At 41.0% G+C, this 60,193-nt stretch overlaps 1 protein-coding gene across 1 annotated transcript; it reads left to right on the forward strand.

The window, feature by feature from the left end:
• Positions 1 to 6,750: 6,750 nt before the first annotated feature.
• TNFAIP2 (TNF alpha induced protein 2) lies at positions 6,751 to 51,499 on the forward strand. Its single transcript, XM_060755097.2, has 12 exons — positions 6,751 to 6,887; positions 23,598 to 23,955; positions 27,545 to 28,187; positions 30,234 to 30,348; positions 32,780 to 32,902; positions 33,359 to 33,459; positions 33,555 to 33,653; positions 35,415 to 35,541; positions 36,965 to 37,087; positions 42,098 to 42,253; positions 47,701 to 47,822; positions 50,139 to 51,499. The coding sequence occupies exons 2-12, from the start codon at positions 23,613 to 23,615 to the stop codon at positions 50,278 to 50,280; spliced, it is 2,094 nt and encodes a 697-aa protein (XP_060611080.2). The 5' UTR covers positions 6,751 to 6,887; positions 23,598 to 23,612; the 3' UTR covers positions 50,281 to 51,499.
• The last annotated feature ends 8,694 nt before the right edge of the window (positions 51,500 to 60,193 follow it).

The raw sequence follows: 60,193 nt of genomic DNA on the forward strand, positions 1-60,193 counted from the left end.
CCCCAAGAAGGGATTAAGTGGGGAAAGGGTAGGGAGAGTGACAAGCTTGGGATTGCTGATCCAGGCTGGAAAAAGAATCCACCACACCCAAGAATCGTTTTGGAACAAGTAATGTGCAACAGAAAAAACATACTGCAGTCCCATTGTATCAGCCCATGACACTCCCACCTTTGGAAAGTTCTATTTCTGACTACGGTCCACTGCCAAAAAGGAAAAGGTACTAAAGATAGTTTGAAATGATCCATAGGATGGAGGGGAGACCCTGAAGCTCAAGAAAAGCCATCCCATCCAAGCACTTTTGAAAGGGTTGCACTACAAGTCCCACCTAATATTTCTTAACAGGCGTGCTTTTGCATGCAAAATATGAGTTCCACAATTGTGCCCTTGCCACTTGAAGTTGAACTATGTGATTATATTCTCATATTTCTTTGTCATGAGTCTTTCTGAATTGCTGGTCAGTATATTTCAGTTTAAACTAACCATATACAACAGTGACTCCTAAACAGAGCTAGAAAAGGCTAGGTTTTTGAGGATTATAACTGCCATGATCATAGTGCCTAGCAATTTTAGGAGTTCAGAGTAATTTCCCTAGAATTATACATTAGAAGCCAACAAGATACATCAATGAGTGATTTTTTTTTTTGAAAAGCTAGAATTCAAGAGGAACAGTCTTCCTGGGAAGGTTTTTTTTTTATTTTTCTCCAAGCAAAAAGCAGATTGGTCATTTTATTGCTGGAGACATTATTTCAAGGTGTGTTCTCCTTGAAAGACCCACTGGTTATAAACATACATTTTTCTGGTGACAAATGGGGAAGAAAAACTGGACACTTAAGACGTACCTTAAAGTATTTATAGTACAGCAGATGGGAAAGAACTACACTCCACTGGACAGTTCAAACAGCTCCACTTGCCTTTGAAACAGAACCCACTAAAGCCATTATATGAAAAACATTTTGCAGTAATGACCATTTTTACAGAGGCTGTTAAAATGTCATAATTAGTCTGATGTGATGCCTTTTGTTTGAAAAGGAGAAGAACTGACACCATTACATTGCACATCTTGTAATAACCTCAATCAAAGAACTATCATAAAACCATAAAATGAACCAGTGCAGTATAGTGGCTTAAGCATTGTACAAATCCCTGCTTGTCCATAAAATCCACTGTGTCAAAATCCACTGTGTCAAAGGTTGGCTTTGAGCCCATCTTTAAATCTCTTTTCCTGTCCACCAACATTCCGTTTTCCATTCTTGAGTTCGGAGTAGAACAACTGCTTTGGGAGACGATGGTCGGACATCCAGAAAACGTGGCCAGTCTAGGGAGATGATGGTGGAGGACCATCGCTTCAATGCTGGTGGTCTTTGCTTCTTCCAGAATGCTGACATTTGTCCATCTGCCTTCTCATGAGATTTGCAGGATTTTTCAGAGGCAACACTGATGGAATCATTCCAGGTGTTGCATGTGACATCTGTAGATAGTCCATGTCTCACAGGCGTACAGCAGGGTTGGGAGGACAATAGCTTTATAAACAAGCACCTTGGTATCTACAGATGTCCTGGTCCTCAAACACTCTGTGCTTCATTCAAAAAAATGCTGCACTCACAAAGCTCAGGTGGTGTTGTATTTCAGTGTCAATGTTGACTTTTGTGGAGAGGTGGCTGCCAAGGTAGTGGAAATGGACATTTTCTAATATTACACTATTAAGCTGTATTTCTAGCATTGGAGAGGGATTGGCTGATGACTGCTGAAAGAGCACTTTGGTTTTCTCGATGTTCAATGACAGGCCGAGCTTCTCGTATGCTTCTGTGAAGGTGTTTAGAGTGGCTTGTAGGTCTTCTTCTGAATGCGCACAGATGACATTGTCATCAGCATATTGGAGTTCTATAACATGTTATTGTAACCTTGGTTTTGGCTTTCAGTCTGCTGAGGTTAAATAGCTTGCCATAGTAATGCCATAGTAATAATAATAGTAACCCCTGCTTTAGAGGAAGGAACAGGAAAAACCACTTCTTGCCTCAAACCCCTATGAAATTTTTGGGATTGCTGTTGTCTGTAGGGTATTTATTTATTGAGTATTTTAAACACCCAAGGCAATATGTTCAGGTGACCAAAATTTAACTATTGAGAACAGGGTCTCATAATTCAGAATTGCAACTGCAGCTTGTGTTTTGTGAGATTTTATAAAACCAGAAGGAACTTCGTTGTGAGCTAGCAAGTCCATTTCTGGCCTGTTCCCAGAAAGTGCCAAGGAAAGAGAAATCTAATCAAAGCAAGAGCAGGCAAGAATTCCAAAGAGAGGAAAGAGGGAGGCCAGTCATGAAAATCACATGCCTCTCAAGAATTATGTGATGTTTATAGAAGACCCAGTGTGGGTGTTTCCGGCCAGAAGGAAGGAAGCTCAGGATAATGCCATGTTCCAACTATATGCATGCAACCATACGAAGAACCGTCACTGCAAAACCACCAGAGTCCAAGCCGCTTAAGAGCTATTCTGCTCTCTCTGGGTTTTCTGCTTGGTGTGGCATCCTGCTGTATGTGTTCCAAGTGGTGTTGCCAGCCAGGGAATGAATGCCAGGGATATTGCAGATGCCACTGTGGTTTCCTCTCCTTCAGTGTTTCTTTTCTTATCTTCACCAGGGGCTGAGGTTGCAGAGCGCAATGTCTGATATGTGTGTGGCCACCCAGAACCATTAGAAGTATTTATGAGTCAGGTCATGGTTTTTTACTCCTTTAAACTCCGTGATAGGGAATATTCAAACTGTCGGATCAAACATCCTCTGTACTCAAACATCCCCGCCTGGCGGGAACGAGAGATAGGGCCTTCTCAGTAGTGGCCCCCGGCTGTGGAACGCCCTTCCCACGGACATTAGATCGGCTCCCTCCTTATTGGCATTCAGGAAGAGAGTGAAGACTTGGCTCTTCGAACAGGCTTTCAACTAAGCAGTACAATTGATTGATTACTGGAATATGGACTAATGGACAACGAGATCGGATGCTGATTCTATTGATGAGACGTGATGGATTGTTGTTTTTTGTACTGTTGTATTGATGTTGATGTTAATTGATTGATATTACTGTTTTAAATGATCATGAGTTTGTACGGTATTGCTGATACTGGTTGTTAACCGCTCTGAGTCGCCTTATGGCTGAGAAGAATAAATAAATAAATAAATAAATAAATAAATAAATAGTTCAATCAGTTGCACACCCAACAGAGCAGCAAAATGCATGTTGGTGTGTGCCTTCAAGTCATATCCAATTCATCACAATCCTAAGGGGACTGTAACATGGGATTTTCTGAGGCTGGGAGTGTGTGATTCGCTGAAGGACACCCAGTGGATTTCTATGGCTGAGTGAGGAGTTGAATCCTGGTCTCAAGAATTATAGGTCAGTGTTCTCCTGGTCTTTACAACTTTGCATATTCTTTGTGAGAGTATTTATTTATTATTTATTTTATTTATTTACAGCTTTTATATTCCGCCCTTCTTACCCCGCAGGGGACTCAGGGCAGATTACAGTGTACACATATATGGCAAACATTCAATGCCATTTTTTGACATACAAACATATACAGACATACACAGAGGCTATTTAAATTTTTCTGGCCGCCAGGGGAGCTGTCGCTTTCATCGTCCATCTGCAACGCTGATGAAGCACTTCCACATTCCCCGCATACTTCCCCGCTGGAATGCTTTGCTGGAGTCTTCTTTATGGCCTCATAAATCAGTTAATTTAGCTTCCCCACACTTTTAAGGTGGTACCTAATTTTCCTACTTGACAGATGCAACTGTCTTTTGGATTGCAATGGTCGACAACAGGCTACACACAATTGGTTGGAAACCCACTCCAACCCGGGCTGGCTTCGAACTCATGACCTTTTGGTCAGAGTGATCTTAATGCAGCTGACACTCAGCCAGCTGCGTCACAATCCCGAGTATATATTTTTTGTTATTTAGTTTGATGCATCTCTTGCATTTCCTCTGATGCGGTGGTGTCAAAGCTGTGGCCGTCCTGGTGTTCTTATTGTTATTTTATTTCTTTCCAATATTTCTACCCTGCCCTTCTCAACTCCTGAGGGGGGAACTCAGCAACAATTCGATGCCACAATGTACAAAACAATTATAACAACTATAACAACAATTTAAAACAGTAAATAAAACAATTTAAAACATTATTATCAGCCATATAACCATTTCCAGTCGAGTTCAACCTCCAAAGTGTTTTAGACTTAGTTCCCAGAATTCCTGACCATTTGACCAGCTGGATAGGGCTTCTGGGAGTTGGAGGCCCAAACATCTAGAGTGCCAAAACTTTGACACTTTTGCAGTGTATTCAAGGCAGTGCAATTGGTCCTCTTTTGTTCCCCCACTTCATTATCACAACAGCCTGGTGAGGTAGGCCAGGCTGAGAATGCGTCCTGTGTGTCTATGAAAAACTCTGCTGCCTCCTGCAGAATTCTGGGGTTTGTAGTTTAGGGAGGAGCCATGGCTTTGACACCACTGCATCAAAGGAAATGCAAGACATGCATCAGACTAAATAACAAAACAAAATACTCTCACAAAGAGCCACACTAAACTGCAAACGCCAGAATTCTGAAGAGGGCAAAAATCAGACTTAACATGAATGCATTATTTAGTGTGATGAAGTAGTATTATCTGAGCAGCATGGCAGTTTGACAACTGCTGGTAGTTATTTTTCATGGCCCTTGAAGACAATACCTAAAAGATTATACACTACAGCAATGATAATGGTTTGATCTCATGTAAATGTCATGGTTGTGTATCTTGCAGGATCCTGTATTTATTGTATTTTAATTGTAATTTAACTTTACATCTGCCTACAAATATTTCATTGGGTTGTTTTATTTTTGTATTTGTTTCATTTTAAAATTGCTATTAGATTGTGTGGTGGTTACCCATATGAAGTCCCTATGGGAAGAAAAGTGGGGTATAACTAATGATAATGATGATAGTAGTAGCAGGGGCGGCTCAACCCATTACACAAAGTAAGCATTTGCAGTATAGTTGATTTTGCCCAGGGGCGCTCTTGAGGCGCTCTTGGGGGAAAATAGACCTTGACATATGCGAGTTGTAGTTACTGGGATGTATACTTCACCTACAATCAAAGAGCATTCTGAACTCCACCAATGATGGAATTGAACCAAATATGGCACACAGAACTCCCACGACGAACAGAAAATATATATCAGTGATTGGTTGGGGGGGGGGGGGATACTGTTTGCTTACCATTGAAAATTACCTTGGGCCACCTCTGAGTAGTAGTAGTAGTAGTAGTAGTACTTTGTTTTTTAAATCATCATCTTCTTGAGAAGAGCTTCAATTGGGTTGCTGTGAGTTTTTGGGCTGTATGGCCATATTCCAGAAGCATTCTCTCCTGACGTTTCGGTTGCATCTATGGCAGGTATCCTCAGAGGTTGTTAGAAGCTCTTTAACCTTCTCTGCCAAAGTATGCTGATCTCCAGAGACTTTGGATGCATCTCTATGACAGAACTGATGCCATTTGACACCACTTGAATGCTCAATGCTATGGGATCCAGGCAGGCCTGTAGCCAGGATTTTATTTGGGGGGGGGGGCTGAGTTTGATTCGGGGGGGGGGGGGCTGAGTCTGAGTGAAAGAGGGTCTACCCTAGCAAACCTTTTGTATCGTTACCCAAATACCCCCATGCATATGGGATATATTGAGCATGGGGATCAGATCATGATATGAATAACATAACAATGTATTGTCGAAGGCTTTCATGGCTGGAATCAGGCCCGTAGCCAAGATTTCGTTTCGGGGGGGGGGGGGGGCTGAATTTTTTTCAGGAGGGGTTTCGGGGGGGGGGGGCTGAGTCTGAGTGACAGAGGGTCTACCCTAGCAAACCTTTTGTATCGTTACCCAAATACCCCCATGCATATGGGATATATTGAGTATGGTGATCAGATCATGATATGAATAAGCATAACAGTGTAAATAATGCACCAGTAAGGCTTTTTCGCGAACCACTATGAGAATTTCGGGGGGGGGGGGGGATGAAGCCCCTCAAGCCCCCCCCCCGCCCCCCCCCCCCCCCCCCCGGCTACATGCCTGGCTGGAATCACTAGGTTCTTGTGGGTTTTTTCGGGCTATATGGCCATGTTCTAGAGGCATTTTCTCCTGACGTTTCGCCTGCATCTATGGCAAGCATCCTCACTACCTCAATATATCCCATATGCATGGGAGTATTGGGGTAAAAAACCCTCAAGAACCTAATAACATAACAGTTTAAATAATGTACCAGTAAGGCCTTTTCGCGGACCACCATGAGAATTCCGGGGGGGGGGGGGGGTGTCTGAAGCCCATCAAGCCCCCCCCCCCCCCCCCATGCCTGGATCCAGGGAGTTATCGTTTTGCGAGGCACTCTTGGGCAGAGAAGGTGGAGGAGGCCCTTGTCCAGCTCCAGCTCCTGGGATTCCATACATAGCCTGGCTGTGAAAGTCTTTGTGTCCAACTGCATGGACTCTGCAGTTGAGATGCATCATTTGCCTGGCACTCAAACTCTCAACAGGACTAGCTTTCAGAAAATCCCGGAGGAGGAGAGCTTTCAGAGTTTGGGGCTGGGAAAGGGGCAAGCGGGCGACCCTCCTCACTCCCTTTTTGCACTGCAGCCGGGAAATTCCGTGGCGCAACACTTTCCAGGAGCGAGTTGTCCTCCCGGCCGTGTCCTCTGAGGCGGAGTTTCCAAAAGAGGCAACGCGAAAGGAGGCGGGCAGGCGGGGCTCCTCTCCTCCTTCCTGCTATATATCCTCCAGGTCATCGTCCTCCTCGGGAGAAATAAGAAGCCGGGACCCAGCCGAACTGCCTGCCTGTCTGCCTGCCTGCCCCGAACCACGCTCCGCCGGACCCTGTAAGTCCTTCCTTGCCTTCACCTCCTCCCTCTCTCCTCCTTTCCCAGTCCATCCTTTCCTGCCTCCCCAAAAGATCCCTGGCTCTCCTTTCTCTCTCCACGCTTTCCCCCAGAGATGCTCTCTTTCTGGATCTACAACAGGCATGGGCAAACTTGGGCCCTCCAGGTGTTTTGGACTTCAACTCCCACCATTCCTAACAACCCAAGTTTGCCCAAGGAATCTCATACCCTTCCAACATAATGTTACAACAGTAGTATGTCTAAGGCAGTGTCTATCAACCTTCCTAATGCCATGACTCCTTAATACAGTTCCTCATATTGTGGTGACCCCAACCATAAAATTATTTTCGTTGCTACTTCATAACTGTAATTTTGCTACTGTTACGAATCGCAATGTAAATATCTGATATGCAGGATGTATTTTCCTTCACTGGACCAAAATTGGCATATATACCCACTGGACCAAAATTGGCATATAGGGTTGGAGAGGGGATTGATTTTCATAGAATCATAGAATCAAAGAGTTGGAAGAGACCTCATGGGCCATCCAGTCCAACTCCCTGCCAAGAAGCAGGAACATTGCATTCAAATCACCCCTGACAGATGCCCATCAAGCCTCTGTTTAAAAGCTTTCAAAGAAGGACCTCCACCACACCTCCACCATTTTTGTCATTTGGGAGTTGTAGTTGCTGGGATTTATAGTTCACCTACAATCAAAGAGCATTCTGAACTCCACCAACAGTGGAATTGAACCAAACTTGGCACACAGAACTCCCATGACCAACAGGGAAAAAAAAAAAACTGGAAGGGATCGGTAAGCATTGAGCTTGAGTTTGAGATTTGTAGTTCACCTACATCCAGACAGCACTGTGGACTCAAACAAACCGGACCAAACTTGGCACGAATACTCAATGTGCCCAGATGTGAACACTGGTGGAGTTTGGGGAAAATAGACCTGAACATTTGGGAATTGTAGTTGCTGGGATTTATAGTTCAACTACAATCAAAGAGCACTCTGAACACAATTGATCTGCACCAAACTTAGCACACTACCTACATGGCCAACACTGAATACTGGTGGGGTTGGGGGGGGGGCTGTTTTAGAATTCTGGGAGTTGTAGTTCACCAACACCAAAAAGGAAGAGAAAGACAGGCAGAGAGATCTTCAGCCTTCTCTGCCAAAGGGGTTCCTAAGACCATCAGAAACATGTGTCTTCTGATGGTCTTTGGCGACCCCTCTGAAACCCAACTCATGACCCCCCCAGGGGTCCCAACCCCCAGGAGCACTTTGGTGGAGAGCGACTAATTAAGAAATAAAGTGATGATGATGATGATGATGTTGAGAAATACTTGCTAAAGGGTTGAATGAATGCAGTTTGACAGTACTTGGAACTGGTGGCTCAGTACTATGGAATTCTTGGGGTTATAGTATCATAAGGTCTTTAGCCATCTCTGCCAAAGAGTCTTGGTGTCTCCCCAAACTATAAACCCCAAGTTGCCATAGCACTGAGCCGTCGCAGTTAACGTGGTGTCAAATAGCATTCGTTCTATGGTGTAAAGAGGCACCTTTATACTCAGAGACATCTCTTTGGCATTTCCTGGAGTATTTCAGAGAAAGCTATTGCAGCTTTTCATTTGCTGTTTGCCTTCCCCTTTGACCGATTCCTCCTGTTTTGAGATGCTCAGACTTTTCCCAACTTTTTAAACAAAATGAACAACAAATTTCAACCCCCAGGGAAGGAAAGGAAATGCAGAGGGAGATTCAAAAGTCATAGCTGCGTTGGTAAGCAAAGGAATCAATATCCAAGGGGATCTGGTGGCCACCCTTCCCATCACTTCACTGCTGCAGCATCTTCTAGCTTGTGGTTTCTTCCTCACTGAAAACATTTGCTATCTTGACCACACCACAGTGTTGCTTAGATATTTCTCAATGTTGCTTCGATATTTCTGTCATGGTATTCATCAATGAAATATCAGAGGGTATATCCATTGTGGTGGAGTGATATGAGCGTTGGACTAGAATACTGGGAGACCAAGGTTCGAATCCCCTTTCAGGTATGGAAACCCATTGAGTATCCTTGGCCAAGTCACGTTTTCTCAGCCACAGAGGATGGCAAATCCTCCTTTGAACAAATTCTACCATGATAGGTTCACCTTAAGAGTTGTCATAAGTCGGGAATGACTGTAAGGGATACAACAGCATCCATGCACCAGAACTACAGACTCTATTGTCCCCAGCTGGCATTGCTTTCTTTGGCTGACTGGCATGATGAGAGCTATTCTTCCCTTATTTACACTTTCCTTTCGAGTACCAGTTTTGTCACTACAAATTCAATGAGGCAGGAGGAATGGCTCTTACACTGGTATAAATGTTACACAAGGAGCATCTACACAGTAGAATTAATGCATCTTGACACCACTTTAACTACAATGTCTTAATGCTGTAGGACTATGGTTCTCAACCCTGCTAATGCCGTGACCCCTTAATGCAGTTCCATATGTTCTGGTGACCCCCAACCATAATAATGTTTTCGTTGCTACTCGATACCTGTCATTTTACTACTGTTATAAATCGTAATGTAAATATCCGATATGCAGGATGGATTTTCATTCACTGGACTAAACTGAGCACAAATACCCAATATGCCCAAATGTGAATGCTTGTGGGGTTGGGGGGAGGATTGATTTTGTAATTTGGGAGTTGTAGTTGCTGGGATTTATAGTTCACTTATAATCAAAGAGCATTCTGAACTCCACCAGCGATGGATTTAAACCAAACTTGGCACATAGAACTCCCATGACCAACAGAAAACACTGGAAGGGTTTGGTGGGCATTGACCTTGAGTTTGGGAGTTATAGTTCACCTATATCCAGAGGAGTGCTATGGATTCATGCAATGATGGATCTGGACCAAACTTGGCACAAATACTCAATATGCCCAAATGTGAACACTGGTGGAGTCTGGGGAAAATAGACCTTGACATTTGGGAGTTGTAGTTGTTGGGATTTATAGTTCACCTACAATTAAAGAGCATTCTGAACTCCACCAATGATGGAATTGGGTCAAACTTCTCACACAAAATCCCAATGACCAACAGAAAATACTATGTTTTCTGATGGTCTTTGGCGACCCCTTTGACACCCCTCACAACCCCCTCAGGGGTCCCGACCCCCAGGTTGAGAAACACTGCTGTAGGAGGAGCCCCTGGTGGTGCAATGGGTTAAACCCTTGTGCTGCTAAGACTAAAGACCAACAGGTTGCAGGTTCGAATCCTGGGGAGAGTGCAGATGAGCTCCCTCTATCAGCTCCAGCTCCCCTTTGCAGGGACATGAGGGAAACCTCCCACAAGGATGATAAAACATCAAAAACATCTAGGCATCCCCAGGGCAACGTCCTTGCAGACAGCCAATTCTCTCACACCAGAAGCAACTTGCAGTTTCTCATGTCGCTCCTGAAATGGAAAAAAAGGTGCTGTAGAATTATGGGAGTTGTAGTTCCACATGATCTTTAGTCTTCTCTGCCAGGTTGTCTTATTAAACTATAAATCCCAGGATTCTATAACATTGAGCCGAGGCAGTGGTGTCAGACTATTACTTCTGTAGTGTAGATACAGTTTGAGTTGGAAATTGCTTTGGTGTATAAGCTTTTGAATTGTTCTGTTAGTTTTGGCAGAGTCGTTAGTGAATTGCTGCTGTAAAGTAGATAAGAGCTACTAATTCCTGTTGAGAGTCTGGTAATAGTAGAGGATGAAAGCAAGGCGCAAAGCACACATTGTGTTCATTTGGCATTGTATTTACATGTACCAAGATTTACACAGTCGAAATATCTGGTTTTTAGAAAAAACTGAACTGGCAGTGTTTTCCACTTATGGGGTCACCATAGGTGGATAACTATAGGTGCCTCTCCTTCCAAAACAGAAGTATGGGTGTATATTTAAAAAATGGTGGATCTCAGACTCTAGATTTCCAGATATTTTGGACTTTAGCTCCCAGAAATCCCAAACAATATGGCTGGTGCTTGCAAATTCTGGGAATGGAAATTCCAAATGTCTGGAGGACCAGAGTAAGAAAAACCACTGTTTTAAGAGTTACATTAAGGTATTGTCGAAGGCTTTCATGGCTGGAATCACTAGTTTCTTGTGGGTTTTTTCGGGCTATAGAGCCATGTTCTAGAGGCATTTCTCCTGACGTTTCACCTGCATCTATGGCAAGCATCCTCAGAGGTTGTGACCTCTGAGTCACAACCTCTGAGGATGCTTGCCATAGATGCAGGCGAAACGTCAGGAGAAATGCCTCTAGAACATGGCTCTATAGCCCGAAAAAACCCACAAGAAACTACCTACATTAAGACCTGAGAGGAGAGATAGGAAGTACATCGTTATGTTTATACAGGCAGTCCCCAATTCACAAACATCTGAATTAGTGTACAATTCACAAAAATCCAAATTACCGTACAAAGACTCCTAGTTAAGAATGGGGTGAGACAACAGGAAGTGACAGAAATCTACCCCTAGGAAGAAAAATTCACTCCTGTAAGAGCCCCTGGTGGCACAGTGGGTTAAACCGCTGAGCTGCTGAACTTGCTGACCGAAAGGTCACCAGTTCAAATTCGGGGAGTGGGGTGAGCTACCGCTGTTAGCCCCAGCTTCTGCCAACCCAGCAGTTTGAAAACATGCAAAATGTGACTGGTTTCAATATGTACTGCTCTGGTGGGAAGGTAATGGTGCTCCATGCAGTCATGCCAGCCACATAACCTTGGAGGTATCTACGGACAATGCCAGCTCTTTGGTTTAGAAATGGAGATGAGCATCAGCCCCCAGAGTTGGACATGACTGGACTTGAGATCAAGGGAAAACCTTTACCTTTACCTTTATTGTAGAGGAAAAAGGTGTCTCCAATGAACCTTTCTCACCAATCCTTGTTTCCACAACAAGCCTTTTTTTTTTTCAAAATCCAATTGTCAGTTACAGAAAGTGAGGTGGAATCTTCTAAACAGGTACAGACAGCAAAACAAATGTCTCAGAAGCATTAACCCTTCCCTATGCTATCCAAAATCGAAAAATATATGGCTGGAGTTATAATTTTAAAATGTGCCTGCTCCAACTTACATACAAATTCAACTTAAGAACAAACCTACACAACCTATCTTGTCTGTAACTTGGGGATTACCTATAGTTTTCCCTTTTATATTGCACAGTCATAGAACTTTGATAATACTTTATCTACTGTGGCTGCCTCTGATGGAATCCTAGGATTCATAGACTTCAGCAGTGAAGTCTAAATATCCTTCGCCAAACTACAAATCCTGAGACTCCACAAAATAGAGCCATGGCAATTTAAAGAGGTTTGAAAGTGTATTATCGAAAGCTTTCATGGCCGGAATTACTGGGTTGTTGTAGGTTTTTTGGACTGTATGGCCATGTTCTAGAAGTATTCTCTCCTGACGTTTCACCTGCATCTAAGGAAGGCATCCTCAGAGCTTGTGAAGACCTCGCAACCTCTGAGGATGCCTGTCATAGATTCAGGTAAAGCGTCAGGAGAGAATACTTCTAGAACATGACCATACCACCCAAAAAGCCTACAACAATCCGGTTTGAGAGTGCTGTAATTGTACACTGTGAAAGAAACTACCCTTCACATCTTCACAGCGGTATCTTGGATGAATCTCCATACATACATACATACATACATACATATTTACACACACACACACACCTTCAATGTATTTCTGAGATTATTCCATCCCAGTGAAAAAGTTGATACCATTCAGAAGAATGGAAGACAGAAGGAAAAGATGGAGATTGCTTATGGATTGAGTCAATCAGTGTTTGTAAAATCTGAGCAGGACAGTTGATGAGAGGGTCTTTCATTCATAGGGTCACCAGAAGTTGAGAAATACTCAACTCAGGTTGGATCTACACCATAGAATGAATGTAGTTTGATATCACTACAAGTGCCATGATCGTCGGTGGAGGCCCTCCTCTTGATCTTGCCACCCTCACAAGCGCGATTGGTGTGGACAAGAGACAGGGCCTTCTCGGTGGTGGCCACCTGTCTGTGGAATGCACTCCCCAGTGAAATCAGGGAAACTCCTTCTTTCTTCTCCTTCAGAAAGAAACTCAAGTCTTGGCTTTGGGACCAAGCATTCGGACAGCTGGCTGAGCAACAACTGTAACGACTTGTGAGAATTGTTAATTCAGAGACCTTGGACTGAAGCTCTGGACTATGATTTGGATTTGCGAACTCACAATTGGTTGTGTTAATATTTTAAGGGCCAATATTTTTAATGTATTTTATTGCTTTTTAATGTATTTTTATTGTTGTTGACTTGTTTGCATGAAATGTTGTGTTCTAACTGTATCTTGTCAGCATCTAAGTTGTCCTGAGTCCCCCTTTGGGGGTTGAGAAGGACGGGATCGAAATGCTCTAAATAAATACATAAATAAATGATATCATGCTATGGAATCATGACAGTTCCTTTTCACCAAGGTTTGTAGTCTTCTCTTCCCAGGTTGTTTGCTTCCCCAATCTACAGCTCACAGGATTCCATGGTATCGAGCCATGGTAGTTAAAAGAGTGGCAAACTGCATTTGCTGCATTAATTCTATAATATAGATCTGTAGTGTCCAACCTTTGATTCTCTAGTGACTCTAAATCCCAGAAGCCCTGGCTAGCTTATCCAGTGGTCAGGAATTTGGTGAGAAATAACATCAACTTCCAGCCCAGTAGAGCAAGGGGGAAACTGTGTGGTCCTCCAAAAAATCCTGAATTGCAGCTCTCAACGTTCTTCACCACTGCCTATGCTGGCTAAGTTTGCTGGGATTTGCAGTTGAATGAGAGCTAGAGCAAGCATGAATCCCACATCTGGAGTATCGCATGAAGCAGCTGGTGTTTTTACATATGGAGAAGAGCGCATTATTTACTTGTATTGGAACAGGAAAATTTACAGAGCAGAATTCATTATGTCAGTGACACTGGATAATAGGACATTCCTACCTGCGACGGTTGTGGTGATGGCTCATTCAGGAAAAAAAAAACAGACCCTGTCTCAAATGAGCCAATAGTTTAGCTGTTCTACTCCTAAATCTAAAAGAGAGCCCCAAACTAAACAAAACCAAGATAAAATAAACACTGCCTCCAGTAGATACCGCAGGGGTCCTGATTACTGTAATCTTGTTGGACATAAATTATGATAATATGTGGATAATGTCACAGGGTTAGATCAACAAAGTTCCAGTTTGGAATTTCTGCTCAGAGTATAATTGCTTAGTATTGTCAAGGGCATGTTTCTGTTTTAATGTGTAGAGCTCAGTCCCTTGCAGCCTCTCATATACTTTTAATGTGATTATACATTAAAGCAGGAGAGCTTTTCTTGCAAACAATAACAAGTGCTTTGTCAAAGCCTTTCATGACCAGAATCCCTGGGTTGCTGTGAGTTTTGCGGGCTGCATGGCCATGTTCCAGAAGCATTCTCTCCTGATATTTCACCTCTATGGCAGAGGTTGTGAGGTTTGTTGGAAACAACACAAGTGGGGTTTATATATCTGTGGAATAATGTTCAGGATAGGAGAAAAACTCTTGTGTGTTTGAGGCAAGTGTGAATGTTGCAATTGATCACCTCGATTAGCGTTGAACAGCCTTGAAGCTTCAAGGCTTGGTTGCTTGCTATCTGGAGGATTCCTTTGTTGGGAGGTGATTATCTGGCCCTGATGGTTTCTTGTCTGGAATTCCCCTGTTTTTGAGTGTTGTTCTTTATTTACTCTCCTGATTTTAGGACAGGTGGAATGTCTCCCACCCTGCACATTCCATAGAAATATAAACCCCACTTATCTTGTTCCCAAGAAACCTCAAAACTTCTGAGGATGCTTGCCATAGATGTGGGTGATACGTCAGGAGAGAATGCTTCTGGAACATGGCCATACAGCCCAGAAAACCCACAACAACCCAGTAACAAGTGCTTTTGACACATCCAATTTGCCTGACCATCAAATAAACTGTAACACATTCAAGTCTTATACTGTTTGGGGTTCTAAGAGCTATAATTCAAAGAAGTAATTTTTCCAAATTTCTGGCAATAGGTTAGGAAAGATTGGTACACAGGAAGACCCTTAGTATTACTGCGAATTGATTTCAGAACTCCTGTGGATTCCAAACTGTATCAAGACATCCAGCTATATACAGTAATGTATATACAGTATATAAAAATGTCCAAGGTTTACTTTTTGGATTAATTTTTTTTTCAGGCAGTGGACAGCTGAATCCATGGATTCAGAATACATTGATATAGAGGACTGACTGTATACAAGATATTTCAAGTGATAGAATCATAGAATTGGAAGTGAGCTGAAGGGTCCTTTAGTCTAATCCCAAACCATGCAGGAATACACAATTAAAGCACTCCTGACACATGGCCATCCAGTTTATGTTCAAATTCTTCCAAGGCAGTGAGTTCGACTTTCAAACAGTTCTTATTAAGTTCTTCCTGGTGTTTGGGTGGAATCTCTTTTTCTGTAATTTGAATCTGTGACTTAAGTCTTTGAACCAGCAGAAAACAAGCTTTCTCCACTTCCAATATGACATCCTTTCAAATATTTAAACATGGCTTTCATATCACCTCTTAACTTTCTCTTTTCCAGTCTAAACATACCAACCCCCTGAGCTACTCCACATAAAACTTGCCTTCCAGACCTTTGACCAGTTTGGCTGCCCTTTTCTGAACGTGTTCCAGCTTGTCAATATCCTAAAAGGTGTTGTAACTGATCTGCACAGTACATGTTATCCAGTACAGTGCAGTAGATTTGGATTTGGATTACAACTCTGGAAGACCAGGGTTTGAATCCCTACCATAGAAATCCAACCTTGGGAAGTCACACCCTCATCTAAAGGGAAACTCTTCTGAATACCTCTTACCACAAGACCTCTGTGAAAGCATCATAGTTCAGAGTCAGTTTTGAAGGGACATAGAAACTCAAATGCAAAGTAGGAATCTATATAAATATGTAATGTTCGTTAGTGGGATTAACAGAACTCAAAAACCACCGGACGAATTGACACCAAATTTGGACACAAGACACCTAACAACCCAATGTATGTCCTTCACTCAAAAAATTGATTTTGTCATTTGGGAGTTGTAGTTGCTGGGATTTATAGTTCACCTACAATCAAAGAGCATTCTGAACCCCACCAACGATTTGAACCAAACTTGGCACACAGTTCTCCCATGACCAATGAAAAATACTGGAAGGGTTTGGTGGGCAGTGTCCTTTGGTTTTGGAATTGTAGTTCACCTACATCCAGAGATCACTGTGGACTCAAACAATGATGGATCTGGACGAAACTTGGCATGAATACTCCATATGCCCAAATGTGAACACTGGTGGGCCACAGCAACGTGTGGCAGAGGACAGCTAGTTACTACTAATGATGCAGAATACCTCTGTCAGGGCCATCTGTCAGGGGTGCTTTGAATGTGGTTTTCCTGCTTCTTGGCAGGGGGTTGGACTGAATGACCCATGAAGTCTCTTCCAACTCTACGATTCAATGATTCTATGAACTCTGAAGAAATAGTATGGAGAATAAAATACACAGCATGTTGTGTCTTGTATTGCAGTCAAGCCTCTCCCCTCCTGACATCCCCATTGCCTCGGCACTCTAAGAGGGTTTTGCGAGACCGCTCGCTCTAGTTGCAATGGTGTAGTAATGGTGAGGCCGTGGACCATATTTTAGTTCTTGAGGACCCCTGGTGGTCTGTGGACCACAGCTTGGGAACCAGTGCTTTGAACGAAGTTGAAAGAGTGGGGTGACAGAAGATGAATTGTGATTGTCTTAGCTAATTCAGCCCACTTGAAAATCCAATTGAATCATTCTCCGAAGTTATAAGTGGAAGCTTACATACTTCAGATTAGGTTAATTGGAAAAAAGAAAATTATGACACTATGCAGTTCAAATAGATTATGCATTTAGAGCACCTGATTTAATTTTAAATAATTCAGCATAATCCTTTAAGATATAAGATCTCCCATCTTTGCCTACAGTGTTTTAAAGTTTGAAAAAAAAATACTGTTTTCTTCATCGTGAAGAGCACAAACAGAAAGGGGAGGGAAGCTCTTAAGTGTGAAAAATATCCAAAAGTAAAGCAAAGCACATTCCAAAGGCACAATCCAGTTAAAACTAACAATTGTGGTGTGCCATTGGTTGTAATGAAACTAGATTGGGCTGTTTCAATATTTCTGGTCAAACCAGATCAATGGAATTGTTTGAAATGTCTGTGACAAAAGACAGAGTATGATGCAGAAACATTGTGAAATCTTTCACATAGCTCAGCATATTTGGTTATACTGTAACTGGATGCAGATACAAAGGTCAAATATTAGGCCTGGGTAACAACGGAAAAATTTGTTTCTAAAATCGATTTGTATTTGGGGTTTTAAACTTTTTTCCTTTTAAAAAGTTCGATATTTACGAAATTTCGTAAATGGTAAAAAATTAACGAATCGATTTCCGAAACAATAACGAATCGATTCGTTAATGGCGGACGCGACCGCGAAATACACTAAAAAACCTCCAAAACCTTCTGAAGCTTCCCTCTCCCTCTGTTCTTGACTGTTGGTGTGATATTATAATTTTTTTTCACTAATTAAACCATAAAACTGGCCCAGACATGCGGAAATAATAACGAAACGACCTCAAAACAATAACGAAACGAATACAATATCGAAATACAAAGCATTTACAAAACGTTTTTGAAAATTCGTTTTTTTTAATAATTGCTCCAGAATGGTTCGTTATTGTTTTGTAATTGAAAAAATTAACGAATTATTAACGAATTACGAATTAACGAAACGAAACCGCCCAGCCCTATCAAATATATATCCCTGAGGAAAATCCTCTCTTATGGCAAGAAATACATTTTAAAATATACTGATTAAAAAGTCCCCCAAACTTTGTTTCTGAAACAAGCAGCTGATTTAAAGATTTTGTAAATGTTCAATTCCTACTCCCAAGCTTTTATATGTAAACAACTAGAAATATGTGTTGTCTTTCCTAAACTTTGAATTTTAATTTATTGTTTGTTGCATTCAGGCCCGTACCCAGGATTTCGTTTGGGGGGGGGGGCTGAATTTTTTTCAGGGGGGGTTTCGTGGGGGGCTGAGTTTTGGGGGGGGGCTGAGTTTTGGGGGGGGGGGGCTGAGTCTGAGTGAAAGAGGGTCTAGCCTAGCAAACCTTTTGTATCATTACCCCAATACCCCCATGCATATGGGATATATTGAGTATGGTGATCAGATCATGATATGAATAAACACAACAGTTTAAATAATGCACCAATAAGGCCTTTTCGCGAACCACCATGAAAATTTCGGGGGGGGGGGGCTAAAGCCCCCCTCCCCCCCTCCCCCCCCCGGCTACATGCCTGGTTGCATTGATCTATATTCTAGTATAGCCCCTGAAGAATGTCGATCAATATTATAAGGGCCAAAACTCGCTGATCTTTTAATAAAACAGGATAACAAAAATGTTTAAATAATAAAATTCAATAATTAATAAGCACATGAAGACCTTTTTCTTCTTTTGCCAGTAGATTCTATACATTCTTTCCAGTACCAATCTGTGATTTATCATTTGCTCAAACCTGAATTTCAGCAATGTGTTGTATTTGGAATACTTGCAAAGTAACTAGGTTCCCACAGGAACTTAATACATTTTCCATGCACATCACCCTGTATTTGGTCAGCCTTGTGTTGCTCTGCCACTCCTTGCTGGCCATGGCACTCCTACAAGACCTTGGCTGTTAGGATCTCATCTGCTGAGCCCATTGTTTGATGTCTGTGTGATCAGCAGGAAAAGGGGGCTCATTCCGTCCTATATGCTGATCACATGGGTGCCCCATTATGCCAGCAGGCATGTCTGCAATGGTCAGGCTCTTGCCTGAAACTCTGTGGCTTGCGATGACCCAGAGTACAAGGGCATGGGCCAGTGGGTCTAATGCACTCTTGACCTGGTGGGGTGGGCTGGACATCAACACAGCATCATGGAGGGTCTGGCCCAATCATGGTTAATTTGGGGCCAATCAGGAGCATAATGCTCCAAACTAGCTTCAAATTAAGTGACTGATGTAATAGAGGCGGCTTGTGACTTGCCAAAGCTGAGCCAGTATTTGAGCCCTGGCTTCCCAGAGTCCTAGGGTGATCTACACTATACAATTTATTTATTTTTCAAACTTGAGATGACCGTAGCCTGGATCACAGTAGCTAGGTCATCCCTGGACAGGTAGGGGGCCAGCCGTCTAACCTGTCACAGGTGAAAAAAGGCGGTTCTGCTCACGGCGGAGACCTGGGCCTCCATCGTCAGCAGAGGGTCCAAAAGGACTCCCAGACTCTTTACCAATGATGACGGGCATAGCGCCTCGCCATCCAGGGTAGGCAGCTGGATATCCCCACTGCCTGGTCGACCCAGCCATAGGATCTCTGTCTTTGCTAGATTCACCCTCAACCTGCTGGCACGCAGCCATCCAGTAACGGCCTCGAGGCACTGATGGAAATAATTGGGTACAGAGTCTGGTCTGCCCTCCATCCTCAGCACCAGCAGTTTAATGCAGTTTGACACCACTTTAATTACCGTGGCTTACTGCTGTGGAAACTTGAGAGTTGCAATTGGGTGAGATACCAGTACTCTTTAGCAGAAAAGGCTGAAGACATTGAAAAACTCAAAATTCCATGATTACATAGAACGGAGTCATGATAATTAAAGTGGTGTCAAACTGCTTTAATTCTACAATATAGATGAAACCCTAGTCGAACACTGTTGCCTCTCAGTGCCTTGTTTACTCTCTATAAGTCAATATATAGTTAACACCACATGTGTGAATATCTTTTTAATTGCAAAAATGTCTGTTACCTAACTTTGTTTTGCAAATGTGCAAGGTGATCATTATCTCAGGTCCTTTTTGTATTTTTATTATCCCTGTGTTGGCTAATTTCCATCCCACAGTGCTCTCACTAACACAACACAACCAACCCAAGTATATAGATAATCTGGCAACTAAAGCAAAATTTTGCATGTTTGAGGAAATGGTTGCAGTCCATGAAAGTTTATGCCCAACAAAGCTTGTTAGGCTTTGAAGTGCCAAAGAACTTTTTGTTGGTTCTGCAACAAAGAGTGACATGGCGCCTCTGCTTCTGCCTGGAATTTAATACAAGCCTTTGCTATGTGGAGATTCTTTTGCTCTCGCTTGCTCTAAATACAAAGCAGATGAGTTGCATAACATAAAAATGGTTTAGAAAGGTTTGTGGGATTTAGGCAGGATAGTTACAAGAAAAGGAAAAAAAGAGAGAACTGAAACAGAAAGAAGTGGGGAAATAATTCCTTTTAGATCACATTGACACTGTCTCCACATGCTTTACAAGTTGGGGCCAGAAGTGTTTGAGATTTTGGGAATTTTGGAATCCCTATGCTTGCATATATGTACATGATGTGATATCTTGGAGATGGGACCCAAGTCTGAACACATCATGTATGCTTCAAGTACATCTTTTGTACAAAATACACAATATGCATGGAACAAAGTCTGCTTACATGTAACTACAGTAGAGTCTCACTTATCGGACCTTCGCTTATCTGACAATCTGTCTTATCTGACGCTCTTATCTGACGCCCCGTTTTCCTCCAGCATTTCCCCTTCAATTAAAGGAGTACTCCCCAATTCTCGCTCAATTTCCAATAAGAGAAAAAGACAAGATAAGGAGGGGGAGGGAGGGAGAAAAGGAGAAAAAGAAGCAGAACCAAAAGTGGAAGTGTCCTCCCTCCTTCCCCCTGTGATTTCTACATTCCTCTTCCACATCTGGGCACTTCCTCCTGCTCTAGCCTTGAGGCGTTGTCTTGCCTTAACCCTTTGAGTCCATGTTGTTAGTAATCTTGGTGTCTAGTGTAATGGAAAAGCTAATTATAGTGAAGTTTTATTGTCTATGTTTGTTAGTATTGATCTTATGGCAAGGGCAGTCAAGAGTTGGTTACATCTGATTGGTTGCTGTGTTATCATGGATACATAGCCTTTGCAATAGAAATGTATCCATTTTAGAGTGGCTAGCAAAAAAGGGATGGAGCTAGATAAAAACAGAGGGGAACATTTTAACAAGTAGCAAGTCTCTATCCAGGAGCTAGAGGGAAGAGGATCAGAATTTTTAAGTTTGTAGCTTCCATTGTTATACTGAAGTAAAGAAAAAGCTAGAATAAGTCTAAATTATCAGTTAAGTAGAACTGAGAGATAGAGATTCTTTGAGGAATAAGTTTTCAGTCAAACTAGTGACAGAAGAGAGTGACTAAAAGTCATAAGCTAACCAGCCAGGAGGCTGAGAAATATATTTTGAAGGAGAAGAAAGTGGATTAACAGAGTAGAAATAAGTTAACTGTTTGAATGTTATATAATAATAATTTCATGTATTTAAAGAAATGAAAGACAGTTGCAATAATATCCAAGTGGAACTGAAGTGAAGTACTTTGTAACAGATAAGCTTATGTGCAAAAGAATCCATAAATAAACATTTCTTTGTTATGACATATATATTGAGGTCTCGTGTCAAGTTACAGGACTAAAGTTACACGGCTGGAAATCAGTCTGTGATTACATTAAGGTAACCTGTGAGGAGAAGTTGGAAGCTACATATTGACTTCAGGTTTGGATTACACATTGAAGAAATACACACAGACATATAAAGATTGCATCCTGTAACAAACACATATTAATAAAGGCACCACAGAGACAGAAATAGCGGGTTCCCAGCATAAACTGCAAGTCATTGAGTTTGTGAGGGTTGATTCCTCACTCCCTGTATCGCCTCAATGCCTCACGTGTACATACATATATGTTCAAGGTAGACAGAGGTGAGATAACAAAATAAAGGTCCCTCCTGTCTGAAAGTTTCTGTCTTTATTTCCTAACTGACTGTTTCATCTAGCACTGTGTTAGGCAGGTAACAGTAGGAGACTCCGTATTATCCAACATTTTTGTTTATCTGGCGTTCTGCCTGCCCATTTATATTGGATAAGTGAGACTCTACTGTATAAGAAAGCAAAGGGGTCATCAGCTCATTCACTCATGTGAACATTTTTGGATTTTGTAGCATTTTAGATTTCGGAATTCCAGATAAGGGATATTCGGCCTATACTATACATGACAACTCAGAAGAGAGCCTGCTTAGTTCAGTGGCATTTTCTCTTAAATCTATATTATGGGAAGAAATTATGTGGCTCTTCAGAGACTGATGGACTGGATGTCCCAGCAGCTCTTAGAATGGCTAATGGTGAGGAATGCTAGGAACTGCACTCCAACAACACAATTCCTGTCCTTAGTCTGTACTGTAGGACTGCTGTGTCTATTGCAAATTTAAACATTTAGTATGCACAATAACTGAAGAAATGTGTTAGATGCCATTGAGAGACAAGCTTCTTCCAGTGATTTAAACCAGCATTTCCTACTTTTTGACATGGTTTAAAATAGAGTTAAAGTGTTGTGATTTAAATCACACTGTTTTCCACGGATGTGTACACTGACTAGCTCTCTAAAATTAAATACCCAACATGAAATACTCAGATAACGTTTCCCCAAAAGTGTGTGATGTGGGAATTCTGGCATGGAGACTGAGAAAAGACACACTTCATCCCTTGCCCATAATTCTTCAGTAACATTTTGAACTTTGGAAAATATAGAACTATTGTTTGGTAAGTGCAATTAGTATGACATTAAGAGATGTATTCTTCCCTTGGGACCCATGACTATCAAGATTTCCTGTTTCCTTGTAACCCTTAAAATAAACAAGAGAGTGTTTTTTCCCTCCCTACACACGCAAAGTATTATCCCAAGACATGTCTAATGACAATTCTGTTGGTGAGGCTGCTTTTACCCACATGTCTCTGAATCATTCATTACTGTTTTCCCCACTCACTGGGAAAGTTCAAAAGAGGCTCCGCCAATAAATCTGTGACCAAAGTTCAGTTGATACCAACAAAATCTGTAGTTGTACAAAATGGACAAGATCCAACTTCCTCTCCCCCTTCCAAACAGACTACTGAATTTTGGTCACAAACCAAGGAAAACTAATGTTTCCTTATTGTTTAAAGACTGGGGGTGCTTCCACACAACCATTTAATCCAATCCAGGATGTGGGTCACAGATCTGATTCAGTTTGGAGATACCCCAAAATGAGCTGCATCAACTGTGATTTGTGTATTGGTGTCCTATATCAAAAGGATATCCTTCTATCAATAGTAAGTATTATTAGAAAAGGTAAAGGTTTTCCCCTGATATCAAGTCCAGTCATGTCTGACTCTGGGGTGTGGTGCTCATCTCCATTTCTAAACTGAAGAGCCGGTGTTGTCCGTAGACACCTCCTAGGTCATGTGGTCGGCATGACTGCATGGAGCACCGTTACCTTCCCGCCAGAGCAATACCTATTGATCCAATCACATTTCCATGTTTTCGAACTGTTAGGTTGGCAGAAGCTGGAGCTCACAGTGGAAGCTCACGCCGCTCCCCAGATTAGAACCTGCGATCTTTCAGTCAACAAGCTCAGCAGCTCAGTGCTTTAACCCACCTTCTTAAAGGAGAATATCCTTGCTTTGATATTGTGTACCTGATGAACTTTTTCTCCTTATTGGCTGTTCAATTATATATCTTTCTGCTTACTCAGTTCAAATCCTTCTTCATTTGATTGGCAGGATCAGAGAAAGGAGATGATGAAATCGATGCCTTTTTTCTATAGCCCTCCTCCAAAATCTGACAAAAACAAAGATACCAGGAGCAAAGCATCAACATCATCAGAATCAGAGCTTGACTCCGTGTCACTTGAATCTTCCACAGAAGAATCTCCGTACAAAGGAAACATGACATCTGGAAACCAGGGACGGGATTCGGAAGAGTTTGAGGGGTCTCCTCTGGAAATCAGTGGAATGAAAAAGAAGCAAAAGGGACTCCGGAAAAAACTTGTTAATGCTCTGTTTGATATGACTGGAATGAAAAGCAGAGAAAAACCCAAATTTAAGGAACCTCAGAAGGAAGAGAGCCAATCCTTTACAGGTACAGAGAATAAACAGCCTTTCCTATATAAATTTGTCCACTAGCTGAAATCCAATAACAATAATCATCATCATCTTTATTTATACTCTGCCCCATCTCCCCGAAAGAGCTCAGGGCAGCTTACAACATAAATAAATGCAATGAGTAATATATGCAAAGTAAAAATAAATCAGATAATGAAAAAAAATCTTAAAATAATCAATTTATAGAAAGTGTTGATTGAAGAGCATTTTGTCTGACTCGGAACTATGAAAATAATAATAATAATAATAATAATAATAATAATAATAATCTTTATTTAATACCTCGCCACCATCTCCCCAATGGGGACTTGGGGCAGCTTACATGAGACCAAGCCTAATAGCATATTAGAATAAAATAAAACCAAAACACAATAACAACACAGTAAAATACATACAACATATGAGTACAACATATGAGTACAAAAATACACACAACATATGAGTATATAATTCTTCACTAAGTTTCTTCTGGAAGGAATAATAAATTTTAGCAAGTTTCTTCCTATTGCAAGAAAGTCTTCAAAAAACCACACCTTTGATGCTATTCACAATTTAGGGTGTATTCTGTGCAAAGTTTACACATGGTTATTTTGCACAGAAAACTATATGCACATAAATATTATTTCTTGAACCAAAGTCTTGTTTCCTGATCAGAAATTGTTGTTTTCTATGCAAATTATCCATGCCCAAATTTTGTAAAGAATAAATCCAGAATTACAGATTTTTCTGCACAGGATACATGTTTGCAAACTTTGCACAGAATAAATCTGAAACTGCAATTGTTTTATCAGTCCAGCATGCTTCTCAGCCCACATTACCCAATACTCAAAAAATATGCCTTTTGATAATTTCCCATATATTTTTTAATATTCCTTACATCCCCGCTCCAATGGAAAGTAAATATGGGACCTTTGCTGATTTGTCTACAATTCCCACAGTCCACATTCAGCATATCAACTAGTCAAGTTGGCAGGTGGATTCTAGGAATTGTAGCCCAAGAATGTTTCTAAGCTCCATTTTGACCATCTGCTTCAAGCAGATAGTTGTCCAGTTGGAGATCTAGGTAGGTGGTTCAACTGTAAAACAATTCACTTCATGTTCATTCTAGGCTTCACTTTATTACTTTTACTGATTGTGATGAACCAGTTTTAGATATGGGGTTGCTTATTCAAAGTTCAGACTGAAACCTGAGCATGCTCAGCACCCTGTTAACATGGAAGCCACTACTGCTTGTGACTACCTTCAACTCCCCCAGACATTATGGGGGCATTCTGGAAGTTGCAATCCAAAAATGTCCTTTCCTAAGCTCTGTCATCATCTAAGTTGATGACAAAGTACATCTGATAAGAAACCAGATTTTGAGCCTACCCTTCCCCAAATGTATACAGAATTCCCTCACCTTTTGATGCCTCACATTCCAATGCATTGCTTTTTAAAGATCTAAATTATAGCCATGTAATACATATTCAAGCCTTGGTCCACACTTTCAGACACCCACTGTCTTCACCGTCCCTGCTCCTCTCAGTTGACTTGGTGCCATTTAGCATTTATCTTTCATTTGTCAATCATTTTCCGTTTTTGACAATGCCGTGATCCTTAACTTGCTGAATAAATGAGAAAGATTTGTAATATAAATGACTTCAGTGTCCCATTGCCATTCCACTATGTTTCCACATGTCCATCAGCAGCCAATGTTGTGGCAACTAGGCAGAAGAAGTGCACAGAGTATCATATAATCAGGCCATAGGGCAAACTGCATGCTTGTTTTCAGGAAGAAGAAAGGACATGAAAGGGAGTGGTCATTTGCAGTGGCATTTTCTTCTGCTCTTATATATTCTCTTTGCAGTTAGAACCAGGGTTATAGCAATGAGGTCTCAGGGATGGTCCATAATCTTAAAATAAGGCTGCCTCACTTTGAAAGAAAAAGCCGGCATGGTTGGAACGTTGAGCTAAGACACTGGAAGACCAGGGTTCAAACCACCATTCAGCCACGGAAACCAGTTGGGCAAGTGAGAAGAACTGAAATTTTCTTAGTTTTATAAGAAGGCAAGAATAAACCCCCTCCAAATAAATCTTGCCAGAAGAAACTTGTGATAGCTTCATCTTAGGGTCACCTTAAGTTGGAAACAATTTAAAGGGACACAACAACAGCACTGTAAACACCTAAGGACCCTTCCACGCTGCCCCTTTACCCCAGATCTGATCTCTGATTATCTGTTGATCCTAGGTTATCTGGCAGTTGGGTATTATATTCCAGTTGAAAGCAGATAATCTGGGATCACATCCTGGGATAAAGGGCAGTGTGGAAGGGCCCTAATACCCAGTTCAGATCACAAGCTCCTAATGTGTTATTAGCAAAAGAGCAAACTGCATGTGACTTTACACTATGTGAAAGACTTCATGGCCTTCCTTATTCTCTGAAGGGCAATTTATTCAAAAAAAAACCAAACAAAACAAAACAAAAAACCCAAAATCTTCCTTATATTTAAGCCACTGAAATCTCAAGGAACCAGTTGACTTTTTAATGTGTATTGAGACAACCAGTTTCACAGTTATATTCATTTTGAAACAGGAACCAAGAAAGGAAACACCTGTTGGTGTGGTTCACAGCTTTGATCTGTGCACGCTAGGGCTGTAGGTTCAAAGCCACACCTTTTCCATGTTGGAAGCCAGTTAAAAAGTTTTACTAAAGTTGGAATGTGGAAAGAATATTGAAGTTGAGTTTGAGTCACCATTCATGTAGAAGAACCTGACCAGCCAGATTACCACTGACAAGGAATCTTTTGCTCTAGTAACAGCATGTTTATTCTACTTGAGGAAAATGATAAAGATACGCTAAGTGGGGAGTAGCAGTCTAGGAATTGTGTAGGGAATTCTGGGCATGTTAATTCAAAAGGTAAAACAGCAATTGCAGCAAGACAACAGACTGGCACAATAAACTACTAAGTGACATCTAGTTTGCAACATCTAGGGGGGCTTTGAATGTGATTTTTCTGCTTCTTGGCAGGGGGTTGGACTGATGGCCCACAAGGCCTCTTCCAACTCTATGATTCTAGTTTCCGAAGCAAAAGGAAATAAATTCACTCCATTTCTAGTGATGTTTAAAGATGGCCATCATATCACCACTCATTTTTCTCTTTCCCAGTTTAAACATATCAAGTTCCTTACGTTGTTTCTCTTAGGGCATGGTTTCCAGACTTTTAGTCCTCCTCCCCTGGAAGTATTCTAGTTTGCCAATATCCTTCTTGAACTGTATTGCCCAGAAAGGGACACAGTCTTCTTGTATTCTGGACACAGTATTTGGACCAAAGCAAGACAGAACAACACTGCTGCACCCTAGAATTGCATTGTCTCTTTTGGCCACTGCATCCTACTATTGATTTATGTTTCGTTTGTACCAAACCCTAGATTCATTTCACACATACTGTTTTACTATTTAATTTTAAAGCAATGCTTAAAATGTGAGCTGCTCTGAGAAGTATTGTGCTGCAGATGTGAAATATATCTAGTGAATGAATCAATAACATTTAGACACCATGCTATGGTGTCTTTCTTTTTTCCACCAGCTGACCAAATCAGATTACTAATTCAAGAGCAAAAATTCATGGAAGCCAGTCAACATCTCCTGGTCATGGAAAGAGGAGCTAATGGTGGTGACTCAGAGGGTAAAACTGAGGAGGAAAAGATGGATGATCAGAATGAAATTGAAGACCTGCTTGGGCTTTTGAAGCAAGAAGTCCTCACCATTGTACGCTGTTCCATCAGCATTGCACAATCTCAGCCAGAATTGCTGCGGAATGCAGTGAGAGCCATCGAAGACCAAGTGAAGGAAGATGAGAAATCTATGTCAGAAGAAAAGTCACCAGAGAAAACCGTGTGTTCCCGACCCAGAAAATGGAAAGAGGACTGGAGAAATTCAATCGAAGCATCTGTAAAAAAGCGAATGGAAGTCCCCCCATTTGATGGGAATGCTAAACTCTCTACCACGGCTCACACTTTCCTGCACATGGGGAACACAATGAAAAAGGATCTTATCACAGTGGTGCAAAATATTAAACCTCATTACCCTGAGCATTTTCAAGTGTGCAGCACTTATGCCAAGTTTTACTACAACTGTTTCTCTTCTCAGCTGGAGACTATTGCTCAGTTTGAACTAGGGAGAAAGGACACTTACCTTCTCCTCTCCTGGGTGCAGAACTTTTACCCAAAGTAAGTACTCATTTGTCCTTATCTGTATACTACTGTGAGTCTTATTTGGATCATTGTACATTGAGAGTGCAATCTTAGGGCCCTTTCAAACAGGGCCAAAATGCAGGACCTCTCTTGCTTTTTTTTTTTTAACCTTACTGAGAGGCTGCTTCCACAGTCCCAGAGGTCAGTCCCTACAGCCATAATGCCTCTTCAGGCTCCCAAAAGCCTGGAGGAGCAGGATGGAATGCACCCCTTCAGCTCCCCATTTGGGCCCCATAACTTAATGGACAGGCTTGCTGGCAGCACAGGCATCTCTCTACAGTCTTCTTGGTGTGAGAAAATTTCATGCCAGGAGGTGGGGGGAGGGATTTCCCAGAAGAACTGTAAGGAGATGCCTGTTCTGCCAGCAAGCCTGTCCAGTAAGTTTTAGGGGCCCAAATGGGGGCCTGGGGATGGCATATAGCCACCTGCTGAGGGAAAGACCAGGTTTTGGGTGAGGGGTGGGGACCTCCCACGACTCACCCAATTTTAACCCATCTCCTCCTGGATTTTAGTATAGTGTGGAAGGGCCTTTAGTTGACCAAGGGCCAACTGAGCTGCCACTTAGCTCAGCCAAAGCTGTGATGAATCCAAACCCCTACCAGCCAAGGAATGCTTGAAATTATTTAGGACCACCTTCATCTTGGTCTAACTTTGTGCCAATAATGAAGCTGTGTCAGAGGGATTGAGGAGATCTAGTATAACTCCACTCTTTATCACTCACCCTTTCTCTGCTTAGTTAGGAGAGCAGGTAACAAAATTGGATTCTGCCAAGAGGACAACACACCTGAGTTGGGAATGCAGTCTTTTATATGTGTTAGGTTTTAATTCATCAGTCCTATGGTTTTTAATGTTGGCCACTTTGAGTCTCCTTAGGCATAGAAAAGCAGGGTATAAATACTAACAACAACAACAACAAATCACAGACTGATACAGAAGTGAAGCACAGTGCATTTGAGCTTAAAAATATTATAATAGCATTAGGGTGCAATAATAGCATAAAACTCCTAATGTGGAATTACACATTTCTTATGGTACACAGTCCTTCTCTTGAAAGGCAACATTCTGCATGTTAATCTACAACTAGGTGTGCATGCATTTGTAGTTTGCACCTTATGTACCCATGATCCTGTATGCACAATTTACTGTATTTACTGTATTTCTCAGCTGTATTTCACAATTTACTGTATGCACAATTTACTGTATTTACTGTATTTCTCAGCCAATCGGCGACAATTGCATGCCTCATGACACAAGATACACAACTTCACTCCTACAGCCCTGAATGCAGTACAGACTTCACCTCCATATAGATAAAATATACCAATAGGATTTTGGCCAATAGGTAATAATGAGCTAGAATAACAAATAATTTTCTATGTTCCATTGGTCAGCAGAGAGCAGTTCTGCTTATTGCCCTGCCTAACCCTGCAGCAATTCCTGGTAGTGAAAACAATTATTCCTATTTTGATTCAATGGGAAATCATTAAGAAAAGCCTGGCAGCAACATGAAGGCACGGTTAATTTCATGGCATCTGAACACAAGCTTGCCACACTTGGATGACTTTTTAACAAGTGACACACTAGCAGGATATGAAAGTATTGTTCAAAGGGAAGCATTTTTCCCATTGACTTTAAAACATCCATACTTACAGTCTCCTTTACTTGAACTCTATTTTTCTATCAGATTTCATGCCTTTCATTTAGTTATCTTAAAAATTCTTTTAAAATCCTTTTCCTGCCAGAGTTTCAGCAGCTAAGACAAAACACTGTACTTGAATTCCCATTGAAAAACATGCCAATATCAACTATGCGTTTTAAGGCTTTGACAGGCCAGAAGTGTAAAATCCCAAGTATGAAATCTGGGTGGTTTTCATGGTGGATCCAAGTATTTTTTTTTGTGGTTTTACAGCTAGTCTTCGTACACATCTGGTTTCTATTGGAGACTCTGGGAAACTGGCATAGCTGGGGTAGCTGGAATGGGCCATCTTGAACTGACTGTAATCTCCTTTTTGGCCGTTTCAGTCAAATCAAACATAACCCTGATTTAGAGAAAGATCTGAAAGGAGCCAATCTTGGAAGTCTTTTACCACCGAGACAGATCAAACAGCTCGAAGCTACATACCTGGCTAACGAAGTGGTAAGAGACTTATTTGTTCTTTACACCAGAGCTTTACAATATGTTCAATCAGATTCACATACACATTTATACTGACTGTCTCATCACACGGGCCACCAGAATAATACTAATACTAATACTAATAATAATAATTTATACTTCACCACCATCTCCCCAAAGGGGACTTGGGGTGGCTGACATGAGGCCAAGCCCAAAAATACAACTGTCAAGTGTCATGGTGAATCCATCAACCATTGTTGGGGGGGGGGGCGGGGGATGAGAAACTCGTCGCCCCTACACCCTGCATCATCCAGCTCAATGGGAAGCTGATCCAATGGGGGGGGAAGCGTCAGTCATGTGGCTTCCCCCCATTGCTTCCTAAGCAACACGGGAAGCTTCCTGTGTTGCCGCTGTGGCAGCATATGCCAGCTCCACTCTAGATGACCCACAAAGCTTTGCCAGAAGTTCCTCTGCATTATGAGTTGGGAGCCGGTGGGCTCTGTGGACCATCTAGGGCTCAACCGATGTATACCACCCAAAAAGCCCCGTGTGATGAGGTTGTTAAATATCCAGGATTTAATCAATGTGGCTGGTGATTCTCGATTGTGGCCCCTCGACTTTGGAACTCCCTGCCATTAGAGATCAGAACTGCCCCCTCCCTCATGACGTTCAGGAAACTAACAAAGACCTGGTTGTGGAACGCGGCATTTGACAACTGATTTAATTCTTTGCCCACATGAAAGGAGGATGATGAATGGGATTGTGATGGTGTTGGACGATTTGGCTCTTTTAACTGGGATGATAATGTTTTAATGTGTATGGTGCTGATATTTTAATCGTGTAATGAAGTGGCATTGTGTTGTTATTGTATATTTTTTGTATGTTAACACATGTTGTGAACCGGTCCGAATCCCTCTTTGAAGGTGAGAGGGTCGGTATATAAAACCTCGAAATAAATAAATAAATAAATAAATTCTTCCCTTTTACAAAAACGCAGATTTCAGTAAACATCTTTAGATTGCATAACAAAAATTCCTATAGAAGAAAGAAGGATTGTGGGGTGTGAGATGTTATTCTGCAAGCACCCATTCCAGCAAAAGACAATTGTTTATGAGAAGAGATTATTTGCACAGCCAATAGTATCCTAAACACATAGAAACTGCTCACAAGTGAGCCTGTTACCTATGACTGGAAGACTGCCGAAAGGCTCGCAACCAATGACAAGTGATTCTCTCTCCCTCAGACCTTCATCAGTAGTAACTGGGTGAGCAGGATTTCTGAATTAGTATTTCAAATGTTTGACTTAAGAACTTCTAAGAAACTGGAATAAAATTATAACTGAGAGAGAGAGAAAAGAAGAAAAAGAAAAAAATAGAAAAAAGTAGATGATAAAGTAGTGAAAAATAAAAAATATGATTTTTTTAAACAATTGTGACTTGATTAGTAATTTAATCAAATTGGCACAGGGCAGGAAACTGTGAAGAGGATGTTGTGTAAATGGGTGTCTCCTTTCATTGGTGAAAGACACTATTTGTTTGTCTAAACCTGAAAGTGAGACCAGATGGACTGTTTCAGGTAATAGCAAGTGCTACAAATATTGAATCATAGTGGGTGTAGACAACTATGATGAGACACATGCTCATTGTGTTACCATAACTGGAAATTACAACACTAAACTGCCAGATTCTTCAGACAGACTTCTATTCGCATTACAGTGATTTAAATGTACCATATACACTCATGTATAAGTCAACCTCATACATGAGGGCCATTTTGGGGGCCATTGGGGCCATTTTGGGGGCCAAAACTATGGATTTTGATATGGCCCATGGATAAGTTGAGGGACATTCTGCAAAGAGAGTCACCACAATGGAGGAGTTGAGTGGTTCGGTGCTTCTTCAGGATCTCCCAGGATGAACCGAACTCTTGCCTTTCACCACTCTGGCCCTTAATGGTTCCCTTTGTTGGATAAGAGTTAAGATACAGTACTTATATTGATCTGTGGATACGTTGACCCAGCTTTCTTGGATTAATTTTTGGCTAAGATTTCTAGACTTATGCATATATTCATATACACATGAGTATATGAGCTCCCTAGTGGTGCAGCGGATTAAACCGCTGAGCTGCTGAATTTGTGACTGAAAGGTTGGTGGTTTGAATCTGGCAAGCTGGGTGAGCTCCTGCTGTTAGGCCCAGCTTCTACCAACCTAGCAGTTCGAAAACATGCAAATGTGGATAGACCAATAGGTAACGGCTCTCCATGCAGTCATGCTAGCCACATGACCTTGGAGGTTTCTAAGGGCAATGCCAGTTCTTCAGCTTAGAAATGGAGATGAGCACCGCCCCCAGAGTCGAAGATGACTAGACGTAATGTCACCTTTACTACACATCTATACATGAGAAATTTCAGCTGCTAATCTATTTTTTCGGGTTTTGTTCTTGCCCTGTAAAGGATTCTCTTAAACGCTGGTTGACTCAGTGCCTGAAAGTAGAAGCCTTGAGGTGGACGGAAGGAATGGAACCAGTTCAACTGCATGGTTATTTTCACAGCGAACTGTCAATAGATGTCATACAGGTAATAAAATATAATTTATTTGTATCGACAAGCATATATACATACATAGCTTGCCTACCTTCCAGTTTCTTTTGAATTTTATTAATTTTATATTTTGCTTTTGTTTACTTTATTTTTTTTTTTCTGGCTGTTTGACTTTGTTTTAATTTCTCTTTTAATTTGCAAACATCTGTATTTTTGTATATTCCAAGCAAAATATAAATATGCATGCATTCTTTTGGTATCGGAAAACTACTACTTTGTAGACTTGGCTTCCAAACTGATAAACGCTGAAGCAAAGCTTGGTAAAGTTATAGCTGTGGGATCCAAGGATCTGTGTTTGTTAAGGCACTTTTTCCAGTCTCTGAACTCAACCACTTTAGTTTGCTATTAGAGGCAATTCTAAAGTTCATGGAATTATGAGTCTTGGGCTATTTGGTAATATAATGTTGATCCTTTTATATTTTTGTGTTGTAGGCCATCCATGGAGCACAAAAACGTGCTGAAGACATTACCCTGGAGCTGGGCAAAAGCATTTCAGACTTACTTATGTCTGAATTCTCAACTTTTCTGCAAAGGTAAGGCAACAAGTTGTTGAATTACCTATTATGACAAGCTCCGCCTGTTAGTTGAACATATGAATTCTTCTTACTACTTCTCTCTGTCCCTCTAGTTACAAGAAAGAGCTTGATACTTTCATCAAGGACAACAAGCAACAACCTTACTTTGAGGCAACCATCATTGCAAACATTAACAATTCCTTGAGTTTTTGGTAAGGATAATATTGACTTTTTTCGATACAAGTACTCGGAAGGTCAAATAATACAAGGTGTATAGTTACTTTATGTTATTTTCATCCTACTTTTCTCCCTATATAGGGACTTAAGGCATCTAACAATAAATGTAAAACAATGCTAATACAAAACAACATGAATATATTAAAATAGATATAGAAAATTAAAGAACAATTAAACCATTTGTGCTAATTAAATACTTTTTTTCTATTATGTCAGAAGCGACTTGAGAAACTGCAAGTTGCTTCTGGTGTGAGAGAATTGGCCGTCTCCAGGGGATGCCCGAATGTGTTACCATCCCGTGGGAGGCTTCTCTCATGCCCCCGCATGAGAAGCTGGACCTGACAGATGGGAGCTCACCCCAGCTTGCGAATTTGAACTGCTGACCTTCAGGTCAGCAGTTCAGCCAGCACATGGGTTTAAAATATATTTCAACCTTATGCCAACCTTAGAATCCCAATCACATTGCCTTTAAAAAGCTGTCCCTCATCAGCTTCTAAATGCCTGATGGCAGAGGGATGTTTTAGCTGCCTACAAAAAGCCAGCAGGAACAGGGCCACCCTGGTCTCTCTTGGGAGGGAGTTCCAGAGACTGGGAGCAGCCACCAAAAAGGCCCTCTCCTTGTTGCTATTTTAAAAGCTTGACAGAAGAGTGGGGCAGCAGAAGGTCATCATCAGATAATAGCAATATTTGAAGAGATTCATAAAGAGAGATATAGCCACCAGTGTAAAGCTGGAGAACCCATTAACCTTCTCAGGAGGCCTTGGAAAACCACACAAGTAAAGTGGGTTATAAATAAACATAATAATAATATATTGTAGAAGGATTTCATGGCTGGAATCACTGGGTTGTTGTGAGTTTTCCAGGCCATATGGCCAGGTTCCAGAAGTATTCTATCCTGATGTTTCTCCCACATCTATGGCAGGCATCCTCAGAGGCTGTGAGACCTCACAATCTCTGAGGATGCGTGCCATAGATGCAGGCACAACATCAAAAGAGAATGCTTCTGGAACATGGCCATGCAGCCTGGAAAACCCACAGCAACCCAATAATAATAATAATTTTGCTTAAAATGCTTTCTGACGCCCTCAATGGGCTATTTCTACCATGTGACCAAATCACAGAGCTGAACTGTTAGGTATAAGGGAAATCTTTTTTTAACAACACTAACTGGAAGTCTCTTCCTATTTCTGTTTTTGTGCCTGTGACTGGATCTACATGCCATATAAGCCAGTTTCTGAATCCAGGTTATCTGCTTTGAACTGGATTATATGAGTATGCATTGCCAAATAAGACAGTTAAAAGCAGATCATCTGCATTCAGAAACTGGATTATATGGCAGTATGGATGGGCCTGGGAAAGCTAAAACATGTTTAACAAAACCCTTCTAAGCACCCAAAAGGCATTTAGAGTGTGAGAGAGAAATGGGAGTCTCTCTCTGACCTCTGAAACAAACAACATAGAGCCTAGTGACATTTATATGGCATCATTTTATGATATTTTTATGATATTTTTCTTTAAAATATTTTTTTTCCTTCTGAAGAATCCAATAAACATCATATCCTTGCATCTTCTAGTTAGTTCAGTAAAGATATCACTACATTGGATCTGGTCAATAATTTGTATCATTTTCTACTTTAGCATTGCAGACGTTTGTGAGTTGAGTGTAGAAGGCATTTTAAACTGAATAATACAACAAAATTGCAATGTCTTTTCTGGATTTCTTTCACCCCCTTCAGGACCCATGCGAAAGAAAGCACAACATCAGCACAAGATTACATCAAAACGAAAATTTTCACCACACTTAACGAAATCCAGAATGCTGGGTTCACTGCACTCCTTCAAGGCCTGTTTCAGCAGCTAGAGGTAATCTTCCCGCCGGAGCGGTACCTATTGATCTACTCACATTTGCATGTTTTCGAACTGCAATGTTGGCAGAAGCTAGGGTTAGCAGCAGGAGCTCACCCCATCCGCAGGTTCTAACCAGTGGCCTTCCGATCAACAAGTTCTGGAGCTTAGCGGTTTAAACTGCTGCACCACCATGGCCCCAAAATCCATATACACAATACATATTGACACAATAGGAACAGTCCTATCGGTAGATGGAATGACACAGATATGTCTTTGTGAGAGTAATGACAATTGTAGCAGTGCCATTATATTCCTTGAAGCCACCTCTATTGGAAAATGTAACCTGTCTATCCTGAGTGAGTTAAACTATCCATAGCCTACCATCAAGAACTTGCAACTGAGTCAAGTAACATTATACTCCATGTGCAGAATTATGCATTAATTGTGTTATGCCATCCAATGGCACAACTGAACTGAGACACACAATGTGAAATGGCAAATACAACCAAGTATGCATGAACACCGTGTACAATGCACATTCATCTATATAAATAAAAATGTAATGTTCGTTTGTGGGATTAACATAACTCAAAAACCACTGGATGAATTGACACCAAATTTGGACACAAGACACCTATCAGGCCAACAAGTGACCATCACTCATAAAACACTGAAAAACACAATGGAAGGGATTTAAAAAGCTAAAAAAGCAAAAAGATGCTACAGCACATGTGCAAAAACAATTCCCCTTTATTTGGAAGATGGCCAGAGAAGGAGGCCCAACCAAGTAATTAATTGCATTGCCAAACCTTTCTTATTGTTAGGATGTTACCAGTCATAGAAATCTACCCTCCTGGAAACCTAAAAAACCCCCAAAAACCAAAAAAACAAACAAAAAAACAAAACAAACAAACCTGCATGTCAATATGCAGCAGATGTGCATAAACACAATTTCCATGAACATTCATATGCAATATACCTACACATTAATGTTCAATCCACATATATGTTTCACTACTGCAACTCTAAACTGAATGTGTGCACCCCAGATCGAAAGAACACCTTCATCCATTTCTTTGGGGTAATTTCTGCGTGAATAACATCCTATAGGATTCCAACCTGTGTCTTCAGAGTGACAAAACTGTGACTGGAATCCCATTTGAAGCTGGTGAAGTGTAAAGTTCTGCCAACATAATGTGACCATTGTCAGCCAAGCAGCAGCAGTTGGGCAGCTCTCCTGGAGCATTCTCAGCTTATTAATGCCTCAGGCTGGAGGACAGAGCTGAGTCTGCATAGCAACCATTACAGGGTGGGCATGTGGGACATTGATTTTACTGTCATTAAGTTCCTATGAATGTTCAGTTGAAATCTAGTTTCTTGATTTAAAATCATTAGATTTGGTCTCACCTGTTTAATAATTTTACAAAACTTTCTTCAGCCTCTTTTTAAAACGTTTACCCAGAAGAAGTGGATCTCCTGCGATGACGTTATACATGAGATCATAGCAACCACAAGCCGTTACATTTCTACATTCAGAACTCTCAAGGACCCTCTTTTTCAGGTGAGCTGAAGCAATGCCCTTTAAGGCTTGCAGGGTGTGGGCACATGTGCAGAATCCAAGGGCCCAATTATGATCCCATGCCTTTATAATGGACTGTATTGTGCGCCATCTTCAACTTGAAAATTGGCATAGAATCAACATGAAGACAGAGCCCTTGGTGGTGCAATTGGTTAAACCCTTGTGCTGGCAGGACTGAAGACCAAGAGGTCAGAGGTTCGAAGCCGGGGAGAGTGCGGATGAGTTCCCTCTGTTAGCTCCAGCTCCCCATGTGGTGACATGAGAGAAGCCTCCCACAAGGACAGTAAAACATCAAAACATCCAGGTGCCCCCTGGGCAACGTCCTTGCAGATGGCCAATTCTCTCACAGCAGAAGTGACTTGCAATTTCTCAAGTCGCTCCTGGTTGTGGTTTTGTGGTCCCAGGACTGGGCAGGAGGAGAGGTTGCTCAGAAGTGTTTAGTCATAAAAGAGATTCCACTTAAAGATTTGGAAGAACTTCCTGGTGGTGAGAGCTGTTCAACAGTGGAATACACCTCCTTGAAGTGCAACAGAGCCTCCATCTTTGGAGGTTTTTAAATAGACCCATAACCATTTAACCTCTGTTTAAAATCACTGAAGAAGGAGATTCTGCCACACTCCAGGACAGAATAATCTATTGCCAAACAGCACTTATCATCAGGAAGTTCTTCCTAATGTTTAGGTGGAGGCTCTTTTCCTGTAGTTGGAATCCTTGCTCTGTGTCGTAGTCTCTGGAGCAGAAGCTCTGGCAGAATTCTGGCACCGGAAAGACAGTTTGTTTATTAGAGAGTTGAAATGGTGTCTAGCTCTATAGTAATAGTTGATGCATGTACGTGCACACATCTACACTTTCCCTCTGTGTTCCTGTGACCCCTTGAAAAACAGGTTTCGCCTGTGTTTGCAATATTAACAAAAATGCATACCCTGGCTACAAGTCTGTACGCATGACGTACATAACCATTTTCTGAGATAACCAGTAGTCTTTTTCAGCAACTGAAGGATAACTAACCATAGGGTTTGAGAGCCATGCTTCAGAAAAGAAACTTTTCCCAGCTCTGGCTCCAGTTTGGGGGCAGGTCAAATGTCAAGAATGTTAGGCTGGATGTGGGTGAGGTGTGATATTTGTGAATGTCATAGTGCACGTAACAGTTCATAATCTCTCATTATATGTTCTTGAGTTTCAATGCTCAGTTTCATGACGTCAAAGATCTAAGCCATCTGTTTGTTTAACACCTTGCCTTTCTCCTAACATGGGGACTAAGGCATTTAGTGCTTTGCTGTGTTGTGTCAATCTGTCTTCATCCTGTTGCCTGGTGATTGCATTGCACCACCCTTTTGCTGAAAGCCAACATTGTCCAACTGAGTGTGTATCTACCCATCTTTTTTCTTATTGTCTCAATATACAATGGGGAATGCACAGTGGTTGTTGGTACAATCCCAGTGAATAAAGTAGTACATTGATAGTTTTTGCACCATTCAAGAATTCACAACCGTGTGTCTAGGATCCTGTTGTTTAGTCATAACTGCTCAACTCACTGAATCATCCACCGAGTCACTCAACACATGAATAAATCCAAATGAGCTTCTCAACTTGAGACTAACAATAGGCCATAGGCCTACTGAAGGAACTTTATTTAACAGTGAACTGAAAACATCCTTTGCACAACAGCCCAAAAAGTACAATTGTATGTGTAAGAGAACTTACACAGGTGTATGTCACCAACAGGATTCCAGTCTAGATTTTCAGCAAGGGCTCATACCTGAGAATGTGGGGGAATGACATGAAGTAGATGTGTTTATTTTGACTGAATGCAATTTGACACCACTTTAAGTGCTATGGTTCAATGCTATGGAAACATGAGAGTTGAAGTTTTACAAGATCTATAGCTACAAAGTATTGGGCCATGGCAGTTAAAGTGGTGTTAAACCAGGTATGGGCAAATCCAGGCCCGGAGGCTGGATGTGGTCCCTTGAGCTCTTTTCTCAGGCCCTCCTCTCTCACACCATCCTATTCTTCCTTCCTTCTTTCCTTCTCTCTTTTCTTCCTCCTTCCCTCCCTCTTTCTCCTTCCCTTCCACCCTTTCATCCTTCCTTTCTTCCTCTCTTTCCTTCCCTTGCTCCTTCCCTTCCTCCCTCCCTTCCTTACCTCCCTCCCTCCTTCCTTTCCTTCCACCCTTTCGTATTTCCTTCCTTCTCTTTCCTTCCTCTATCCCTTCATCTTTTCATCCTTCCTTTTGTCTTTCCTTCCTTCTCTTTCCTTCCTCCTTCCCTCCCTCCCTCCCCTCCCCCTTTCTCCTTCCATCCTTCCCTTCCCCCCTTTCGTCCTTCCCTCTTTCCTCCTTCTCTCCCTCTTGCTCCTTCCTTCCTTCCCCTTTGTTTTTTCCTTCCTTTTCTCTTTCCTTTATCCTTCCCTTCCTTCCTTTTTCCTTCCTCTTTCCCTTCCTTCCATCCATCCCTTCCACCCTTTCATCCTTCCTTCCTTCTCTTTTTCCTTCCTCCTTTCCTTCATTCCTTCCCTTCCCCCCTTTTGTCCTTCCTTCCTTTTCTCTTTCCTCCCTCTTTCTCCCCCCACCCTCCCTCCCTACCTTCCATTTTGTCTTTCCTTCCTTCTCTTTTTCCTTCCTCCTTCCTTTCCTTCCTTCCATCATTCCCTGTCTCTTTACTTCCTCCTTCCCTTCCTTTCATCACGAGGCAGCCAGTCCTTTTAGCAGGGAATGCTAGCATGAGGCCCCCAAATTAGAATGTTTTCCCATGCTTATGTTAAACAGTGTAAGTATATCCCTAGATGTTCTCCTGAACTTCCGGTTTAACTCAACATCTCACTCTTTGCCTCCCAAACTGGTGGTGTCAAATTATCTTTTATTTCCATCTGTTTCTCTTGATTTTTGAATTTCAAAGTCTAAGCAAGGGCTGGGCTGAATCTTTATGACTGCCCTTTCAGTAATGCCACTGGAGCCGTGTCTTTTCCTTTGGAAGCCTACTACTTTGTGTTTGTTCCAAAGTAAAAAGCCTATCTAAATTCACAAGTGAAGGGCTGTTTGTTTGGATTTCCTACTTTTGTATTCTTAAAATAAACCACCGAGCTAATTAGATTACTTATGTGATTTGACTGGTGAGAAATCGGAACTTGCTCATGGGGCAAATGTATTGTTTCTGTCTGACATTTCTCATGGCTGATGATCACAATCGCCATAATCCTCTTAATGTTTATGATTGTTTTTTCATTTCCAAAACAATATGCCATCTTATGATTCATCGGGCTTTCCCAGCTTTTATCTTAATGTGAGGTAGCTATGCTGGGACAGGTCTCATTTCATACACCTCTTCAGTCTCCAGGAAGGTCACCTTGGAGCTCCCAACAGGAGTTTCCCAGTAACCTCGGGAAAAACTGCTGATGAATCAAAGATCCAGCTACATTGAAAGAAATGCAGCCTGCCCGCTCTGTAGAATGAGAGCCATGAACACTTCATACACTCCCATATAATTGCCAGCAAGTGCAGAATCAGTCCTCATGGGATGATATAGGCTGGATCTACACTGCCCTATATACCAGGATCTGATCCCATATTATCTGATATGAACTGGATTATGTCAGTCTACACTAACAGATACTCTGAAATAAAATGATAATCTGGGATAAGCAGATAATCTGGAATCGGATCTTGGGCAGTGTGGAAGGGGCCATACTTTTTCACCAACCTGTGCATTTCAGACATAGGTTCTGGCTATCTCTCAGGCATCAAACTGGTTATCTGTTATTTTATTCTGAGTGAGTGATTTATTCTGTCATTAAATCCTTTGGTTGCAGTGAATAGCAAGACTGGTTGTTGTTAAATACCATAAAGTCAACTTCATCTTATGGTAACCCTATGAATGAGAGACCTCCAAGTCTTGCAGTTCTTTCAAACTCAGGCCCATGACTTCCTTGGGTGAGCCTATATGGAATACAGTTCTCCTCTTTTCCTCCTGCCTTATAGGCCCCTTCTATGTTGCCATATGCAATCCAGATTATCTGTTTTGATCTGGACTATATGGCAGTGTAGACTCATATTGTCCAGTTCAAAGCAGATAATATGGCATATCTGCTTTGATAATCTGGATTATATGACAGTGTAGAAAGGGCCTGGGAGCTCCTCCACCAATGTCATCCATTATTGCTGCTGCCCAGTAGCATTTTGGAACAGTCTGGCTCCTCAGCATGTTCCAAAATGTCTGGAACAGTCTGGCTCCTCAGCAAAACACTGCCTGATATGGGAGACTCTACCAACAGTTCTATTGCCATCAACTTTGCCTCTTGTCTCAGGCCCCATCTACACTGCCATATAATCCAGTTTCACAATGCAGGTCTTGTACTGAATTGGATTAGATGGCAGTGTAGATTCATATAATCCAGTTCTATGTGGTTCAGTTAGCATTATATGAGTCTGCACTTCGTAAATCAATAGTATGTGACAGGCAGTTACAGACAAAATTGTCACACAAGGCATTTCATTGCCACTGCATGAAACATTAGACTATTTAGAATAGACGATGGATCAGGAACTATATTTATTTGATTCAAATTTCTGAACAAGAAAACTTTCTTAAACTCCCTTGAAAGTAAATATCCAACAAACTAGGCACTTAATACTACAAGGATTTACCTTGAAGCTGAAGTTGGCACCTTTCTACTGACTCTGACTTCAACTACACCCAAAATTGCTTCCAACTCCAACTCTGACTTCATTACTCCAGAGCTCAGGCAAATTACTGACCTTGTCTGCTAACCCAAAAGATTATCGTAAAAGGAAAAACTTTTCAAGGGGAAAGATTCTTTGTTCTCCCTCTAGTCTCAAGATTATCTAGCTATAAAAACCACTTTGTAGTAACATGTTAGGAGTATGTTAGGAAAGTCTTTAAACTGGCATTTTTACAACTCTGATGTGTGTGTTTTTCACCCCCTTTCCCCGCCATCTGATCTGTGAGGATTAATTGCTTGCTTCTTTTGCTACAGACTGTCATTGAAAAAATACACCTCCACCTGGTCCGAGAACACATTACAAGGCTTCTGAAAAAGAAAGTCAGCTTGAGGTCACCAGAACAGCAAATCGCTTTGTCTGATTTAGTCCAGAACAACGCTTTCACTCTGCAAACATTTTGCACACTGAACGTAAGTTCAATGCCACTGATTTGTTGACATTTGGAGAAATATGTCTGCATGCTTCATTGGGGTGCTATGAAGCATTTCTGTTTGCAATGTGCTGCGACTATACACATATTCCAGTAATTGAGAAGAAGTTAAAGCTAAACAATTAAGTTGTTGCGTCATGGATTCAGGGCCAACATGGTTTGAGCCTTGGATTATGAATCTGGAAACTAGGGTTGGCTTTCTCACTCGTCATGGAAATTCATTGGGTGACCTTGAGTAAGTCTCACACCATGAGCTCCATGATGGGTTACTCCCCACTGTCTCCAAAAGTTGAAGGCACAAAGAAACAACAATCTTAAGTTAATACTATAGAATACGTGAATTACATGCTGAAAAGTCCTGGTTCAATCCTTGGCATCTCCAGTTGAATAGATCAAGTACAAAATCCAGTTGAATAGATCAAATACAAAAGGACTCTTCTCTGTTGATTGGAGCAGACAGTACAAGCTACAAGAACAAGTTGATTATCCTTTGTCCAAAATGCTTGGGACCATAAGTTACCATATTTTGTAATGGCTGTATTCTCATATACATACACAATGAGATAGCTTAGAGATGGGACCCAAGTCTTAACAAAATTCATTTATATTTCATATACATCTTACACACCTAGCCTGAAGGTAATTTCAAACAATATTTTAATAAAGTTGTGCATGAAAGAAAGCTTGTACGAGGGGCTGCTGAGAAGTCTTTGGCTTTACTCAGAAAGAAACAAGATAGGAAGATGAAACTTTACATTTATTCCACATGCTCTCCACTGATATCAACACACTTCTTACATCGGCATTCCAAGTTCTGTAACCTTGCAAAAAGGTTTGGTTGTGCCTTAGTCATCTGTAGCAGCCATGGCATCAGAAATGGTGTGAAATTTGGTACCCTTGAAATGTTTCTTCATGTTTGGAAACAGATGATAGTCGGAGGGAACTAGATCGGGTGAATAAAGTGAGTGGTCAACCAGCTGGAAGCCTAGCTCCACCAGTTTTGCCATGGCCGCTTATGCAGTGTGAGCAGAGGAGTTGCAGGAACACTATTCCTTTCAACAGCATGCCACGCCTTTTGGCCTTCAGAACTGCCTTCAATTGGTCCAAAGGTTCAGTGTAATACCTTGCATTGATGGTGGAACCATTTTGAAGGTAGTCTACTAGCAGCACACCCTCCTTATTCCAGAACATAGACACCATCACCTTAGTGGCTGATTTTTGCACCTTGAACTTCTTTGGATGAGAACCACTGTGCCTCCACTCTTTTGATTGCTGCTTGGTTTCAGAGTCATACAAATAAATCCAGGTCTCATTCATAGTGACCAGTTGATCCAGGAAGTTCTTATCAGTCTGGAAATGTTGACAAATAGACCGGAAAGTTTTCATTCACATGCTTTTCTGATCTGTTGTCAAACATTTGGGGACCCACTTTGTAGATAGGTTCTTCATGTTCAAATGTTCAAGGATAATGACACAAACACGTTCACGAGAAATCCCCATGATGTCTGCTATTCCTTTAGCTGAAATTCGCTGATTTTCCAGTATGAGGTCGTGCACAGCATCGACGATCACCGAAACAACAACCACTCTCAGTCATCCAGGACGTCCCTCATAATTGGTACTGAATTTGTTACCATAAAAACAACACAAAACACAAAGCTGAAGACTTATCAGCAGCCCCTCCTAGACACAGAACCATTAGAAAGCAAAGGTGTCTTATCTCAGATATAGACAATTTTGGATTTTATAGCATTTCAAAATTCCAGATAAGGGGTGGTTAGTTTTATAAGGCAGCATCCTTATAAATGCACATGTGGGGTTGTTAAAATAACCAAAAACAGTACTGCCCATATACAAGGAAAAATCAAAAGAATCCCAAGTTTTGTGAAAGTACTAAAAAGATGTTTAGGAAAGAAAACTTTTTAGTTGCATGGGTAGTAGTTTTCCAAACAATAGTCTTATGAGGACTCAGGTTACTATATGTTGAGATCAATCGTGAGAAACATGAATCATATTCAGAAAGAAATGAAACAGTCATCTATTCCAACCCACAGTTAAAGCATTTCCAGTCTAAAGCCATCAAACCTGATCTTAAATAACTTTCGGTAAAGGAAATTCCATCACCTTCCATTGATTGAGTTTTAGAAAGAGAACTGGAAACCTGGGAGTGAAAGAAGAATGGAGTGTTGTAGCTGAAATCCTGAAATCCACTACAACATTTTGATTGCAAATGTTCCTTTTCCAGAATCAGTGGAATGCTATAAACCCAGCAGTTACCCGGCAACTTAACTTCATAGAGTGTGTCCCACAAAGGCCAAGGAATTTTCCTTGCACAACACAGATATGTCCTAGCATGCAAACATTTTATGAGAAGGCCAAATCTTTGTGGCTTCCTCATGGGTTTTCTTGAACTAAGAATGAACTTGGAAACCCACTCAGCATTATTCTGTGGTGAAAGATTGCTAGTGAAAAGCAAACTGTCTTGAAGGCTGTTTCAAATGAAATCATGAAAAGTATTTTAGAAGACCAATAGATCTTGTAGAACTACACCAAACCCTGGCACAAACTGTCATGAACTACCTGTCTGGATCCAGAGCTTGAAAAAAATGTTTTATTTGACACCAGCATCAGATTTCTTACAACCATTGTGGTTACCAACGTGTGCCTTGTTTTGAATAAGATTGTTTAGTCCAGAAGTGGAAGGTGAAAGCCTTCCAGATGTTTTAGATTACGTCTTCCGTGACTCACCACTGGTTATGCTGGCTAAGGTATATGATAGAAGCAGTCAGCAGTATTTCCAATTTTAATTTTACATTTGGCCTTCCCACAGTTTTAATTGTATGTTGTCTTATTGATAATGTTATATGTTTATTGTTTATGTTTTTATTTTAATTGCTTGTATTGTTGTGATTATTGCTTGTATTGTTGTGTTTGGGCTCGGCCTCATGTAAGCCACACCGAGTCCCTTGGGGAGATGGTAGCAGGGTACAAATAAAGTGTTGTTGTTGTTATTATTACTATTACTACTACTACTACTACTACTACTATTATTATTATTATTAGCAAAAGAAAAACTTGAGTGGATTTTGAGAGACCAGGATTCCAATCCCCAGTCAGCCATGGAAGTCCACTGGATCACTCTGAAGCCTCTTCTACACTGCCATATAATCCAGATTATCCAAGCAGATAATCCCCATTATCTACTTTGAACTAGATTATATGAGTCTACACTGCCATATAATTCATTTCAAAGCAGATAATCTGGATTTTATATGGCAGTGCAGAAAGGGCCTTAGCAAGTCACATACTCTGAGCCACAAAACAAACCCGCTTTGAACAAATCCCGCCAAAGAATTTGTTTCCGTGAAGGTCAAAAATGAATTGAAAGCATCCATCTACAAGAGCAACAAATCCAAAAACATCTAGGAAATCATCTTTATTTTAGTCTATTCGGTGTATTCACTATGCTGGTTGATTACATTTCTTGCAGATTACATCTACACTGTATAATTAATGCAGTTTGACGCCACTTTAACTGCCATGGCTTAGTGCTATAGATTTGTAGTTTGAGGTGGTACTTGCACTCTTTGGTAGACAAGGTTAAATATTTTGTAAAGCTACAAGTCCTATGTTTCGATAGCATTGAGCCCTGGTAGATAAAGGGGTATCGAATGGCATTAATTCTGCAGTGTAGATGCACTGTTCCACCTATCATTGATCACTCCTCCCTGTTATAGTTGTCGTGGGTTCATCTTATGGACTCCTGGGATTTGCAGTTTGCAAAAAATCACTTGGTACTCTCAGCCTGAGAAGTCGGTGTTTCCCAAACCCTGTTCTCTGCAGTGCTTTGGACTTTAACTCCCAGAATCCCTGATCTTTGGCTAAGAGAGCTAAGCCTTCTGGGAGTTGAAATTTAAGACACTTGGTGGACTAGAATTTGACAATCACTAGCTAATTCTTCAATGAACTGGATATGCAGTCATGAAGTTAAAATGGAGTCACTGGACTACCATTGTGGCATGTGACAGGCCTCCTGCTAATGCTCAGGTATTGAACGTGAGTTCATCTCATTGCAAAGCACAGGCATTGTCTTGGGATGTGTAGGCAATTCTGTCCTCAGAAATCCTGAATCAAACCGATCTGATATGCACCACTCAAACCAATGAAAATATCAGAATGTAATCCTCAATCAGTGTATGCATTCTGTTGATTTTTTTGATACAGGTGTTGGCAGACAAATTGTTCCGAAATGCATTCCATTATACACATTATGTCTAGAAACACATTTGGAAATGTAAACAATGAGGCAGAACACATTTATATTCCGAGAAAATTTTTTTTTCAAAAGTACGTACACATACACTTTTGTTTAAATAAATATTCTTATGTGATTCGTAACAAACATGGTGGGATTGATGCAACAATGGAAAAGAACTTGATTTTGTGAAAAAGTGGTTTCAAGAAGAGCAGGATTGAGTTTTGAATGAACACATGTCAAAATGATTTGAATCCAGCTGTTATGGTCAACCAGTGAATTATGGACTTTTTCCTAACTAATAAAAATCCAGCCAAGGAAATTTGAATTCAGATCATACTACCTGGCCAAAAGTGGCATTAATATGCCATATTTTCTCAGCCTAAAATGGGAAAGACTTTGCCTTGAGGAAAGGGTGCATCTACACTGTGGAATTAGTGCAGTTTGATACCATTTTAACTGCCTTGGCTCAGTATTGTTACCATAATTGGGGTTCTAGTTTTATAAGATCTTTAACCTTCTTTGCCAAACTCCCAGGATTCCATAGCATTGAGCCATGGAAGTATCAAATCGCATTAATTCAATGGTGTAGAATGCTACCCCAGTGGCATTCTGACCTATTCCAGTTCCATATCTTGTATTCAGAGCACCCATCAAGTATATACAGATGAGAGTGCTTTAGCACAGCTAGTTAATTACCAGCAGCAACAGAATATCAAGTCCGGGTCAGGGTGAGCATCCAACCTTCAGCCCAGCTTACTATCCACCTAAGCGCTTCAAAAACAGCTGTATCTGTGACTAAAGAAATTAGGCACCACTTAAGCAGGGAGGTATTTTATGGCACCATTTTAAAAAGCCAGTGATCAAAGAACAGGAGGAAAGTCTATGATCAAAAAGGCTCATCGTCATAGAGGATGGAGCAACCACCCCCCTGTGGCCAGGATCATGCATAACCTCCAGGATGCCAAAGTTAGAAAAATGCCAAGACACATACCTCTATCTGTCTGTCTATTTTGTATGTCTAACAGCATTGAATGTTTGCCGTGTATGTGTTCTGTGATCTGCCCTGAGTCCCCTCAGGATGAGAAGGGCAGAATATAAATGTTATAAGTAAATAAATATTCATGAATCTGCATGATATATGATTAAATCAAGCTTTTTTGTCCTGGTAGGGGTCTAATGCCACATGGCTGAACGCTGCATTGCCAAGTCTAGCTGAAATCATCAGGCTCCAAGATATAAATGCCATCATGCTTGAAGTTGGTGCCCTTACTCAGAAATATCCTGATATCAGGTAAGGGGAAAGATGTCAAGCACAAAGTTACCTGCCATCATAAAGCTAATTGTAGTAATACACTGGCTGTGAGCTAATGCTCTGTCACTTACACCAGGGATAGAAATCACTTAACTCTCAAAATGTTGTTAGACTACTATTGTAGGCATGATGACGTGCCCATCATCTGTACAAAATTCAAAGCAGAGGTTCTTCGACCAACCTGTGCTTCCTGTTTTCTCAGTTCTCCACTTCCTTCTTCATTTGCAGACAAGGAAGGACTCAGTTATTAGCTAAGTCTTATTCCAATGGAGGAAATGCATTCCTAGTGTAACATCTTGCACGGAATTTATGCTAAATTAGAGCTCCCGTCATCCTCAATGGATGCAATAAAGAGTCAACATACAAATTGTCCAATGGATAGGATGAAGAATACTGGGCATGGCATTCTTACTACTGCTATCATGACACACTGGTATTAGCTCTAAACTTTCCCAAATAGGAATTGTCTGTCTTCTGATTCATTCATTTTTGCTGTGTGCTATGGTTGCTTTCATAAGTGTCTTTCAATATGCATTGCCATTTGTATTACCCTCAAGAAAAATAAGTTAGTAGGAGGCTGAAAGTGATCTCCACTGTAGAATTAATGCAGTTTGACGTTACTTTCACTGTCATGCTGTGAATAATTGGGAGTTGTAGTTTGGTTTGACAGCAGCACTCTTTGACAGAGATAGCTAGAAATGTTGTGAAACTACAACTCCCATAGCACTGAGTCATGGCAGTTAAAATGGTGCCAGACTGCATTAATTCTAAACTGATAATGTCTTTTCTCTCCATTTTACTGATATGTTTCTTTTATTTTTCTTAACTTTTATTCAGAATAAAGAAAGTAATATGAAAATAATTACAGGGTGTCCCAAGAGTCCCCATACATAGAAAAGAAGTAACAAACTCTTTCTATGTTTTATATTTTTATTATATTTTTAATATGTTTATTATTTTATACTTTCAGATATACAACATGTAGAGAATATTTTGCAATTTTTTGTAAATAAAAGTACATTTTGCCACGATTTCCCATTTTCCCTATATATTGCAACTTTTGAGACACCCTTTAGAACAGGCATGCGCAAACTTCGGTCCTCCAGGTGTTTTGGACTTCAACTCCCACAATTCCTAACAGCCAAAATTTGCCCATGCCTGCTTTAGAATTTTCCTAACACATATTTCTAAAGCTATACAGCTGTGTTTCTCAACCTGGGGGTCGGGATCGCTGGGGAGGTCGCAAGGGAGTTTCAGAGGGGTCGCCAAAGACCATCAGAAAACCATCAGAATCCTCCCACCAAAAGCCCTTCTCTACTTTGATTGGCTGGCCTCTCAGCCGGCCCCTCAACCAAGGGGAGGAGTGTTTTGGAGACTCCATGTGTGGAGAGCAGGTGTGCTTGGCACAGGGCAGCATGGTGAGCATGTGCAGGCAAGGGAGAGTGTGTGAGGCTGGAGGGAGGTTTTTGCCAGTGAGTTCCTTCAAAGCATGGCAGTTCTGATGGGAAGTTTAGCCCAATTCTATCATTGATGAGGTTCAGAATGCTCTTTGATTGAAGGTGAACTATAAATCCCAGCAACTACAACTCCCAAATGTCAAGGTTTATTTTCCTCAACCTCCACAAGTGACCACATTTGGACATATCGAATATTCCTTCCAAGCTTGGTCCAGATCCATCATTGTTTGAGTCCACAGTGCTCTCTGGATGTAGGTGCACTACAATTCCAAAACTCAAGTTCAATGCCCACCAAACCCTCCCATTATTTTCTGTAGGTCATCGGAGTTCTGTGTGCCAAATTTGGTCCAATTCCATCGTTGGTGAAGTTCAGAATGCTCTTTGACTGTAGGTGAACTATAAATCCCAGCAAATACAACTCCCAAATGACAAATTAATCCCCCTGCAACCCCACCAGTATTGAAATTTGGGCCTATCAGGTATTTGTGCCAAATTTGGTCCAATGAATGAAAATAACCCTGCATATCAGATATTCACATTACAATTAATGACAGTAGCAAAAATACAGTTACGAAGGAGCAACAAAAATAATTTTATGCTTGCGGATCACCACAATATGAGGAACTGTATTCAGAGGTCACGTCATTAGGAAGGTTGAGAAACACTGCTATACAACTATCTAAGTAGGTACTGCAATTTACTTTCAAAACAAAGATAAACAAATTGACAACATGTTTATCTACATTAGCATGGATACACAATTGTCTTTGTGTGTTTATAGACTAGTATCATTCATTGTAATTTGTCTGACACACTGTTTTTCTTATCTCTTTTACAGCAAGAAGCATCTGTCCACTATCTTGTACATCAAGGGCAACTTATCTTACAGTGAACAGAGAAGCATCTTGAATGTGCTGGACATTGCAGAATATTCCACGCTCCCTCCGGCATTGTTGTTTTCAGCAATCAAGGTGTCATAGATTTGGATTATAAAGCATAGCCAATGCGGCTTTCTTAGGTCAAAACTATTCCCATTCATGACGAACCCCATTTCCTTTCTCGGCACAGCAACATAAGTCAAGAAAGATAACTTTGGCTCTTGGTTTTGTTGCTGTTGGGAAAGTGGCTTGTTCTTTATAGCCAGTACAAAATGTTAAGCCTGGAATGAGCCAAATGTGTAATCCATCCTAATGCCAGGTCTCCAACATTTCCTTTGTGGCTCCGTCTTCCCATCAAGAAAGTGGAGACAAGTTCTCACCATATTTCCATTTTCAGGTGGCACTGGTACGATGATAAAAGACTCCTCCATTTCCTATTTGTGTTTGTTTGGGGTTTTTTTCGTGTCAGGAACAACTTGAGAAACTGCAGGTCGCTTCTGGTGTGAGAGAATTGGCCGTCTGCAAGGACATTGCCGAGGGGACGTCTGGATGTTTTACCATCCTGTGGGAGGCTTCTTTCATGCTTTTGCATGACAAGCTGGAGCTGACAAACAGGAGCTCACCCCTCTCCCTGGATTCAAACCGCCCACCTTTTGGTCAGCAGTCCTGCCAGCACAGGGGTTTAACCCATTGCGCCACCAGGTTAAACCCTTGTTGTCAAAATCACTTAAAATGAAAAAATAGCATGGCACTTTGCAGAGTTTCTCTGGAGGGTGGAAAAAAGATTTAAATTGGAAAAGGAAACCAAAAGAGCAGACTGAAGAAGCACAGTTCAGATGGGATCTTGATTAAATTTCCAAGAATTGTTTCTCTTAGTAAAAGGTTATCTCAATTGTAGATGAATGTTTATATGAAAATAGTATTATTGGGGACTTTTCCCCTTTTTTATATAATTGCATTTTTATTTAGCAGCTATTTGGCGAGCAATGTAATATAAGAGCTGGTGTGTGTTTAGTTAATTTGAATTTCTGTTAAGCCACGAGCTCACTAAGGTGGCTTTAGACTAAGTTTTCTCTCCGGCCTAACTTTGTGAGACAATCTTAAGTTTAGTTCTTTAACTAACTTGGAAAATGAGCAAAATACCACATGTTAATAATATTATTGTATGTGCCTCTGTAGAAACAATTGTAAATGTGAACATACCTTTGTATGTACTATGCTTGAATGTTGATTTTTATTTTCAACTGTTGGCTCTGTAATAATCCTGGAATGTTTTCATATCCTGGTTTTTTTTTTCTAATTAAAACACATTTTCATGAAATTCATATGGAGCAAAGGTAGGGTGTTTCAAAATGATGGACCAATTTCAAAGCAGTATATTTCATTTTGTCAACATATTACAATTACACAAAAGTTCAGTGAGTTATCAAGTTACCAAGTTTTACTAACCATTTCTGAGCCAGAATACACACACACACACGTATATATACACATATGTTCATACATACAGACAGACATACATACAACTCTGCAAGTGGAGACTATCTCATTAGGCATATTGTGGAGTCACCATCTTATGAATGACTGAAGCTAGGGGCCGTTTGTGTGCTGGGAAAGGCATCTAGCGGTAATCCTTTGAAGCCCACCCTTTCAAGTGATAAGAGCTTCATTTATGCGCAGTTCATGGTTACAGAGATATAGTGATTTCAAGTTGCATCCATCTTTTTGAAACTCCCTGTACTTTGCCCAGATAGTCCCCACTGTGATCCCTAGTTGAGGAAACATAATTTGAGTGCAAAGGAATTGGTTGTTTTGTACACAAGCATCAATATGTGGTAATGGTGGACTCTGGCAGATTTCATAGATGCTCCAAATTAGATGCCTACAGAACCGGGAACTCTACATGATTATCATAATCCACACTTACCCTGAGTTCATTCCTGGCTGTTGCCACAATGTTCCTACACTTCCAGTACATATTACAAGGTTACACCAGATTAGCCCACATGAGGAACAATCAAGGAGTGCTCCAGAATTTGCCTGAATCTCCAGAGAAACCCTATGGCTTCCGGATAATGGGGACAATTGGATTGGGCCCAATTCAGACTAGGCTATTGTCTACATAGGCCTCATCAGTGCAGGGAAAAGGAGATGGCTGCAGAGCTCCACGTGTGCTCCCTTTTTAAAAAAAATAATAAAATGATTGAGTACATAAATTTATATGGTTTACATGTGCTCCTGACCATCATGGGTGGCCCATGGTGACTTCAGCAGAGATGCCCATTCTAGTAAGAAGGACAGGAAATCAGCCAGGCCGTACAGGTCTTCTGCTGATGCCAGCATGGGGTACCACGCAAAGCTCTTGCAACCATCTCAGGGTAGCAGTGGCGACACCAACAGTAAGGTGACAATCCAGTTGAGCCAATGTGATCTCACCCTGGCTGGACCATGTAGACCAGGCATGGGCAAACTTTGGCCCTCCAGGTGTTTTGGACTTCAGTTCTTACAACTGTTGGAGTTGGAATTGTGGGAGTTGAAGCCCACAACACCTGGAGGGCTAAAGTTTACCCATGCATGATGGAGACTCTGGACTGCCAATTGCTCAGTGATATGGATTCATGGAGTCCTAAGAAACAAAAGATCTGAAACTTGCCCACAATGCAACAAACATACACAACACTGTTGTATAACATGTAAAGCTAAGAATGAAGGCTCTAAATTATGCCTATTGTATAACAATCTGACAAATTCCACAAATCTTAATTTTTAAAAAATGTGAAGCTGGCTTTCATACCTGATGTTTGTTTTGTAAACACAGCTCATGCCCACCCAGGGTTAAGAGCCAACCATTGTACTTCTCAAAGGCTGGCATGTCATACTCCCACGCCATATGAATTACAACTGCAATCAATTTGGGAATTATGTAAGCCTAGCTTCCAATTCATTTCAAAGTTTTAGCAACACAACTCTTAAATAAATCATTGACTGGCCATTTATGGCACTGAAGGCAGAGTGACTTCTGAGTAATTAGAAAACCTTTACAGAAAGTACAAGGGAAATGAGCGCTTGAGAATGTTTTTGGACTATATCATTCAGAACTCCCTACTGACATGTCCAGTGGTCAAATCTACTGATGATTACAGACAATGTAGTCCAAAAAGTTACCCTTTACAAGCCCCATGGGACAAAACCTCTGCAATGTGTTATTTAACTCTAAATTTTATCTACCTTTTCCACCTCTGAATTAGATTCTTTAGCCATTCTTTAGCCAAATACTTACTTTAATACACACAACACTCAAAGTCCTCACAAGAAAAGGCAATTTACGTCCCATGTAACATTAACGACATCAGAAGGTATTGAAGCTCTGAGTGTAGTTTGGTGTATATCATTCCATTGACCAGTCAATCATTTTATTTGCATCCTTACATTTACCTAAAAGTGAGAGTTAAGGCAGCTTATGGAATAAAATGGGGGACAAGTAAAACCATACATGGCTAAAAACATAAAAATATTAAGATTAGAATAGTATAAAACAGTCTACAGAACTAAATATGCATTTATCAGTGAATTTTAACCTGCATTTTAAATCTGTATTGTAATAGTGTATCTCTTCATTTTAATGGTTGTACTCAGCCTTGAGCTGCAAGGAGAGGAAGGTAACACATTCATCATCATCATCATCATCATCATCATCATCATCATATAAATAAATGAGCAAATAACATCAGAATTAAAACATAAAAATAGTACCAGCCACAAACTATCTTAACTGTCCTGTTTCAATGCTATGGAATCATGAGAGTTGTAGTTTAGTAAGGTACTAGCACTATTTTGCTAGAGAGGACTAAAGACCTCTTAAAACTACAACTCCCATGATTCCATAGCATTGAGTAAAGGCAATTAGTGTCAAACTGTATTACTTCTACAATATGGACACACTCCTAGTCATAGAATCATGGAATCATAGGGTTGGAAGAGACCTTGTGGGCCATTCAGTCCAACCCTCTGCAAAGAAGCAGGAAGTCTCTTAAGGTCTCTCAAGGGAAGAAATTCCAGAGCATGGGATCAGCCATACAAACAAATATAGCAAAACTCTGTAGAACTTCTCCCATTGTATTCACTTAAAACAACCTTTGATCTTCCAGGTATTTTGGACCAACTTCCAGCAATCCCGGCCAGCTTACCAGCTGTCAGGAATTGTGGGAGCTGAAGTCCAAAAGACCTGGAGTACCAAAGGTTGGGAACCACTGATTTAAAAGGTTTTTGATCTCCGTAACATAGTTTCTCCTTGGGGTTCTTACTAAAGCATCTAGCGCAGAAACCCAGACTGTTGCATAAACATGTTTACTGTAGGTTGTCCTTCTATTTTCACTAATCTATTTTCCCTTATGCCTTCTTTCATTTACATATAAACTTCCATCCATCTGCTGCTTGCTTTGTATGTGTGTGTGTGTGTGCTATCAGCTGCTGAAATACAAACACAAATCCTAGGTAACCAGACCCTCAGATCATCTGGTAGAGACACATTAATATGTCTCCAGCAGACACTGATGGCCATGATAGAAGGACTCCCTTTAACCCACCTGTCTTTTGCTGTTCCTCAACACAGCCATACCGTTGCTTTTGGAATGTGGTTGAATGAGTGGCTATGTCTCACATTCAAGATCTCTGGAGAACCTCTGGGAAGTTCCAAGAGATGATTCATTCAGGGTTTGTGGTGAAGCAGCAAAAGTCAGATGGGTTTTGAGGTGCAGTAATTGCATGAAGAAAGTAGTGAATTTACTATGACCAAAAATGCATACCTTAGTTTTACTGATAGGATCAGACCCTGTGTTTGTAGCAGAATCTGAAATGAACAGTGGTCTGTGAGTACAGGACCTTTCTAACATCTTCACATTCTCACCCAGACAGATGTTTACAGGCTGATTAACAGGAAGGTATATAAGAGGACTGTCAGTTCCATTTGGGAAATAGATTTTTACTGAACCAGAGCTGAGTCCCTATGTTCTTTGGTTCAGACTTCTGTCTTTCTTCCTCACCCTGCCTTCTGAGTTGTCCTCTAGTTTTAACTTGTATTTTCTGATTTTTGTCTTGCTGTTTAGTTTCTTCCCTCCTTGTTTGCCCTTCTGTTATGACCATTAATGTTCAAAGGCATTTTTTTCCTTGGAAATAGAAACATGTATACCAGAAGTTCTCAAACTAAGGCCCGTGGGCCAGATACCGCCCTCCAAGGTCATTTACTTGCCCCCTGGTCTAAACTTTAGATTTAGGGTCACCCTAAGTCTGAAACAACACAACAACAACAACAACAATTTGAATTAACTTGACTAATGGGAATGGTGGGCCAAAAGCAGGCCCACCATTCCTATTGAAATACTGGTAAGTTTATGTTGATTAAAATTATTCATTTTAAATATTGTATTATTCTTTCATGGTTTTTGCAGTACAAATAATATATCTCCACTGTGCATAGGAATTTGTCCATGTTTTCCTCAAAATTTAGTCCAGCCCCCCAACAATCTGAGGGACAGTGAGCCGGCCTTCCGCTTTAAAAGTTTGAGGGCCCCTGATGTATACACACCACAATGGATATCAGCTATGACATTAATGGTTGAACTGATGGCTAAGCAGCAGCAAGTCTGAGTGACAAGCTTAGTTGGGTAGATGTGACCTCAATAAACATGTATATTTGGTTTACCTCTCCATTGCTTCTCAATTATCTGTTATACATCAATAGATAGACTTAAGATCCAGATAGTGTCTGTGAGACTTCTGTTATTTCCTTGCTTCTCTTCTTTCCTTAATTAATTGTATCGCTGTGTCAGTTCATTCCACTCCATTTCCTTCTTCTGCTTCAGCCCACTTACATTCCACACATTCCTGCTGTAAGGAAAAAGTTTAGTGAGGTGAGCTGCAGATCCTTTTTCTTCCTCCTGTTATTGAACACTCATGTCGAAGAGTCATGGGACAAGATTGGATGGAATCCTATTAGTGTTTTCAGCCATGTCTGCAGCAGCTGCTTAATCCAGGATGGATCTGGAGAGCTGTGCTCTGGATTGGTTCTGGAGAGCCAGGATGCTAACTGGGGCTCATTATCAAGAGAGGTCTACCCCTCTGTTTAAGGAGCTCCATTGGCTGCCATTTATTTTCCGAGCCCAATTCAAGGTGCAGGTGCTTACCTACAAAGCCCTAAACGGTTTGGGACCACCCTACCTGCGCGACCGCATCTCCATCTACAAGCCCACACGCTCACTTCGATCATCTGGGGAGGCCCTGCTCGTGATCCCACCCACGTCGCAAGCGCGCTTGGTGGGGACACGGGACAGGGCTTTCTCTGTGGCGGCCCCCCGACTTTGGAACGCCCTTCCAAAAGATCTCCGACAGGCCCCTACCTTAGCAGTTTTCAGAAGGAATTTAAAAACTTGGCTGTTCCGCTGTGCCTTCTCAGAATAGGAACCCCCATCCCAAGCCATAGTAGCACTTTAGCACAACTAATGTCACTGCACACCGCACTTTTATCCTACGTTCCTCCTACCATTTCAGCACTTTTAACCCTGTACCCCATTGCACCGGCCGAGCCAGTTTTAAATAATGTCTTGATGTATTGCCATTGTTGTTGTTTTGCTTAATTGTTTTGATTTGCTTTGTTTATTGTTGTGTTACGTTTTTTATTGTATTGTGTTTTGAGGCTTCGGCCTGTGTAAGCCGCATCGAGTCCTTCGGGAGATGCTAGCGGGGTACAAATAAAGTTAATAATAATAATAATAATGGTGGCCAGACCCACTAGGCTGCATCCTCTATGGCACTTCAGTGGTGTCCAGACAGCCTGAGATCTCATTAGCCCTGCTGGCCTGTACTCTCCCTCGCTTCCTCAGCATCGGAATTTGCTGAGGAATCATATTTATTTATTTATTTATTTATTTATTTATTTATTTATTTATTATTTAGGGCATTTATATCCCATCCTATCTCAACCTCCGCAGAGGGACTCAGGACAGCTAACAACCAACAAAAAACATAGGTATAGATATCAAGTAAAAACAGTATAAAACATTGTAAAAACATTATAAAAATATATTGCGGAATCATATTGGGGAGTCATCAGGGGACCCATACTGAGAACAAAGATCTAAAATTGAGTCTGATAGATCCACATGCACAGAAAGGATGGGCACTCTAGTGACATCTCTAGTTCACCCCTGTTTGCATGCCTTTATTATTAGTTAGAAAACATACTTAACAAACAAGCAAAGCTATACCCCCTCCCCTCACTTTGGCCAGAACAGATCACATGATAAGGCTAGCTGGTAGAAATAAGGTGAAATTTTAGTTTCAACCATTACCTATGCAAGAGAGGTTGAGACCCCCATGCATGCACTCTGTTTTTTTTCTTTTTTCTTTTCTGTGATCTTGATCCAAGCAACACCTGAGTCATTTTAACCTGTCCTGAAATTCAGGAGCTTCTTTCCCTGCCTGATGGGGAGCAAAATGACCAACAAGAAGAGACTAAAGCAACTTCTTTCTTCTTGTTGATTGCATAGACACCCCATTCTGACAATAGCAGACATGATTACGATACCCAGATGTTCACAAGGAACTCCATGGTCAGCCACAGGAGGATAATGCATCCCCATACTCTGCATTATGACAGCAGTGGTGGCAGTGTCTATGTGGATGGTGGATCAGGTTGAAATAGACCCAATCCAGCTGCCCAAGTGAATGTAAACCCATAAGATATTCCAGAGTTTCATGTAAACTATGGAGTACCCTTTGACTTTACCTGAACTAGAACAAAGTACTTAAGGGCAAACATCTCCAGATTCTTAATGGACGTCCCAGTGTGTCATAGAGATTTGCAATACGTTTTTTCTAGTGTCAACAAGCCCTTAGACCAGGGGTCCCCAAACTATGGCCCTCGCATAGTTGGCGCATACAGTGAGAATGTGTGGCATGGCTGTTACATGCTCCTAGCATGTGCAGAAGATCAACAGATAACAAACGCATACCTGATGTGTACCTGACATGTGTGCGCATGTATGTACACACAATGCGCATACAATTTAAGTCCTGCTACCCAGCAGTCTAAAGGACTGTGAAGTGGCCCTCCACTTAAAACGTTTGGGGATCCCTGCCTTGGACAGATGAAAATGTTTTTATGGAAGGTATTAGATATTTTTGTTCAATGTACATGCTCTGCATCTAGCTCAGTGTTGTAGAAGTGGAACTGCACCTGTGGTGACACTGCACATGTAGATGTACAATTTTGGCTAGTACATATTATATACCTATCTGTCCAGACTCTGACAGTAACACTCCTTCAGTTGTACCTTCATTTGTGCATTCAGTTAAACAATGCTGCCGTTCAACACAATACATGGCATCAGCAATGCATAACTTTGCATGTGAAGTTCTGCAATACTTATGAAATGCCAAATTCAGAATTATCCAGACTGTAATATTTCTGCTTTTTATGTCTGGTTATGAAAACTGGACAGTGAAGAAAGCTGTGAGAAAGGAAATCTACTCTATTAAAATGCTTTCAAAGAAGTAGCAGAGTAGTCTATTGAAGCATAAAAAGAGGAAGGAAGGAAGAGGGGGAGAGTGAAGAAAAAGAAACATACAAGTATTGTTACAACTAACCGGTTCTTATTTTCAAATGGAAATACGCCCTCTTTGACGCAGTACAAATCATACAGTAATATTCTGCATTGCATCCAAAGAATTGGGTGTATATACATGTGAAAAGAAAAATCAGATATACATACTTAAAGATATTCTTTTTTTAATCTTCTCTTCATTCCTTGGGCCTAAATACCCTAAAAGGGTCAGATCTCATGTGATCTTGGAAGTTGAGCAGGGTTAGCACTGAATAGCACTTGGAAAGAAGACCACCAGTGAATACTAGGTAGTGTGGGCTTTATTTCAGAAGAAGGAACTGGTCCAAAAGCAGCTCAGGTGGCATTCCTTGTATAAGAAAACCCTATCAAAAGTCAAACGGTTGCCATAAATTAACAGATGAAGTGAACACAGATACAAACACACTTCCTTCCTCTTTGTTCTGTTGAAATGTTTTGCTGGAGGACATTGCTAAAAACACAAATGAATGAGTTCTAGAGCTAATCAAGCCTGAACTGTCACTAAGGATCCTTCCACATTGCCCCTATATTCCATTATCTGATTCCAGATTATCTGCTTATCCAAGTTTCATTTTCCATTGCTGGAAGCTTTGATGTTCTAAATCTGGGGTCTTCAAACTTTTTAAACAGAGGGCCAGGTCACAATCCCTCAAACTGTTGGAGGTGCCCACGGTTGGCACCAGTCCTATTTTGTAGTGGTTTGTGTTTTAAATAAATACATCACTAAATAAAACTTTAAATAGATTTTTTTAATGTTTCAAAGGCAATACTCATAACTTGGTGGCAGGTGATGGCAGCTGGCCCTATGACAATGTTTGGTCAATGTCCTTAGATCACTTCTACACTTCAGCCTTCAAAAGCTGTCTCTTCTTTTTTGTTGTTCCATCACATTTGGAGAGGTGAGCTCAGCAATAACAAGCTCTGTGCTCTTTTCTGACCTTCTCCCAGCATTCTTACAATTGTTCACTGTGTCTCCGAGAAAAGGAACGTGTCAGATCACAGAGGGAAAAGTACAGCTTTAGAGAGAACACAGACGGTTGGGTCAGATAATATTTGTGTAACTCAACCAGGACTTGAATAAGGTCTTGCCAGAGTCTAACATGGCAGTGGGTCTAATGTGAAGGGGAAAAAATAATAAGCTTCCTGGAGAATGGCTGAGCTTTCAAAAGTGCAGCTTATGAGATTGTCAAGAGTATTGAGAGAGAAAGGGAGAGAAGCCTAACATTTCCCAAAACAGTGGATGGAAAAATATTGATCTTGGAGAGACTCAATGTGTCTTTGTGTTATTTTGGAATCCAACTGAAAACCCCAAATATGTGGGAACGCTGGAGAACTTTGATAACCTTTGGGAAAATTACTTTTTTGGAAGACAGTTC

Source organism: Anolis sagrei, chromosome 1 (genome assembly GCF_037176765.1).
Source record: "Anolis sagrei isolate rAnoSag1 chromosome 1, rAnoSag1.mat, whole genome shotgun sequence".
In the NCBI taxonomy this organism is placed as follows: domain Eukaryota; kingdom Metazoa; phylum Chordata; class Lepidosauria; order Squamata; family Dactyloidae; genus Anolis; species Anolis sagrei.

Bases quoted from the DNA above. Each gene is read 5' to 3' on its own strand.
- TNFAIP2 (XM_060755097.2), top strand. From the start codon at position 23,613: ATGATGAAATCGATGCCTTTTTTCTATAGCCCTCCTCCAAAATCTGAC. The intron at 35,542-36,964 runs GTAATCTTCCCG...AACTTTCTTCAG, and splicing joins GCCTGTTTCAGCAGCTAGAG to CCTCTTTTTAAAACGTTTAC. The intron at 42,254-47,700 runs GTAAGTTCAATG...TTGTCCTGGTAG, and splicing joins AAACATTTTGCACACTGAAC to GGGTCTAATGCCACATGGCT.